The sequence below is a fragment of the Coregonus lavaretus genome, assembly GCF_964263955.1.
Source record: "Coregonus lavaretus genome assembly, chromosome: 30".
NCBI lineage: Eukaryota > Metazoa > Chordata > Actinopteri > Salmoniformes > Salmonidae > Coregonus > Coregonus lavaretus.
The window spans coordinates 10,162,570-10,234,658 of NC_140017.1; the positions used below are offsets into that span (position 1 = coordinate 10,162,570).

A 72,089-nucleotide genomic window follows, 5' to 3' on the forward strand; every position below is an offset into this window, starting at 1 on the left:
CAAGACCTCCAAACCATTTGGTCTAAAGACCATTAGAGTGTGGTAAACAACAATCTGTGAGTTTGTTTTGGGTAGTTTAAGCGGCGCGTTAAGGGCTTCTATGTTTGATGCAATGTTGTCCAAAAGCAGGGGGAGTGGCTGAGTGTTGTGTGGCTAGGAAGAGAAGGGAGAGAGAAGAGGTGGAGGTGCGTTCTTGCCTCCTTTAGCTCAGCTTGGTTAGTAGGTCTTTAGTGCATAATGAGTAAGATGTTTTGTGGATAACAATGCCTGCCTCCCCCGTTGAGGAGGTGAAGGGGAGTGGTTTGACTGGAAGGGACTGGGGGAGGGGTATTGGGGATGAGGGGTGATTGTTTAGGGGGGAGAGGGCTAAACAACAGTGTCAGGGGGCACTGAGGAGCCCTGCCCCAAACGTCCTCTCCACCACCATCACTCATGAAGGTGGTGTGTGTGTGTGTGTGTGTGTGTGTGTGTGTGTGTGTGTGTGTGTGTGTGTGTGTGTGTGTGTGTGTGTGTGTGTGTGTGTGTGTGTGTGTGTGTGCGTGCCTGTGGGATGTGAGATGCTAAACTTTATCTGTGGTTACTATTATATAACATGCAGTCAGGCAGCAACCAAAGAACCATGGAAAGATAAAGTTGTTTATTATAAGCACAATTTGATTAATAAAACCTCAACAGAAGGGCATTGAAAACAAGACTTGGGTAGCAAGGGAAATTACTTAATGGGGCTAAATGCCACAGGTGGTTTGAATAATTTGCCTCAGTGAGTATGGGCATTTTGGCATAATACTATTCACACTGTTGAGTGAGGTCTAATAATGGGACACCATTAGGGACTATGACAGAAAATCCCTGCCCCCAGCACCAGGACTAAAAACAAAGACTGACTTGACAGGATCACAATGCTTCAGTGTTACATGAAAAGACTGCTTCACACACTTCTCAGTTAGACATTGTCATGCTAATGTCATTTGTGCAATAGCAAAGCATGGGGAATGTGACACCAAACCCAATATTGTTTAAATTAAAGTATAGACTCATATAATACCCACCAATATACATGATTAATCTACTCTAAAAACACTTTCCACAGTTGTTATGCAAAATGGCCAGGTTTATCTGTCTTTATAAACCGGGTAGTTTGGGTCATGGATGCTGATTGGCTGAAAGCCGTGGTATATCAGACATTATAAACTGGGTGGTTCGAGCCCTGAATGCTGAAAGCCATGTTATACCACAGCAATATACCACGGCTAAAGGCTATATCCAGGCACTCCGCATTGCGTTGTGCATAAGAACAGCCCTTAGCCGTGGTATATTGACCATATACCACACCCCCTAGGGCCTTATTGCTTAAATATACCACGGGTATGATGCAAAGTTACTTGTTTACTGTTCTAATTATGTTGTTAACCAGTTTATAATAGAAATAAGGCACCTGGGGAGTTGTGGTATATGGCCAATATACCACGACTAAGGGCTGTATCCAGGCACTCCACGGTGCGTCGTGCGAAAAAACAGCCCTTAGTCGTGGTATATTGGCCATATACCAGACCCCCTCGGGCCTCATTGCTTAAGTATGTTTCTGGAAATCTTGAGTATTCTGTACCAATTAGGTTGGACATGACAATCACTCAGTCAGTTCTATACTCTGGCAGCTCTAACTAGGGCACACCTAGGCCTTTTGGTGTGAATCCTTCATATTGGTCTGTGAGGCCTATTTCAAGTCGTAGTCCAACTTCATTGCTAATGAGACAAACAACAACAGTCAGGGCCTGGAATCAGAGGTGTACCACATGCAGCCTACTCTTTCAGGCTAGCTCCCATGATCCTCTGCTCTGGGCCATTTGCAGACAGCTCTGTGACAGCGGGTCGTGCCATTTGTTTGTCCTCTCCACAGTAAATCTGTTGTGATTTCATTTGCAGGTGATGAAGTGCACACCCCACTGCGATGATTCAAATGTTTGTGTGTTATTACGTGTCACACACACTGATGTCCACTGTTCGACACCATATATCTGTGCCTGAACAGTGGAGAGACAGCTTGTGCTCAAATAGCCAAAGCAATAGTTGAAATACTGTAGCATAATGCTGTGAGTAAACAGTGGTATGTGTTTCTTTGTAGGATTGGGTGAAAATGCTGTAAATGGCTATGCCAGAGGTTTGATGATAAACAACAGTACTGTACTATTTTATGGATTCTAATGTTAGCAGTGTGTCTAAAGACCTCTATTCTTCTGTAAGAAAGTATGGCAGATCTGTGGAAAGTGTTAACTGCCAGAGAGATCCTGAGGGGATGCTAAGAGCAGGTGATACACCTCCACTTAAGACAAGCCAAAACAATATCTCATCCTGAGGGGAGGTATTCACTCTGTCAGGACAGAATGACAGGTAAACCCTCCCCAGCACAACCTCTCTTGCCAAGGTGTATAAGTGTGTGTCTGTGTTTGTGAGCATGGGAGTGTGTGACACAGAACAGGCTGAGGGGGGAGTTGGGGGGGGGGGGGGTAGTTTACTCAGCCACAGTCCTGGAGCAGAGAGGAGTCTGGTTACCCCTACACAAACAAACGGCTTGACCGTCAGATCAGGTCTCCAGAAAACCACAACCATATACAAGCTAATGAACTATTGGCAATACTCCAAGGTTTGTCCAGGGGTTATGGATGAGTTATCAAGAATCACTCTGGTTTGTTGTTAGAGGATGTGCCATCCAGTGCAGGCAGTGAGATAAAGCACAAGGGAGGATAGAGGAAGATTGATTTCTGGTGGTCCTTCTCACTGGAATTGTGTGGCCAGATATAATTGCAAAACCACATGAGGCATTTGGGCCTTAAACTACTCAGCATGCTCTTGAAAGAGCATTAGGGAATGGCAGGTCATGGCTTTGAGGGGTCCAAATGGCATGTATTTGGCAACCCGATCCAAGGGGTCGGTTGTTAAAGGCCTAGTAGAGCAAAGGGACCAGAAAGGGCATGAAACACTTTTCCACAATGCATTGGAACAAACTAACTATCTGCAGTAATGGCAGGAAAATTAATAAATGTCTAATAGAGTATGATTTCAGAGCATTTAGAGCAACGTTTTAGTCAAGTGATGCTTTTTAGATCACTGATAATCATTTAGCGACAAAATACTGACCTCTTTCTGTGGACATTTTCGGTTACTTGTGTGAGGAGTCAGTATATCATTTTAGCCTTGGCTTTAATATGTTGACATACACCAGCTGCAACAACCTGGCCCCAAACGCCTTACTCATGGGAGAATGGAGAGTTAGAGAGGTAGAGTGAGAGTGGGAAAACCTTTTATTTTAATCTTTGGATATGAGAGGAGAGAGGGTGCTTTTCTTCATTTCTCAGAGGGCCTGTTTTCTATTTTCCAGCACTGGCCCCACAGGAAGGCCCTTGTGTTCCACACGCTGTCCGCTCTGTCCCGCTCCCCGCCGAGGGCCCTATCTTACCTCACATCAGGCAGATACGCTTTCAAAGGCTGCCCCTGCTGGCCCCCTGTATGGCCACTCTTTAATGGCCATTCAAAAGCATGGAAATGTTGGTGCATAATGGGAGAAGGGAGAGGGGAGGAAGGGGTGGAGGGAGAGAAAATGAAAAACACGGCCTGCTGTACAAAACCCCATTGAATGCAGCTCGAGGGTGCTGCACAGCTATGCCGGTGAGGGATTTTCTGAAGGCCCGGGAGTTATTTGGATGCTGCTGAACATCTGCTCGCAGTGAACAAGGCAAAGACAAGCCCACTCACGTCCTTCCTCCGCTCCCCCTCCCCCTCCCCCTCTCGTTCAGTCTCCTGCTCCTTCCCTTTCACCATGGCCGTCCAATCATAATAAACTTCAGGGCTTGCTCTAATTAGGGCTGGCCTGCCGGCTGAGGAGCGACTGACTGTGCATGCCTGAGCACAGCGATTGTGATTATCCTTCACATGAACAAAGAGCCCACCTCCACCACCACTGCTCTGTAGAGGGGCTCCTCTTCTAAAGGAAAGAATCCAACTACAGCACCATGCTGAGGGCCGTGCTCAATGAGGGAAATATATGTTATAGAATTGTGAAGAAATGGTATAGAACAAAAGTTGTTAATGACTCTGAATGTACAGGTAACTGTCAAAATAAAGGAAACACGTGAGTAAATGAGGGATACAAAGTATATTGAAAGCAGGTGCTTCCACACAGGTGTGGTTCCTGAGTTAATTAGGGAAAGGGGGTACCTAGTACCTAGTCAGTTGCGCAACTGCAATGCATTCAACCAAAATGTGTCTTCCGCATTTAACCCAACCCCTCTGAATCAGAGAGGTGCCATTAACATCCCATCATGCTTAGGGTCATGCATAAAAATGCCCAGTTGCCCATTATTTTGGCTACCATGGCGAGAAGAAAAAATCTCAGTGACTTTGAAAGAGGGGTCTCAAAGGAGCATAGTGGGGTTAAAGGGTGTGTGTATGTATCTAAGTCACCAGATCTCAACCCAATTGGACACTTATGGGAGCTCAACAAAACGCAAAATTATGTAATTTCTTGTGGAAGAATGGTGTCGCATCCCTCCAATAGAGTTCCAGACACTTGTAGAATCTATGCGAAAGTGCATTGAAGCTGTTCTGGTGGCTCGTGGTGGCCCAAAGCCCTATTAAGACACTTTATGTAGGTGTTTCCTTTATTTTGGCAGTTACCTGTATTCACCACTGAAGGAAATGGGGTCGTATCGAATGAATGCCCTTTTTCTTCCTATTTGTTGTCCTGCTGTGAAGATAAAAGTAGCTAGTTGGGCGTCTTGGATTCTTCCTCTCTTTTTTGGGGGAACAGAATTAATACTGATTAGATGGGAAGCTAAGATTTTTTAACATAAAACATTTAACAATTTCCATTGTGATAAGGTATTAGTATGAGGCTTGAAATGGAATACTATTACCTTCAGTCAACCAGAAAGAATGCAGGATGTTATACCGATGGAATCTATGAGGTATAGATATGCAAATTCATCATAAATGGCTGTGACACAACTTTTGTGCGTTTCCTATCACACATCGCTCCCAATTGTAAAGCTTTTCTAAAACTACCTCTCAGTGCTTGGCATTTTTTGCAATACAATGTCCGTCCACAGGGGAGCAAAAGGGCTGGTTCAGAGTGGAAATGGATGGCAGAGAAAACCAGGTTAGAGTGATATGACATATCAGAGTTCCCTGTTATCAGTACAGTCACATGGGGGCTTGGGGAGGAATCAGATGTCATACTGCCATTAGAGAACACAGACTGTTCTTTCATAAAGACATTTGACCATTTATTAGAGTAATTAGTGAGCGAGAGCGAGAGAGACAGAGAGTTATATTTCTCTATCTGCATCTCAGACTGAGGGAATTTCCTTGTAGTATTTCAGCACTTTTCCTCAAAGCACCACAGTTTTGTATTCCGTCAGCATGACTTTCACACAATAACAATTTCTAAAAAAAGCCTATATACAAAATGTATGGCTGAGAGTATGCTTAGAAAAAGAGACAAACCACTTCCCCCACAATCCTGTGTTGCTCTACCCCCAGCACTACGTAGGTCACCATTTGAACAACTCCAAAATCTAAAACAGGCCCACATCTCTCCCTCTCTTTAGGCTCTGTTGTTTATTCCCCCTTAAGGCCACTTGACAAATAATCTGGTTACTGGGCTGATTTGTGGATCCTGAGGGTATGGAGAGAGAGGCGGATGGGGAGGGGGGAGGTGGTGGAGTGGGAGGTGTGCGCTCCACCCAAACCTCCAGCCACCCCCCAGGCAGAGGTAAGGCAGATGGGTTCTGGGTCAGAACATGTGGAGATGATTAAGCCTCAACAGGCCGCTAGCTGCTAACCATTCCCCAACTTCCAGGTTTCTGCCAGGCCTTCATGTAAATTATGTGGTTTTATGGTCTCTCAGCCGTGTCGGTTTGGTTCGATGTTTGTTTAGGTTGCTTTGTTGGTCTTCTGTTGTTGAGAGTGTTGTTTGGTTCTGTAGCCCCTCACTGTTAAGGCCAAGCAAGGCCGCCCCTAAGGGAAAAATATTTTTCCGGCAGCCGCACGTATTGTTGCACAAATGTCATGTTGTTTCATGTTGGTGAGTATGTCATGATATGTTTAATTTCCCAAAGCATAATGTGAAGTGTTGCTACTGAAGGGTTGTAATATTATTTTCACAAAAGAAACTCAATAGTTATTAAAACTTTCCATTAATACTCTTAAACAGATTGTTAAATTGTATTGTATCCTCAGATACTCCTAATGACAAATACAGATCGTAATTGGGTCACATATTTTCTATGGAAAGCCACTGCCATTGTTTACCTTCATTTTCCAGGATGAATCAGTGTGGCCAGAAGTGAAGAAACCCACTCGGGTCATGGTAATGAGTTCACCAGTGGATCTTTCTCCTTGCTCACCCTACACTAGAAAAACAGTCAGCCTCCTCTATCCATCTGGGTCCCATTATAGCTAGCAAAATACACACAGGCTTAATTTAGACCAACGCAGAGGCCCTGACACCCATCGGACATGCTCAGCAGGTACCGCACAGGGGCCAAAGGTGACGACCTTCCCTTTGCCCCCTGACATGGCCTCTTCCCCACCACTGGCCTTCCCCCACCCTGCCATTCCGTTCCTCGTAACAGCAATCCTGTTGATTCAATTAAACACGAAGAACGCTGTGGCGCTCCCGCACAAAGGGGGCAAAGGTACAAGGCCAGTCAAGGAGAGAGATGGAAGGCAAAAAGCATCCAAAGACAGGCAAACAAATGCTCTGTAACCAGGGAGAGGCCAAATGGGTGGAGGTGGGAGGGGTGGGGGAGAGGAGGAGGTACAGGGGTTGGACAAAGGGGTCATTATATTTGGGGTAGCCCATTGGATCCCAGTAGCGATGACATAGGGTGAGTCAGCTGTGAAGGACTTGGTGGGGTCGACTGGCCACGAATGCATGGATTACCACTGACACAACATTTCATTAGGTAAACATTGAACGATAAGCAAGAGTAACTAATTCTCTTCTATGGGTTTGGGGGATGTGGCTTTCTATTGAGGACTGTGTCAGTTCTGAGATGAGAAGAGACAGGGAAGGTGTCTGTTGTTGTTCTGCTCTGCAAACAAAACACAAACTACAATGTTGAAGCAAATGAAATGCATACAGCATATATACAGTTGAAATCGGAAGTTTACATACACTTAGGTTGGAGTCATTAAAACTCGTATTTCAACCACTCCACACATTTCTTGTTAACAAACTATAGTTTTGGCAAGTCGGTTAGCACATCTACTTTGTACATGACACAAGTAATATTTCCAACAATTGTTTACAGACAGATTATTTCACTTATAATTCACTGTATCACAATTCCAGTGGGTCAGAAGTTTACATACACTAAGTTGACTGTGCCTTTAAACAGCTTGGAAAATTCCAGAAAATGATGTCATGGCTTTAGAAGCTTCTGATAGGCTAATTGACATCATTTGAGTCAATTGGAGGTGTCCCTGTGGATGTATTTCAAGACCTACCTTCAAACTGAGTGGCTCTTTGCTTGACATCATGGGAAAATCAAAAGAAATCAGCCAAGACCTCAGAACAAAACTTGTAGACCTCCACAAGTCTGGTTCATCGTTAGGAGCAATTTCAAAACGCCTGAAGGTACCACGTTCATCTGTACAAACAATAGTACACAAGTATAAACACCATGGGACCACGCAGCCGTCATACCGCTCAGGTAGGAGACACGTTCTGTCTCCTAGAGATGAACGTACTTTGGTGCGAAAAGTGCAAATCAATCCCAGAACAACAGCAAAGGACCTTGTGAAGATGCTGGAGGAAACAGGTACAAAAGTATCTATATCCACAGTAAAACTAGTCCTATATCGACATAACCTGAACGGCCGCTCAGCAAGAAAGAAGCCACTGCTCCAAAACCGCCATAAAAAAGCCAGACTACGGTTTGCAACTGCACATGGGGACAAACATCATAATTTTTTGAGAAATGTCCTCTGGTCTGATGAAACAAAAATATAACTGTTTGGCCATAATGACCATCGTTATGTTTGGAGGAAAAAGGCGGCAGCTTGCAAGACAAAGAACACCATCCCAACCGTGAAGCACGGGGGTGGCAGCATCATGCTGTGGGGGTGCTTTCCTGCAGAAGGGACTGGTGCACTTCACAAAATAGATAGCATCATGAGGAAGGAAAATTATGTGGATATATTGAAGCAACATCTCAAGACATCAGTAAGGAAGTTAAAGCTTGGTCGTAAAATGAGTCTTCCGAATGGACCATGACCCCAAGCATACTTCCAAAGTTGTGGCAAAATGGCTTAAGGACAACAAAGTCAAGGTATTGGAGTTGCCATCACAAAGCCCTGACCTCAATCCTATAGAACATTTGTCGGCAGAACTGAAAAAGTGTGTGCGAGCAAGGAGGTCTACAAACCTGACTCAGTTAAACCAGCTCTGTCAGGAGGAATGGGCCAAAATTCACCCAACTTATTGTGGGAAGCTTGTGGAAGGCTACCCGAAACGTTTGACCCAAGTTAAACAATTTAAAGGCAATGCTACCAAATACTAATTGAGTGTATGTAAACTTCTGACCCACTGGGAATGTGATTAAAGAAATAAAAGCTGTCAATGTGTCAATGTGCAGCGGTAGGACGGAGTCAGGCGCAGGACACAGAACTGAGTAAACGACGTACTTTACACGAAAAATAAACAACACTAATTTCCACGCAGGGAAAACACACCAGCTCACATAAGTCTTAGACACAAAACAAAGTACAAACACGCACAAAACCATGTGGGAACCAGAAGGTTAAATAAGGGAATTATATAATGTAATGGGAACCAGGTGTGTACAATCAAGACAAAACAAATGGAAAAAGAAACGTAGATCGGTGGCAGCTAGAAAGCCGGTGACGACGACCGTCGAACGCCGCCCGAACAAGGAGAGGCACCAACTTCGGCGGAAGTCGTGACAATTTAATGAAGCTACCAGTTGAGGACCTGTGAGGCGTCTGTTTCTCAAACTAGACACTCTAATGTATTTGACCTTTTGCTCAGTTGTGCACCGGGGTCTCCCACTCCTCTTGCTATTCTGGTTAGTGCCAGTTTGCGCTGTTCTGTGAAGGGAGTAGTACACAGCGTTGTACGAGATCTTCCGTTTCTTGGCAATTTCTCGCATGGAATAGCCTTCATTTCTCAGAACAAGAATAGACTGACGAGTTTCAGAAGAAAGTTCTTTGTTTCTGGACATTTTCAGCCTGTAATCGAACCCACAATTGCTGATGCTCCAGATACTCAACTAGTCTCAAGAAGGCCAGTTTTATTACATTTACATTTACGTCATTTAGCTGACGCTCTTATCCAGAGCGACTTACAGTTAGTGCATACATTATTATTTTCATACTGGCCCCCCGTGGGAAACGAACCCACAACCCTGGCGTTGCAAACGCCATGCTCTATCAACTGAGCTACCTCCCTGCCTGCCATTCCCTCCCCTACCCTGGACGACGCTGGGCCAATTGTGCGCCGCCCCATTGGTCTCCCGGTTGCGGCCGGCTACAGCAGAGCCTGGATTCGAACCAGGATCACTAGTGGCACAGCTAGCACTGCGATGCAGTGCCTTAGACCACTGCGCCACTTGCTTCTTTAATCATCACAACAGTTTTCAGCTGTGCTAACATAATTGCAAAAGGGTTTTCTAATGATCAATTAGCCTTTTAAAATGATAAACTTGGATTAGCAAACACAACGTGCCATTGGAACACAGGACTGATGGTTGCTGATAATGGGCCTCTGTACGCCTATGTAGATATTCCATTAAAAATCTGTCGTTTCCAGCTACAATAGCCATTTATAACATTAACAATGTCTACACTGTATTTCTGATCAATTTGATGTTATTTTAATGGACAAAAAAATTGCTTTTCTTTCGAAAACAAGGACATTTCTAAATAGATTTGGTCCCAATGATTAGACAATTGAATAGGCTGTGGTGGGAAAGGTGAGATAGACACTTCGTTTTGTTATCAGGCTTTGTGTTTAATGAATAGTTAAGGACATAGCCTCCTCGAGCCAGTAATGTCAAACTGCAAAAGTCACCATTGTAATGCTTTGAGACATCCCTCCCCAACAGCACAGCATACATGCAGGATAAACTAATTGTGAAGTTTCCAAATGGGATTCTAATGAAATACCAGTTGGACACAGCTTTCTTAGCCAGTGGCATTTGGGGCATTGTCTTCCTGAAGGACGAAAATAAGGCTGATAATGGAAAGCGTCTGATTTGCCCAAACAATCCATTAAGTTAGCCCTGAGCTCTGTGAAACCCAAAACCCACAAGGTCTGCCTGCATTACCTTGGCACCGGAGTCAGGTCAGGGAGGGTGTGTAACAGCATTCTGGGAGTTGAGAAAGTAGCACTTAAGGTTATTTGAAAGAAAGTTGCTCTTTAATCCGGGGGATTCTAACGCGACCCCACCCCAGTTCAATGTTAACAAACCATCCCATGTCTTTGTCATGGCACATGTGAAGTGTGGCTCATGATGATGATGATGATAACTTCCTTTATAGTGCGAGAGCTAAGATTCAGGAAAACAATGTGATTCTAAACAACTCTTCTTTCAATTCTTAGCAGTAGCACTATTAGCTTTTCAGCTTGTGTAAAGCCAAAACAATCCCATTAGTTTGAATAGGCTCAGTAGCCTACATGTGACTGGTTGGTCCAAAATGCATCAGATTATCAAGATTTGTTGTGGGGGATCAGTGTTGGGATTGGTTAACAATGTCTTAACTGAATTTAGCAATGGAATTCCCAAAAAAATCTAGAGACCAATCTACAGATTTGAATAGCTTGAAGTGATGTCCGACAACACAGGCTTTGGCTGGACAGGTTTTTGTAACGGCAACAGAAGCCTTTGATTAGTGAACTGCCACACTAACTCCAGTCCACACAATCTTTTCCAAAGCTCAGTAGTCAGGTAGCAACCACCCTTCCCCCCTTTAAAAGACCTGACTTCCTATCCCCTTGATACCCTCCTATGGTCTCTGCCTGTCTTTTAATCAAGAGGGGGGCTTTATCTGGGGGAAGTGATTAGCCACAAGCTCTTACAAAAAAAAAACAACGTAATCCTTTCACTAACGGCAAAAGAGAAAAAAGTTCCCCAGACGTCCTGGTATTGTAGCCAGATTTCCTCTCTCACCCACAAAGAAACGGTCATATCTTCCCTTTTGAGGAAAGAGTGATAAATTAAAAGTTATTGTTACTTTCTTGGAGATATGGGCTCCATACTCACCCACCACCCATTCCCTCATTCCAACCTTCTGGAAAATGTATAGGAGAAACAATGGGTGGAAAATTATCTGGAGAGCGCAAATGTCAAACAGTTTGAGGTAAACCTGCAGCAATGACGGAGGTTATAGCCCTCTACGCTGCAAACAGGATAACACAGTTAAACCGTTTCAAGAACATAAATCTTTCTGCATACCATAAACTACTCTGCAAAATTAGTCTCTCCAATGTAGCTTTCAACATTTTGAACTTCAAAAATAATATGAAACTCATATAGATGAGTATTTGTTAAATATTTAAAGTTGATTAATTGAATAAACCTGCAACTCACCTTTTTTATTGTCAGTACTGTGTGACTGGGAGAGAAGAACTAACAAATACAATTAGATACAGATACACTGAATATAGTGAGATGTGTAATAACATAGCTATGAGCGAGAAAATAATATTCTCTGCATCTCTCTTTTGCCATGAGCAAAGAGTGGATTCTTGAGAGAACTTGTGACAGCAACACAAATCAGTAAAGCCAGCAGCTATGGGGCAGTGGGTGTAGGAAGGGGGGCTGCTTTTGTGTCAGAGGTACTGTGTTCACTCATTCACTCCCCAGCTGCAGACGGTTTTCAGGGATCCGGTTCCCATACTTAGATTAAATCTTCCAAATTCGAGTGGTAAATGAGTGTGTGTGAAGAGGTTACTGATGAAGGGGGGGGGGGGGGGGGGAGAGAGTAGAAAAGGACAAGGATGAGGAGAGTGTTTTCCACAGGCTGGGTCTGGGAGGCGGGGAGAGATGCAGGAGGACGGGTGGTGGGACAGGGTGTTTTTTGTAATCAGCCCAACCAAAGAGAGTCCCCTCCTGTAACTTTATTGATTGCATTGTGATGCAGGGAAGGCCTGGGAACGCCATGCAGTGCCATGCAGGGTAGCAGCTTGGCTCCCTGCCCACTCTAATCCACAAGTTTACTGCTCCTGCACAATCAAGCTCTGGAGACAGAGACCATTTTACGGTAGTTTGGGGAGTAGGATCCTTATGCTGTCAGCCATATAGTCTCTGTCCCGTTGACTTTGTTGTGTAAATGTTATGACATGCACAATGTTTACGGGCAATTCATATACTCTTCCCTTTGTTTTTATACGTCTTCCTTTCAATTCTCCCAGAACTCCCGTTCATGGTCAGAAAATAAGAGTTTGGTGCTGCTGAACATATCAGTGCTGCAAACATCACAGAAGTTAATTCCACCAATATTACCATGCAATATGGACAACGGAGTGTCACTGTGTATTACACCTGACACACTGCCAGCCTCCTAGTGGTTAAAATCAGCTTTCTGTAAGTGTTGTATATGTTGAATCAGTCTAACTTCTACATCACAAGACAGTGTGCCACTTCTTTCACAGAAGATATTGAAGAGTTCAAACAATGATCTTTATTTGGAGAAAACATTATAATTTAAAGACCATACAGCTATTAAAGTACAGGTACTCATAGCACAACAATCATGGTAGTAAACATTGCATAGGAAATTACAGAAATACATTCACTACAACCAACTCTATACGGCAGTACACAACACAGGAAAAAATAAACATTTGAGGGAAGAAAGCTCTCCAGCACAGATGGTTATGCTTGGGAAACCCCCCAAAATAAAACAGAAAACTACATCAGAACGAAAAGAAAGGAACGGGGGGGGGGAGAAGATATGAAGAGGTGGAACTGTGGAGGATGTTTACTTGAACATACATTCAGACCAGCCGGGGCGTTTGAAGTTGGTCATAGTTCATTCTCTGCTTTAGAGTGGAGGAGGAGACACCACCTCGCTCCAGCCTCTTTATTATGGCTTTAGAAAGGAGAAGTGAGACAGCTGGAGTTCTGGCTCAGAGCATTTATTTACCTCTCCCTGTGGCAAAGTAAAAGTTCTCCACAAAGAGAGCCGGTGAATGGCTCAACCCGGGTAGTTTTGCCCTACGTACTCCTTTGTGTACCTTAGTTTAAAGCTAAAGCATTCTGTATTTGTTTCTTTTCATCAAGGGAAAGAAGGTGTTTAAGCGAAGGGATGGTGGCGGTGACCATGTCCTTGGATATGGCGATTTAAGACGTGTAAATGTGAAGGAATGATCGACCTTTGGCTATGTTGAGGGGAGCAATACAAGTTTTGGTTTTGGAGGTGCTAACATAAATCCTTTTATCCTAAGAATGCCTTTCCTTAAAAGGGCAAGGCAGGACATTTCTAAGTTACCTGAACCAAAGCCAAATTCAAAATCTTACAGAGAATTACATAACAGATGTCAGTCTAATAAAGCTTGTTTTAAGAGAGCACTAATAAATCTGACTTGACTGATATGTCAAAATCAGGAAGAGGACAGGGTCTTTGAAAAGGGTATAAAACCTATCATCAGAGGTAGGGAGAGGTTTCCATGTTGAATACAAATAGCTTTGTACTGTAAAATATTCCGCTTGATGTCAAAATGAATGAAGCCAAGATCACAAGGGAATGGATATCTGGGACACACTCCAGTCACATAGCCTACGTACATCCTCCTTCCTCTTAAAAGTCCCCGGACAAGTAAAAACTAGAAGAGGATTTATCTAACCTAGCCTAATTCTGCTGCTCTGTATTTGTTGTCACGTCTTCAAAACAATATGCAGTTTTGACCATTACGAAGTTGTGCCAAATAGATCAATCCTGTCCAGTTAGTATTGCAGCACAATTTCATACAAAACACAGAGGTTTTGGCTGTGGGTGGCTCTCCCTTTGAAATGTTGAAAGCTGAACACAAAGCCTTTCTAGAGCCTGAGGCACTGATCGTAAACAGAACAGAATTATGCATTTAAATCCATAAAACATTTACATGGAACAGTAAGAGATGAGGTAACTTCCTGTTTTACCAAACTTGATCAAAAATGTTTCAAATAGTGTTTTAAAGCGGCAATCAGCAGTTGTAACAATAACAAAGCCTCCTCCCAGCCCCTGTTTCGGTAAAAAGCTGAGGGATGGGCTGGAGAAATGTAACCACTCTGAAATTCATAGATAGAGCTATGGATGCAAGGACTGTCCATCCCAAATTATAGTTTTAACCAAGTTTTGAGGCTATATAGTGTGTGTTAACATATACTTTATTTACAAATACTGGAGTAAAATAAGCTTATATTTTGGGTTCTGTAAGGGGTACAACAGTTGAACTAAGCTCATGAGGCATTTATAAGATATATTCTTAAAGAATCAAATTAGGTACATATCATTAATTTATAAGTCCAAAAATGGATGTAGCAACTGCAGATTTCCCCTTTAAAGTATTATTTTGTACAAACAATATTTTCAATCCAGGTCTTAAATGTATTGCTTTTGATGCAAGGTAAAGCAGACAGATCATATCCCAAGATAATAACATGACTCACAAAGTTTGAAAGAGACAACTGGAGAGCTGGATATCACTGCTGTAATGTTCAACTTGACTCTCTTTTAAAAGGAAAATGCACTCCGATTCCATTCAGGCATGCTGTCGAGACAGGCATGCTGTCGAGAAGAGTATTTTGCAGAGACTACCCTCTAGTGGCAGAAAAAAGTTACTATTTAACTATTTGTTGTTGCTTTAAGCAAAACAGTCAACAAAGAGCCAATGAAATGACATGGGATAAGTATGAAAATCATTTGAGAATAAAAATGCAATTCGTATTTGGTTTCCCTCAAGAACAGAGATGATACATACAACAGACCAGCTGCAATACCTTCACAACTGTCACACTGAAGAAAATGTGTAGTTAATATACAAAAGACAGGATACAAAATAATCAGATAAAGACAATTAAATAGAGGATTCTTTTTTTTGTAATTCTTTACCATGTACTATTCTTTACCAAGTGTGTAATTCTTTACCATGTACTATTCTTTACCAAGTGTGTAATTCTTTACCATGTACTATTGCTTTCTAAAAAGGAAAATAAATAAACATTTTAATACAAAAACAATATGTAGTAAACCACCTTCAATGTGATGACATTTAAGGACCTTAAGGTTGACATTCACATTATTTTATTGCCAAAGATGAACATACCATCATAAAGAGGTGGATCCAATTCAAATCTTCTGAATCACGACCTGAAATTTACCTGTGTGGGACCACAAAAGGTGGTAATATTACTTAAAAATACAAACATTGTCTGACAAAGTATCCACATATTATGCACCTTGTCATTCATATTTTTGCATTGTAATTTCAGAAAATGTCTTTAATATACACTAAATGACCAAAAGTATGTGGACACCTGCTCGACGAACATCTCATTCTCAAAATCATGGACACTAATATGGAGTTGGTCCCCCCTTTGCGGCTATAACAGCCTCCACTCTTCTGGGAAGGCTTTCCACTAGATGTTGGAATATTGCTGTGGGGACTTGCTTCCATTCAGCCACAAGAGCATTAGTGAGGTCGGGCACTGATGATGGGCGATTAGGCCTGGCTCGCAGTCGGCGTCCCAATTCATACTCTGTGCAGGCCAGTCAAGTTCTTCCACAGCAATCTCGACAAACAATTTCTGTATGGACCTCGCTTTGTGCACAGGGGCAATGTCATGCTGAAACAGGAAAGGTGAAGCGTGATTTATCACTCCAGAGAACGCGTTTCCACTGCTCCAGAGTCCAATGGCGGTGAGCTTTACACCACTCAAGCCGACACTTGGCATTGCGCATGGTGATCTTAAGCTTGTGTGTGGCTGCTTGGCCATGGAAACCCATTTCATGAAGCTCCCGACGAACAGTTATTGTGTTGACGTTGCTTCCAGAAGTAGTTTGGAACTCGGTAGTGAGTATTGCAACAGAGGACAGACCATTTTTACGCGCTACCCGCTTCAGCACTCGGTGGTCCCGTTCTGTGAGCTTGTGTGGCCTACCACTTCACGGCTGAGCCGTTGTTGCTCCTAGACGTTTCCACTTCACAATAACAGCACTTACTGTTGCCTGGGGCAGCTCTAGCTCGGCAGACATTTCACAAACTGACTTGTTGGAAAGGTGGCATCCTATGACGGTGCTACGTTGAATGTCACTGGGCTCTTCAGAAAGGCCATTCTACTGCCAATGTTTGTCTATGGAGATTGCATGGTGGTGTGCTCGATTTTATACACCTGTCAGCAACGGGTGTGGCTGAAATAGCCAAATCCACTAATTTGAAGGTGTGTCCACATACTTTTGTATATACAGTGGGGGAAAAAAGTAAAAAAGTATTTAGTCAGCCACCAATTGTGCAAGTTCTCCCACTTAAAAAGATGAGAGAGGCTTGTAATTTTCATCATAGGTACACGTCAACTATGACAGACAAAATGAGGAAAAAAAATCCAGAAAATCACATTGTAGGATTTTTTATGAATTTATTTGCAAATTATGGTGGAAAATAAGTATTTGTATAGTGTATCTACAGTAATAGTGGAATTAGTGTTTCACAACATCTTTCCCCCAAAAAATGTATTGGGCCCACACAAAATTGCATTCTAATGGTGCAGTCTTCTTATTGGTCAACAAAAGACAGACCAGTTCTTGTTACATTTACATTTACATTTTAGTCATTTAGCAGACGCTCTTATCCAGAGCGACTTACAGTTAGTGAGTGCATACATTATTTTTTTTATACTGGTCCCCCGTGGGAATCAAACCCAGAACCCTGGCATTGCAAACGCCATGTTCTACCAACTGAGCTACACCCCTGCCGGCCATTCCCTCCCCTACCCTGGACGACGCTGGGCCAATTGTGCGCCGCCCCATGGGTCTCCCGGTCGCGGCCGGTTACGACAGAGCCTGGATTCGAACCAGGATCTCTAGTGACACAGCTTACACTGCGCTGCAGTGCCTTAGACCACTGCGCCACTCGGGGAATGGACTGCGTGGTGACAGCTGAGATCTCCCTAATGGCCTCATGTGAGTCTCTTTTATCATCTTCATTTATCATATACCATCATACCACACCAAACTGTACCGATACTACAGAGGTTTCAAATCAGAGAGTATTCAGTGACAGGCACTTCCTGTAAAGGTTGTTAAGCAGACCAGGGCAAGACTTTGGCTAGCTGGTTGTCAATGGGGAAAATTAACTAAGCATGAGTGGCACGCTAACCGATTACAATCCGTTAGCGCGCAGTACTTATACAAATGGCTCACCCCCAGTCAATTTGACAAGAGATTTGCTGGCCACAAACATATTACATGTAGCTCCTTTAATAATGGAAAATGAATCACTGAAGTGCTTCAGGTTCTGCACCAAGCTGATAGAGCTGTTGGTGTCCAAAGAGGGCCCATATAGAAAGAGGTGCCTCTAACGGCTGTTTCAATAGAAACCGCTGAAACGCTAGCTTAGCATGTCATGTCCTTCAAGCTAACTACGTAGAAACACCAGATCGTCTGAAGTTGCCAAGCTGTGCATGTGCAGTACAGCAGTCCTTTGAAATAAAAGTTGTTTTTGACAAATATGGAATTGTATAATCTTGTCACTTTCGCGGCTATATAGTGAAGACACATTCAGCTCTTTAAGAAACTGTCTCAAAGCTAGATGTGTTTGGAGTGAGAGAAAACCTACCAACAAGGGATGAGTTTGTCATTTTCCCCATTGACAACCAGCTAGCCAAAGTCTTGCCCTGGTCTGCTTAACAACCTTTACAGGAAGTGCCTGTCACTGAATACTCTCTGATTTGAAACCTCTGTAGTATCGGTACAGTTTGGTGTGGTATGATGGTATATGATAAATGAAGATGATAAAAGAGACTCACATGAGGCCATTAGGGAGATCTCAGCTGTCACCACGCAGTCCATTCCCAGGTTAGACAAAGCTCCTCTCACCAATCCACAGGAGTATGCAAGATACTGTGGTGAAACACACCAGACCGTTATGGCTGAACATTTGCTTCTGAGTTAAATCACTAAAGGCCTATATTTCAATTTATTTGGCTGAATATTCTAGAATAATGCTAAACCTAGGGACAAACAGGGTGTACAAGCATTCGTTCCATCCAAGTACTAACATGCATACTTTAACTTATCAAGTTTAACTTGGCGTTAGTGCCGGGCTGTAAAAAAATGTGTTCCCATCCTAGGTCCCCAGAACCAGGATTTAAATCAAATCAAACTTTATTTGTCACATACACCGAATACAACAGGTGTAGACCTTACCGTGAAATGCTTACTTAAAAGCACTTAAAATAATAAAAAGTAACACAATAAAATAACGAGGCTATATACAGGGGGTACCGGTACCGAGTCAATGTGCGGTGGTACAGGTTAGTAGAGGTAATTTGTACATGTAGGTAGGGGTAAAGTGACTATACAGTTGAAGTAGGAAGTTTACATACACCTTAGCCAAATACATTTAAACTCAGTTTTTCACAATTCCTGACATTTAATCCTAGTAAAGATTCCCTGTTTTAGGTCAGTTAGGATCACCACATTATTTTAAGAATGTAAAATGTCAGAATAATAGTAGAGAGAATGATTTATTTCAGCTTTTATTTCACATTCCCAGTGGGTCAGAAGTTTACATAAACTCAATTAGTATTTGGTAGCATTGCCTTTAAATTGTTTAATTTGGGTCAAACGTTTTGGGTAGCCTTCCACAAGCTTCCCACAATAATTTGGGTGAATTTTGGCCCATTCCTCCTGACAGAGCTGGTGTAACTGAGTCAGGTTTGTAGGCCTCCTTGCTCGCACATGCTTTTTCAGTTCTGCCCACAAATGTTCTATAGGATTGAGGTCAGGGTTTGTGATGGCCACTCCAATACCTTGACTTTGTTGTCCTTAAGCCATTTTGCCACAACTTTGGAAGTATGGTTGGGGTCATTGTCCATTTGGAAGACCCATTTGCGACCAAGCTTTAACTTCATGACTGATGTCTTGAGATGTTGCTTCAATATATACACATCGTTTTCTTTCCTCATGATGCCATCTATTTTGTGAAGTGCACCACTCCCTCCTGCACCAAAGCACCCCCACAGCATGATGCTGCCACAGGGACACCTCCAATTGACTCAAATGATGTCAATTAGCCTATCAGAAGCTTCTAAAGCCATGACATAATTTTCTGGAATTTTCCAAGCTGTTTAAAGGCACAGTCAACTAATTGTATGTAAACTTCTGACCCACTGGAATTGTGATACAGTGAATTATAAGTGAAATAATCTGTCTGTAAACAATTGTTGGAAATATTACTTGTGTCATGCACAAAGTAGATGTCCTAACCAACTTGCCAAAACTATAGTTTGTTAACAAGAAATGTGTGGAGTGGTTGAAAAATGAGTTTTAATGACTCCAACCTAAGTGTATGTAAACTTCTGACTTCAACTGTACATAGATAATAGACAGTGGGTAGCAGCAGTGTAAATACAAATGGAAAGGGGGGGGTGTCAATGTAAATAGTCCAGGTGGCCATTTGATTAATTGTTCAGCAGTCTTATTGCTTGGGGGTAGAAGCTGTTAAGGAGCCTTTTGGTCCTAGACTTGGCACTCTGGTACTGCTTGCCATGCGGTAGCAGAGAGAACAGACTTGGATGACTGGAGTCTTAGACCATTTTTGTGGCTTTAATCTGACACCGCCTAGTATATAGGTCCTGGATGGCAGGAAGCTTGGCCCCAGTGATGTACTGGGCCATACGCACTACTCTCTTTAGCGCCTTACGGTCAGAAGCCAGGCAGTTACCATACCAGGCAGTGATGCAACCGGTCCGGATGCTCTTGATGGTGCAGCTGTATAACTTTTTGAGGATCTGGGGACGCATGCCAAATCTTTTCAGTCTCCTGAGGGGGAAAAGGTTTTGTCGTGCCCTCTTCACGACTGTCTTGGTGTGTTTGGACCATGATAGTTTGTTGGTAATGTGGACACCAAGGAACTCTCGACCCGCTCCACTACAGCCCCGTCGATGTTAATGGGGGACTGTTCGGCCCGCCTTCTCCTGTAGTCCACAATCAGCTCCTTTGTCTTGCTCACATTGAGGAAAAGGTTGTTGTCAGGTCTCTGACCCCCTCCCTATAGGCTCTCATCGTTAATCAGGCCTACCACTGTTGTGTCGTCAGTAAACTTAATGATGGTGTTGGAGTTGTGTTTGGCCATGCAGTTGTAGGTGAACGGAGTACAGGAGGGGACTAAGCACGCACCCCTGAGGGGCCCCAGTATTGAGGATCAGCGTGGCAGACGTGTTGTTGCCTACCCTTACCACCTGGGGGCGGCCCGCCAGGAAGTCCAGGATCCAGTTGCAGAGGGAGGTGTTTAGTCCCAGGTTTCTTAGCTTAGTGATGAGCTTTGTGGGCACTATGGTGTTGAACGCTGAGCTGTAGTCATTGAACAGCTTTCTCACATAGGTGTTTCTTTTGTCCAGGTGGGAAAGGACAGTGTGGAGTGCGATTGCATCATCTATGGATCTGTTGGGGCGATATGCGAATTGGAGTGGGTCTAGGGTATCCGGGATGATGCTGTTGAGTACACTCCCTCACGACGCCAGGACAGCGGAGTCACTCACCACCTTTCGGAGACATTTGAAACCCCACCTCTTTAAGGAATACCTGGGATAGGCTAAAGTATTCCTTCTAACCCCCCCCCCCCAAATTGTAAAGTGGTTATCCCACTGGCTATAGGGTGAACGCACCAATTTGTGAGTCGCTCTGGCTAAGAGCGTCTGCTAAATGACGTTAATGTGCCCTTGAGCAAGGCACTTAACCCTAATTGCTCCTGTAAGTCGCTCTGGTTAAGAGCGTCTGCTAAATGACTAAAATGTAAATGTAATGTACACGTCCTGGTAATCCATCTGACCCCGCGGCTTTGTGAATGTTGACATGTTTAAAGGTCTTGCTCACATCAGCTACCGAGAGCGTTATCACACAGTCGTCCGGAATAGCTGGTGCTCTCATGCATGCTTCAGTGTTGCTTGCCTCGAAGCGAGCATAAAAGGCATTTAGCTCATCTGGTAGGCTCGCGTCACTGGGCAGCTCGCGGCTGGGTTTCCCTTTGTAGTCCGTAATAGTTTTCAAGCCCTGCCACATCCAACGAGCATCAGAGCCAGTGTAGTAGGATTCAATCTTAATCCTGTATTGACGCTTTGCCTGTTTGATGGTTCGTCTGAGGGCGTAGCGGGATGTCTTATAAGCGTCCGGATTAGTGTCCCGCTCCTTGAAAGCGGCAGCTCTAGCCTTTAGCTCGATGCGGATTTAGCCTGTAATCCATGGCTTCTGGTTGGGATATGTACGTACGGTCACTGTGGGGACGACGTCGTCGATGCACTTATTGATGAAGCCGATGACTGAGGTGGTATACTCCTCAATGCCATTGGATGAATCCCGGAACATATTCCAGTCTGTGCTAGCAAAACAGTAATGTATCGTAGCATCTGCGTCATCTGACCACGTCCATATTGAGCTAGTCACTGGTACTTCCTGCTTTAGTTTTTGCTTGTAAGCAGGAATCAGGAGGATAGAATTATGGTCAGATTTGCCAAATGGAGGGCGAGGGAGAGCTTTGCGTCTCTGTGTATGGAGTAAAGGTGGTCTAGAGTTTTTTTTCTTCTGGTTGCACATGTGCCATGCTGGTAGAAATTAGGTAAAATGGATTTAAGTTTGCCTGCATTAAAGTCCCCGGGCACTAGGAGAGACGCTTCTGGATAAGCATTTTCTTGTTTGCTTATGGCCTTATACAGCTTGTTGAGTGCGGTCTTATTGCCAGCATCGGTTTGTGGTGGTAAATAGACGGCTACGAATAATATAGATGAGAACTCTTGGTAGATAGTGTGGTCTACAGCTTATCATAAGGTACTCTACCTCAGGCGAGAAATACCTCGAGACTTCTTTAATATTAGACATCGCGCACCAGCTGTTATTGACAAATAGACACACAGCCCATCCCCTCGTCTTACCAGACGTAGTTTCTCTGAGACCACTGTTGTAGAACTAGAAACAACTATTTTTAGAGTCGTTTCTAGAGTCTACTTTTTAAAAATGATTGGATGTCTTACTTTCGGAGCTTCCTCAAGGTACTGCTTCCCGCTGGAAAACTGTGTCAAGAGTGCAAACTTGTTGTCTTGTAAAACATAAGTACCCTGTGTAGAAACAAGAAAGAAAGACCATGAATATTAGAGAGGAAGGCCATGGGTAGTGTGGTACATCAGCAGCTGTATTCCTGAACTAAAGTATCTTTCAAATATGGGCACACCTGGTGGTTTGTCCTAAGGTTGTCAATTTGCTTTCTGAAGACATTTATCCAGAAGTCTTTACAGATGAATTTCATGACATCCAAGTCATCTTTGAAGCTGGGCGAATCTTTTGTAAACCTGGAGTGTCAGAAAACACACAATGTTAGCCTACATATATTGAGGATGTCATTCAGGTAACAACATTTCAATCAGGTAAACTGATACCAAAGTACTTAAAGGTGGAACTTAGGTCAAACTGAAATACAGTACAACTGGGCATATGCAATAGTGAAAACTGTTGTCCTACCTTTCGATAAGCCCCTGTCCTACTCTGAAGCCCATGCCTTCCAGAGTGGACACACAAGTGGCCCTATCCTGTGGAAAGAAAACATAAATAGCTAAATGTGCCAATAATGGATTCAACAAACACACCTTTTGATGATGACCAATCTTTCAAACAATGTTGAGTGGGTATGTCAAGTGGCTGTCATGTGTGACGTTACGAGCTTAACCTACCTTGTCCATTTCCCCTCTCGAGGCTTGGTCTTTGTAAATATGGGACACCATCTCCATGTGGAGGAACTCAAAGAGTACGTCGTCGTCCATGTCTGAAATAAAATCAAAATCTTAATACAAAAAGCTAGGCAACGTTCTCTAGCTGACTGACAAACGTATAGAATATGCTAGCTAAATGATCCTGGTACAGTGGGGGAGAACGTTTAGCTACTGTAACTAACGTTAGCTAGCGCTTCAAACTGCGGGCAATGTTTTCTTCTGAATTGAAATATCCTTTGCTATCTATGTGCAATCAATATGATTACATATTACTAACACATGTAAATCCAACAAATTACCTATTTTACAGCTCTGGTTTGAGTTATTTTCCCCTGAAAACCTCACGATGTAAACAAAGCGTTACTTCCTGACTACGGAATCTGCGAAGGACGTACAACTTTGCTTAGGCGTGCCGAAGGACAGAAATAGTTTGATTGGATGACTGATTACAAGAGAAAAGACTAAACATTTGTATTTAGTGTTTTGTTAAAAAGAAAACATGATCAGAAACGTTTAATTGATGAATAGGGTCACCAGCTAGGACAACAATGCACATAGTTTGTTTCTTCATTCAGCTCACACCCTTCACAGTTTATGTGAAATTCCCTAATTCATATTTTAAGAGCAGCACATAATTTCAATGCATGTCCTTTTAATGTGACAGGTTTAACATTTACATTTTAGTCATTTAGCAGACGCTCTTATCCAGAGCGATTTACAGTTAGTGAGTGCATACATTTTCATACTCTCTAATGAACATTTTGACAGGTTTAACTCTAATGCATATTTTCACAAAATATATTTTATTAAGGCCCCGTGTAGCTCAGTTGGTAGAGCATGGCGCTTGCAACGCCAGGGTTGTGGGTACGATTCCCACGGGGGGTCAGTATGAACATGTATGCACTCATACTGGATAAGAGCGTCTGCTAAATGACTAAAATGTAAAAATGTATTGAATATCTTCTCGTTTTAGGCTACCTTTTATTACAGCTTCAATGTTATGATACAAGTAAATTGGTATTCAGGCTTCTGGTATTGCTTAGCATTATTAGAGTACACTACAAAACAGTTTGGAGATCTTGGAGAATGAGGCTGAAAAAGGGTGCACAAAGAATTGTCCTGCAAAAACAGCTTGCATTTGAAGTAGATGTACATCATATTTTACTTTTGAAGTAGGCCTACATTGGACATTACAACATGCATTTCTAATTCCAAAATGGCTAAAGCTACTGATGAGATTTGCAATTAATATATAAAAACCAGTCCCTCCATTAAATTGCATGTTTAATTCTTCACTTTTAAAAGTACAATAGTATCAATGACATTTTCACACACGTTTCAGCCCATAAATAAGACTATTATCACAAGTATGCCTCTTTCTATTGTACTCATTTTGACTAGGTTTAATGTCAAGGTGCATCAAATAATTACACTAAATAACTCAATATCAATGGACTTGATACAAGTTCTGATTGAAACTGGATGTCATGTATTAAAATGACTTTTGGAGAGAGGTGGAACATTGTCTTAAAGTCCCAGTGAGCTCAAAAACGTGATTTTCCTGTGTTTTATATACAGTGCATTCGGAAAGTATTCAGACCCCTTGACTTTTTCCACATTTTGTTACGTTACAACCTTATTCTAAAATTAATTAAATTGTTTTTTTCCCCCTCATCAATCGACACACAATACCCCATAATGACGAAGCAAAAATAGGTTTAGAAGTTTTTGCAAATGTATAAGAAAACTAAAACGAATATATCACATTCACGTAAGTATTCAGAACCGTTACTCAGTACTTTTTTGAAGCACCTTTGGCAGCAATTACAGCCTCGAGTCTTCTTGGGTATGACGCTACATGCTTGGCACTTTTACAGATGCACAACTTTTACAGATGCACAATTGAGAGCATCCTGTCGGGCTGTATCACTGCCTGGTACGGCAACTGCACCGCCCGCAACCGCAGGGCTCTCCAGAGGGTGGTGCGGTCTTACCGGGGGTATTACCGGGGGCAAACTACCCGCCCTCCAGGACACCTACAGCACACGATGTCACAGGGAGGCCAAAAATATAATCAAGGACATCAACCACCCGAGCCACTGCCTGTTCACCCCACTATCATCCAGAAGGCGAGGTCAGTACAGGTGCATCAAAGCTGGGACCGAGAGACTGAAAAACAGCTTCTATCTCAAGGCCATCAGACTGTTAAATAGCCATCACTACCACACTAGAGGCTGCTACCTACAGACATAGATTAGAAATCACTGGCCACTTTAAGAAATGGAACACTAGTCACTTTAATAATGTTTACATATCTTGCATTACTCATCTCATATCTATATACTGTATTCTATAATATTTTATTGTATCTTAGTCCATGCCGCTCTGTCATTGCTCGTCCATATACAGTTGAAGTCGGAAGTTTACATACACCTTAGCCAAATACATTTAAAAGTTTTTCACAATTCCTGACATTTAATCCTAGTAAAAATTCCCTGTCTTAGGTCAGTTCGGATCAACACTTTATTTTAAGAATGTGAAATGACAGAATAATAGTAGAGAGAATGATTTATTTAAGCTTTTATTTCTTTCATCACATTCCCAGTGGGTCAATTAGTATTTGGTAGCATTAAATTGTTTAACTTCGGTCAAACGTTTTGGGTAGCCTTCCACAAGCTTCTCACAATAAGTTGGGTGACTTTTGGACCATTCCTCCTGACAGAGCTGGTGTAACTGAGTCAGGTTTGTAGGCCTCCTTGCTCGCACACACTTTTTCAGTTCTGCCCACAAATGCTGCCACCCCCGTGCTTCATGGTTGGGATGGTGTTCTTCGGCTTGCAAGCGTACCACTTTTTCCTCCAAACATAACGATGGTCATTATGGCCAAACAGTTCTATTTTTGTTTCATCAGACGAGAGGACATTTGTCCAAAAAGTATGATCTTTGTCCCCATGTGCTTTAGCAAACCGTAGTCTGGCTTTTTTATGGCGGTTTTGGAGCAGTGGCTTCTTCCTTGCTGAGCGGCCGTTCAGGTTATATCGATATAGGACTAGTTTTACTGTGGATATAGATACTTTTGTACCTGTTTCCTCCAGCATCTTCACAAGGTCCTTTGCTGTTGTTCTGGGATTGATTTGCACTTTTAGCACCAAAGTTCGTTCAGCTCTAGGAGACAGAACGTGTCTCCTTCCTGAGCGGTATGACGGCTGCGTGGTCCCATGGTGTTTATACTTGCGTACTATTGTTTGTACAGATGAACGTGGTACCTTCAGGCGTTTGGAAATTGCTCCCACGGATGAACCAGACTTGTGGAGGTTTACCATTTTTTTTCTGAGGTCTTGGCTGATTTATTTTGATTTTCCCATGATGTCAAACAAAGAGGCACTGAGTTTGAAGGTAGGCCTTGAAATACATCCACAGGTACACCTCCAATTGACTCAAATGATGTCAATTAGCCTATCAGAAGCTTCTAAAGCCATGACATCATTTTCTGGAATTTTCCAAGCTGTTTAAAGGCACAGTCAACTTAGTTTATGCAAACTTCTGACCCACTGGAATTGTGATACAGTGAATTATAAGTTAAATAATCTGTCTGTAAACAATTGTTGGAAATATTACTTGTGTCATGCACAAAGTACATGTCCTAACCGACTTGCCAAAACTATAGTTTGTTAACAAGAAATTTGTGGAGTGGTTGAAAAACGAGTTTTAATGACTCCAACCTAAGTGTATGTAAACTTCCGACTTCAACTGTATGTATATTTCTTAATTCCATTCCTTACTTTGATTGTGTGTGTTGGGTATACGTTGTGAAATTGTTAGATATTACTGCACTGTCAGAGCCGGAAGCACAAGCATTTCGCTAAACACGCAATAGCATCTGCTAAACACGTGTATGTGACAATTTGATTTGATTTTGATTTGACACCTGTATTTGGGGAGGTTCTCCCATTCTTCTCTGCAGATCCTGTCAAGGTCTGTCAAGTTGGATGGGGAGCGTCGCTGCACAGATATTTTAGGGTCTCTCTACAGATGTTCGATCGGGTTCATGTTCGGGCTTTGGTTGGGCCACTCAAGGACATTCAGAGACTTGTCCCGAAGCCACTCCTGCGTTGTCTTGTCTGTGTGCTTAGGGTCATTGTCCTGTTGGAAGGTGAACCTTCGCCCCAGTCTGAGGTCCTGAGCGCTCTGAAGCAGGTTTTCATCAAGGATCTCGCTGTACTTTCCTCCGTTCATCTTTCCCTCGATCCTGACTAGTCTCCCAGTCCCTGCCACTGAAAAACATCCCCACAGCATGATGCTGCCACCACGCTTCACTGTAGGGATGGTGCCAGGTTTCCTCCAGATGTGACACTTGGCATTCAGGCCAAAGAGTTCAATCTTGGTTTCATAAGACCAGAGAATCTTGTTTCTCATGGTATGAGAGTCTTTAAGGTGCCTTTTGGCAAACTCCAAGCGGGTTGGCATGTGCCTTTTACTGAGGAGTGGCTTCCGTCTGGCCACTCTACCATAAAGGCCTGATTGGTGGAGTGCTGCAGAGATGGTTGTCCTTCTGGAAGGTTCTCCCATCTCCTCAGAGGCTCTCTGGAGCTCTGTCAGAGTGACCATCGGGTTCTTGGTCACCTCCCTGACCAAGGCCCTTCTCACCTGATTGCTCAGTTTGGCCAGGGCGGCCAGCTCTAGGAAGATTCTTGGTGGTTCCAAACTTCTTCAATTTAATAATGATGGAGGCCACTGTGTTCTTGGGGATCTTCAATGCTGCAGACATTTTTTGGTACCCTTCCCCAGATCTGTGCCTCGAAAAAACCCTGTCTCGGAGCTCTACGGACAATTTATTCGACCTCATGGCTTAGTTTTTGCTCTGACTTGCACTGTCAACTGTGGGACCTCATATAGACAGGTGTGTGCCTTTCCAAATCATGTCCAATCAATTGAATTTACCACAGGTGGACTCCAATCAAGTTGTAGAAACATCTCAAGGATTAGCAATGGAAACAGGATGCACCTGAGTTTTGGCCTTCCATGGTGACATCACCATGCGATAAATTAGTCAGTGGTGTAAAGTACTTAAGTAAAAATACTTTAAAGTACTACTTAAGTAGTGTTTGGGGTATCTGTACTTTACAATTTATATTTTTGACAACTTTTACTTCACTACATTCCTAAAGCAAATAATGTACTTTTTACTCCATACATTTTCCCTGACACCCAAAAGTACTCAATACATTTTGAATGCTTAGCAGGACAGGAACATGGTCCAATTCACGCACTTATCAAGAGAACATCCCTGGTTATCTCTACTGTCTCTGATCTGGCGGACTCACTAAACGCAAATGCTTCGTTTGTAAATTATGTCTGAGTGTTGGAGTGTGCCCCTGGCTATCCGTAAATTTAAAGAACATGAAAATGGTGCCGTCTGGTTTGCTTAATATAAGGAATTTGAAATGTTTAAAACCAAATATTTTAGACTTTTACTCAAGTATTATTTTACTGGGTGACTTTCACTCTTACTTGAGTCATTTTCAATTAAGGTATCTTTACTTTTACTCAAGTATGACCATTGGGTACTTTTTCCACCACTGAAATTAGTTAATAGACCAAAGGTGCGTTCAGTTCGCTTGAACGTTTGCTAAGTTGCGGAACGGTTTTGTACTGAACGACTCGTTTCCCCAAAATGTTCTTGAACAGACTTTGAGGTATGTTTGTTCCCGTTTGGTGGGTGTGGTGAGGTGTGGCTTGAAGCAATGAGTGGCGTATTTAATGGGTAGTGGCCATGTTGACAGCGTTCCTCAACCCCTCCCCGTCTTTCGACTGGTCGTTCAGTACAGCATCGTTTCCATTCAATTGAATGTTCCAGAACATAAAAACGTATTGAACCCAGCCCAAGTTCCAAACCTCTCTGCCAATAATGTCTAATTTCCAGTTCTCCCCTCCCCACTCAGACCACTCCCAGACATTCCTAGCAAAATTATTGCTTAAGAAATTGCCCTTTGTGATGAAGCTAGTTTTGTTTCATTTGACCATTTTAATTTAAAACAATCACAGTAAGGTACACATTTGTTACCCAGAAATGATTTAATATTGAGATAAAAACAGCTGCATTGGACCTTAAAGTTATATTATAGGCATACAGTATTTATACAGCATTTCCAGTTTTATAAATAGTTGAAAACAAATAATGTTATTTCATTCTCTGTATGCGAGTCTACAGTATCTTGATGATACCCTATTTTTAAGTAAATGTAACTCTCTAAGGATATCCAATTTTAGAGTTTGCATAAATGGGCCGTCTTAAATTGCAGCCAGGTAACAAAATTACATGCAAAACATGCCAAACTGCAGTACTGCCAAGGTGTAGTAATACAATTCCAAGACACAAATGTTGGATGAATGAGTCTCTTATGAGATTGCAAATGTAGACTTCATTACCATATTGCACTTACACACTACAGTACCTCTCATCTTCAGCGAAGCTAGAGCAAAGTAAAACACATTAATTGGCCTAAATTAAAGCAGCCATGTGTATCCAAGACTATGCAAACAGCTGTGCAAATCGAGTTCTACAAAGTCCCTGTTTAAAACAAGTCTTCATAGTAGAAATGCAGTTACACAAAATATCCTATATGTTTAGGAAAGGGAACATTTAGGAAAGAGGAGAAATTTGGATAAAGCCTTTGTTTGACCAGCTTCCACATAAATGTGTATGAGTTAATCAAACACCATTAAGTCCTCATGAAAGTGTGCTTTTTCCTAGTAAGGAAACAGAATTTTGGGAATCTAGCAAGTCTCAGTGGATGATTACTGGCAAATTGGAATATCTCTTCTTGACTAGATGAAATAAACCTCTACGCTATGGTTTGTCAAAATTCTCTAGATAGTATACTTTCAAATATATCTGATTAAAACATCAGACTATTTACTTCTGCACATTAAAACATTTGGACATGACAAAATGAAAATAAAGAGGGAAGTTGGAATTTAAAAAAATACTATTTTTTTTTTGTACAAGTCCCTCAAATGTAAGCACCCATATTTTTTTATTCTACAAAAAAGGTTATATCTACAACCTAAAAGGGTTATTTGGCTGTCCCCATACGATAACCCTTTGAAGAACCCTTTTTAGTTCCAGGTAGAACCCTTTTGGGTTCAATGTAGAACCCTTTTCACAGAGAGTTCTACCTGGAACCAAAAAGGGTTCTCCTATGGGGACAGCTGAAGAACCCTTTTGGAACCCTTTTTTCTAAGAGTGTATGCTCTCCTCTGTCATAGCACTGTACTTTCCACTACTGAATGAAGCTTCAAGAGCACTCACTTGTGCTGGCACAAGTCCGTTAAGCAGAACACCCTTCTGTGGGGAAGGGGAAAGCTGCTCTGAGCGGGATGGTCTTTGAGGTTCAGGCCGCCCATGGTCTGAGGGCTGAGGGTTGGATGTGTCACTAGTTGAGTTCCCATCCCTGGAGGGTGATCCTTTGTGGACCTCTAACAGAGAGACCGTCCTGGAGGGAGATGTAGGCTGTGAGGGGGAAGCCTTGCATGAGCATGGCTGGTGTCCTTGGGTTTGGACCTGTTCCACTCCTCTCAGGATGCGCACCAGGGAGTTGTGGACCTGCTGGCTGATAGGAGTGTCACTGTCGTCAGGTTCGGTCTTGACCTGGCGGCCTGTGGAGAAGTTGGAGAGCTGCTCCAGGACCTCTATCTGTCGGTCCATCATACCCAGCATGCTGCAGTGGAAGGCCCTTTGCTCAGCGAGCTGTTCCCCTAGCTTATGGTTCAGGATGGTCAGCTGCTGGAGGATCAGGGTGCTGGTGTCCTCACAAGTGCCTGTAGAGAAATGAACAGCAGGACAACTTGTATTTGTTTTAGGTTATCGTTGTAATATCAATTACCCAAAGCTTTAAACAACTGATATATACAAAGTAAAATTACATGATATTAGTTACAAAGAACACATTAATTACATAGAATATAGGTGGTCATGTAGCCACTCTAAATTCATCAGTTATAAAAGCACTCACCAGTTTGTTCTTCTGGACTACAGCTAGTGGGGTCACTAGCTCCCTCACCATCATGTAAAGAGGGTACTGAATGTGGCTCACTCTTCACTGGGTAAAGATACTCTCCAGACAGACCTAAAGTCATAATCTCTTCTGACTTCAGCGCCCAGCCCGGAGTGCTGACGTTGGCCTCTTCTGGGATGGCGTTAGTCTCGTCTCCTTCTCCCTCTAGAGCTGGAGCCAGGCTGTCCTGCCAAGGGGCCACAGAGTCAGGCTGAGCAACATCACCTGGGAAGAGAGAGAAGAAGAGTGAGCAGAGCAGGCCAACGCAAAGCAAACACTTCTTTACAATTCTTTAACGTCAAATAATAAAGGTATACAAATCCTAAAGCCAGAAAGTAGTACCATCAGTATGATCCTCCAGGTCCGAGGGGGTCAACACCACCATATTGTGTCCATCTGCAGTGCCTTGCTCTGGGGCCCCCGCCCGGGCCCTCCTGGCCAGCATGCGGTCCAGCATACGGAAGTAACGGAATGACTCGATGGCGGACAGGCGTGCAGCGGGGCTACGGTATCCTGCCATCTTGATCTTGCGGTATTTGTGCTTGAGGCTCTTCCAGCGGTTGCGTATCTGGTTGACGGTGAAGTGGATGTCCCGCTTGGCCAGGCTGTAGCGCAGGCGGCGGAAGTGCGAGTCGTTCCGCTGGCGCTTCTTATCCAGCTCATGCACCAGGTCCAACTGCTCAATGAGGGCCAGCATGGCGAAGGTGTCCGACTCTGTCCACCACTTGTTGGGCCTCCTCTCACTCAGGTCCATGGTCTCTGCCTCCCCTCACTGGGTGTACCTGCTCTGGTAGCAGCCCCTTAGGCTCCTCCTGGTTGGAAGTAAACAAGAACACAGGGAAAGAGGTTGAAGTACTACACCATAGGCTAATGTAATTTCTGTACATTAGAGGTAGACTGAGGGGTAGTCGAACGATTATGATAAAATGCCCTGAAATAAATGTTATGACTTTCTATTCAAATTACATTTTGTAGCAATATGCATAAAAGAGCAGCATTCAAGTTGCATTATAATAAAGTTGTATTCAAGACAGGAACATTGATGTTTTTAACAAAGGTATAGGGTAACCTCACTATGGGAGAATAAATGAGTCACGACAACATCCAAAATAGATGCTGGCTATAAATGACAGAAATACATTGTGACATAAACCACTCCAGAGATGTTCATTACAACATTCACACAAGAGTACAGTGACAGTTTCTTCTCCAGTCCCTTTGAAGTTCACCCAACAGCAAATCACGACTTTCCCATGTCAATTCCACTCAGATCAGACATAATGAGCTGAGTAGTATGCGTGCAATGTGAATTTATGCAGACATACAGGAACATAACGCTATCTTCTACAAAAAAAATACATTTGAAATAGCCTTTCCCTTTTGGTACAACAGTGAATTACTTGAAATAAAACTGATACTGGAAATTACAGACAACTGCATCACACACCATACAGAGACTCATTTAAAACTAGCTAACTGGTCATCAACAGTCTGACCACTGACAACCTAACAAGCTAGCACTGGCTAGTTGACAGGTCCAGTGGCTGACAGTGGCCGTAGCTGGGTGGTTGCAGTGGCCATCACTGGCGAATGCAGACGATGAAGAATGTCATTTCTTGCAGAACACTGCGGCCATGTGTTAGTGCATCGGTCCCAAAAAATTAATACATAAACTATTGTTCTAAGTTAATAACCATAAAATAGCGCTTACTATTACTGCTACAGATTGCACTTCTTACCTTCATCTCAAAATATTTTACGCTGCGTCGTGGAAGCTTGCTTGCGTCGCACGATCATATGGGGTTTGTTGACATCAATGGGCTTGTTCGAAATTGCAGCCGACAGTGGAGGAAACTGCCGACTGGTTGATCTACAAATCACCGTGCAACGTAAATAACGACTCTTTATTATTTGTAGATCAGTCAGTCAGTCACCATTTACCCATAATACATCACGGTTTTGATGCTCTCGAACACGGCCAATGACTTTCTATGATCGACGTTCTCTATGTCACATGTTGTTCGATCTCTACTCTGATTGGTCAAGAATCATACTGCAAACTCACGAGGGTCAGTCTGTGCGAGGAGCTGCGCATATTCTCAGATCTAGACATCATCTAAATGTTCAATTTGAACGGATTTAACAAACATATAGTTGTAAAGATTAGCGAATTTGTGCAGTACTTAGTTTGGGCTAACTCTCGTGAGTGGTAGTCATCTGTTCTGAATCCTGTGCAGCATTGATGAGCTTAAATTCATGTGTGTCTCAGAGCAGACAGGATGTGTTGTATGAGGTTTTGCTGTGCTTGTATAGGGTGAAACAGATGGGGAAATGTTATGTTCCTCTGGGTACCAGCTCATGTGGGAGTAGAGGGGAATGAGGAAGTGGATATTATTGCCAAGCAGGCTCTTAAACATCCTAATGTTGAGATATAATTGTCAATCAGTAAAGCAGAAGCCAAGGGATTAATAAGAACAGTGGTTTAAAATAAGTGGCAAGAGTTGTGGAAGAGGGAGAGTAAGGGAAGACACCTGTAATCCAAGATGGCGTAGTAGTGTGGTCGTGTATTGTGTTGTGTCCTCGTGTAAATAGCCTGTTTTTTAGTTTTTTGTCTTTCATACAAATATATATTTCTCTATCTCACTTTCCATCCTTGAACTAAATATACTTTCCTGCAACCTGCCTCACCCAATGTGGAACGGATTCTATTATTTCTTTCTTTTTATCAAGAACTAGCTACTTGCTATTAGCCACTGATAGCGGTCTTCACCACTGTCCGTGGCCTGCACTACCTACCAGCCAGCTCTAGCCTGGACAATTATCGACCCAGAGCATATCGGATTTTCTGCCAGAATCACTGAATCACTGGACCTTAACACCGGACCATCGCAACTAACTAGCTGCAACCGAAAGGCTGTTGTTGGCTAATCACCACCTCCCGACGTACCAGTTAGCCTTGAGCTAGCCGCGAGCCAGGCCCATCTCCCGGCTATCTACCGAACGGGACCTCGTAGTGTCGACACGGAGCCCCGCCGATCCATCACGACTGGTCTGCCGACGTAATCGTCTGATGTGGTTTCAACAGGCTTCCCATTGCGACGACCACGAAGATCCATCTGCTAGCCCCGGCCCGCTAGCACGCGCAATCAACAGCCGTGCCTCCTGCTCGCCTGTGCTTTAGCAGCCTATGATCTGCTCCAAGACTTACTTAGTGCTGTTCACTGGAACTTATGATCACTCAGCTACACAGCTAATGCCTGCTGGACTGTTCCTTTACACGGTACCCCATCCTGTTTATCTGTTTAGCCTCAGCCCAAACTTTCGTCGCCATTACCAGTTGTTGTCTTAGCCCTCTCGAATAACACCTGTGATTGCGTTATGCCTCTCTCCCATGTCAATACAGTGAGGGAAAAAAGTAATTGATCCCCTGCTGATTTTGTACGTTTGCCCACTGAAAAAGAAATGATCAGTCTATATTTTTAATGGTAGGTTTATTTGAACAGTGAGAGACAGAATAACAACAACAAAAATCCAGAAAAACGCATGTCAAAAATGTTAAATTTATTTGCATTTTAATGAGGGAAATAAGTATTTGACCCCCTCTCAATCAGAAAGATTTCTGGCTCCCAGGTGTCTTTTTATACAGGTAACGAGCTGAGATTAGGAGCACACTCTTAAAGGGAGTGCTCCTAATCTTAGTTTGTTACCTGTATAAAAGACACCTGTCCACAGAAGCAATCAATCAATCAGATTCCAAACTCTCCACCATGGCCAAGACCAAAGAGCTCTCCAAGGATGTCAGGGACAAGATTGTAGACCTACACAAGGCTGGAATGGGCTACAAGACCATCGCCAAGCAGCTTGGTGAGAAGGTGACAACAGTTGGTGCGATTTTTCATAAATGGAAGAAACACAAAAGACCTGTCAATCTCCCTCGGCCTGGGGCTCCATGCAAGATCTCACCTCGTGTTGCAATGATCATGACAACGGTGAGGAATCAGCCCAGAACTACACGGGAGGATCTTGTCAATGATCTCAAGGCAGCTGGGACCATAGTCACCAAGAAAACAATTGGTAACACACTATGCCGTGAAGGACTGAAATCCTGCAGCGCCCGCAAGGTCCACCTGCTCAAGAAAGCACATATACTGGCCCGTCTGAAGTTTGCTAATGAACATCTGAATGATTCAGAGGAGAACTGGGTGAAAGTGTTGTGGTCAGATGAGACCAAAATGGAGCTCTTTGGCATCAACTCAACTCGCCGTGTTTGGAGGAGGAGGAATGCTGCCTATGACCCCAAGAACACCATCCCCACCGTCAAACATGGAGGTGGAAACATTATGCTTTGGGGGTGTTTTTCTGCTAAGGGGACAGGACAACTTCACCACATCAAAGGGACGATGGACGGGGCCATGTACTGTCAAATCTTGGGTGAGAACCTCCTTCCCTCAGCCAGGGCATTGAAAATGGGTCGTGGATGGGTATTCCAGCATGACAATGACCCAAAACACACGGCCAAGGCAACAAAGGAGTGGCTCAAGAAGAAGCACATTAAGGTCCTGGAGTGGCCTAGCCAGTCTCCAGACCTTAATCCCATAGAAATCTGTGGAGGGAGCTGAAGATTCGATTTGCCAAATGTCAGCCTCGAAACCTCAATGACTTGGAGAAGATCTGCAAAGAGCAGTGGGACAAAATCCCTCCTGAGATGTGTGCAAACCTGGTGGCCAACTACAAGAAACATCTGACCTCTGTGAAGGCTTTTGCCACCAAGTACTAAGTCATGTTTTGCGGAGGGGTCAAATACTTATTTCCCTCATTAAAATGCAAATCAATTCATAACATTTTTGACATGCGTTTTTCTGGATTTTTGTTGTTGTTATTCTGTCTCTCACTGTTCAAATAAACCTACCATTAAAATTATAGACTGATCATGTCTTTGTCAGTGGGCAAATGTACAACATCAGCAGGGGAGCAAACACTTTTTTCCCTCACTGTATGCCTAGCCTATTGTTGTTTGGGTTAGTTCTTATTATACAATTTCACTGTAGAGCCCCAAGTTCAGCTCAACCAGCCTTAGAGAGCTCATTTGTCCCACCCCCCATACATGCGGAGACCGGCTCAATCGGTACCTCCAGTGATGCTATCTTTTTCATAGTTACCCAATGCTTAGGTGTACCTCTACTGTACTCATATCCTTCCATATCCTTGTCTGTACATAATGCCCTGAATCTATTCTACAACGCCCTGAAATCTGCCCCTTTTCTCTGTACCCAACGCACTAGAAGATCGGTTCTTAAAGCCTTTAGCCATATCCTTATTCTATTCCTCCTCTGTTCCTCTGGTGATGTAGAGGTTAACCCAGGCCCTGTAGCCCCCAGTATCACTCCTACCCCCCAGGCGCTATCATTTGTTGACTTCTGTAACCGTAAAAGCCTTGGTTTCTTGCATGTTAACATCAGAAGTCTCCTCCCCAAGTTTGAGTTATTCACTGCGTTAGCACACTCTGCCAACCCTGATGTTCTAGCAGTGTCTGCAACTTTTTTTACAACATTTTCCGTCTAGATAGAACTGCCAAAGGGGGCGGAGTTGCAATTTACTGTAGAGATAGCCTGCAGAGCTCTATCATACTAACCAGGTCTGTGCCCAAACAGTTTGAGCTTCTACTTCTAAAAATCCACCTTTCCAGAAATAAGTCTCTCACTGTTAACGCTTGCTACAGACCCCCCTCAGCCCCCAGTTGTGCCCTGGACATCATATGTGAATTGCTTGCCCCCCATCTATCCTCAGAGTTCGTACTGCTTGGTGACCTAAATTGGGATACGCTTAACACCCCGACCGTCCTACAATCTAAACTAGATGCCCTCAATCTCACACAAATTATCAAGAAACCTACCAGGTACAACCCTAAATCCGTAAACATGGGCACACTCATAGATATCATCCTGACTAATATACCCTCTACATACACCTCTGCTGTCTTCAACCAGGATCTCAGCGATCACTGCCTCATTGCCTGCGTCCGTAATGGGTCCGCGATCAAACGACCACCCCTCATCACTGTCAAACGCTCCCTAAAACACTTCAGTGAGCAGGCCTTTCTAATTGACCTGGCCCGGGTATCCTGGATGGATATTGACCTCATTCCATCAGTAGAGGTTGCATGGATGTTCTTCAAAAGTGCTTTCCTCTCTATCTTAAATAAGCATGCCCCATTCAAAAAATCCTGAAAGAGCTGCTAAATCTGGACCCCACAAATCAGCTGGGCTAGACAATCTGGACACTTTCTTTCTAAAATTAGCCGCCGAAATTGTTGCAAACTCTATTACTAGCCTGTTCAACCTCTCTTTCGTATCGTCTGAGATCCCCAGAGGTTGGAAAGCTGCCGCGGTCATCCCCCTCTTCAAAGGGGGTGACACTCTAGATCCAAACTGTTACAGACCTATATCCATCCTGCCCTGCCTTTCGAAAGTATTTGAAAGCCAAGTTAACAAACAGATCACCAACCATTTCGAATCCCATCGTACCTTCTCCGCTATGCAATCTGGTTTCCGAGCTGGTCATGGGTGCACCTCAGCCACGCTCAAGGTCCTAAACGATATAATAACCGCGATCGATAAAAGACAGTACTGTGCAGCCGTCTTCATCGACCTGGCCAAGGCTTTTGACTCTGTCAATCACTGCATTCATATTGGCAGACTAAATAGCCTTGGTTTCTCAAATGACTGCCTCGCCTGGTTCACCAACTACTTCTCAGATAGAGTTCAATGTGTCAAATCGGAGGGCCTGTTGTCTGGACCTCTGGCAGTCTCTATGGGGGTGCCACAGGGTTAAATTCTCGGGCCGACTATTCTCTGTGTATATCAATGATGTCGCTCTTGCTGCTGGTGACTCTCAGATCCACCTCTACGCAGACGACACAATTTTGTATACATCTGGCCCTTCATTGGACACTGTGTTAACAAACCTCCAAACGAGCTTCAATGCCATACAACACTCCTTCTGTGGCCTCCAACTGCTCTTAAACGCTAGAAACACTAAATGCATGCTCTTCAATCAAACACTGTTTGCACCCGCCCGCCCGACTAGAATCACTACTCTCGGCGGGTCTGACTTAGAATATGTGGACAACTACAAATACCTAGGTGTCTGGTTAGACCGTAAACTCTCCTTCCATACTCACATTAAGCATCTCCAATCCAAAGTTAAATCTAGAATCGGCTTCCTATTTCGCAACAAAGCCTCCTTCACTCATGCTGCTAAACATGCCCTCGTAAAACTGACTATCCTACCGATCCTTGACTTCGGCGATGTTATTTACAAAATAGCTTCCAACACTCTACTCAGCAAATTGGATGTAGTCTATCACAGTGCCATCCGTTTTGTCACCAAAGCCCCATATACTACCCACCATTGTGACCTCTACGCTCTCGTTGGCTGGCCCTCACTACATATTCGGCACCAAACCCACTGGCTCCAGGTTATCTATAAATCACTTCTAGGCAAATCCCCGCCTTATCTTAGATCATTGGTCACCATAGCAACACCCACCTGTAGTATGCGTTCCAGCAGGTATATCTCACTGGTCATCCCCAAAGCCAACACCTCCTTTGGCCACCATTCCTTCCAGTTCTCTGCTGCCAATGACTGGAACGAACTGCAAAAATATCTGAAGCTGGAGACACTTATCTCCCTCACTAACTTTAAGCATCAGTTGTCAGAGCAGCTTACCGATCACTGCACCTGTACACAGCCCATCTGTAATTAGCCCACCCAACTACCTCATCCCCATATTGTTATTTACATTGTTATTTATTTGTTCATTTGCACCCCAGTATCTCTATTTGCACATCATCTTCTGCACATCTATCACTCCAGTGTTAATACTAAATTGTAATTATTTTGCACTATGGCCTATTTATTGCCTTACCTCCATAACTTACTACATTTGCACACACTGTATATAGATTTTCTATTGTGTTATTGACTGTACGTTTTGTTTGAAGGGACAGAAGAGAGGAGGCTATTTTTACAAGATTAAGGGTGGGACACAGCCAGTTGAATAAGACCTTAAATGTGATAGGAAAGCATCCAACAGGAAAGTGTGATTATCGCCAGGAAACAGAGACGGTGGAGCATGTATTGCTACAGTGTGGGCAGTATCAGAGGGAAAGCGAGAGGATGAGATCTAGTATCAGGGAGAAGGGGATACAGGAAATTAGTTGAAAGAGTATATTGAGTAGAACGTCATTAGATATAGTCTCAAATATTTTGTTATCTTTTTTAAGAGCAACGGGGCTGGAAGGTAGGATTTAGTATCTCCCTGTCGCTGGCCCACACCCCAATACAGTAGGTGGCGGTAATGCACCAAAACGTTGGATGCCAACCGCCGATAAACCCCACTGACGAAGAAGAGGAAGAAGAAGACGAAGAAGCGAATGAGCCTTTTGGCTGACTTCCGTGTGCTCATGTGATTATTTTTTGCAGGACTGTGGAGGTATGAGAATTTGTTTTACATACATGTTTCGAATAATAGCAGGCTAGCTATCTATATTCGCATTGGTGAATTGATTTAATGTAGGTTGATTAACATAACATGTCATAGTTCAATTGAGTTCAACTCTATAACATAATGTTATGAAACAGGGAGGGCGCATTTCGATGGCTATCATCTCGCGCTAAAAATAATTTGGGCTAGTAGCGCACAAATGTGGGGTGAGGCACATTCCGATGGACTGCTAGGCATCATCTGACGATATAATAGTTCTATTAAACAATGCTTACCATCAGAACATGTCTCCCTGTTCCATGAAACTATGCCCCCCTATAAAACATGATAGTTTCTACTTCCTACTGTAGGCCTTAAATTTATCTTGTGTATTTAGGTGGTGTGGTGGAATGGCAAGTGACAAATACCAGATAGTGGTGCAAGGAGAGGCGTCAGAGACCGACTCAGATGATGAGGTATACATCACCTCCCTCTCTCCACATTCAACTGCCGGAGGGCAAAAGGTACCAGGGGAAGCATCTGAGACTGACAGCGAGGGGGAGGTTGAGAAAGCACGGAAATGTGTCATTGCTGCAAGCTCTGAAAACCCACAAATATTACGCAAGGACTTAACTCCTCTGCTTGTGATCAGAGATAACTCTGACATTCAGTCCGTGGTAGAGGAGAGGGTTGTGTCTAGGCCTGAGCACAGTGGGCTCTACTACAAGACTTTACTCCAGCAGAAATTACAGGAGAGCAATGCACGTCTGTGCACGGATGTGTCCCAGACCATCAAACAGGTGTATGGCAATGCCACAAAGGAGATCCGCATGGCCACAACCCACCTGAACAGCTCCCAGAACGGCATCATCAACGCTTCCCACAGCATCCGACTCATTCTGGAGGACCTCAAGTCCGTCTCAGAGAAAATGGACATTATCACCAGCTGTTATCTGCTCCCCGAAATTACCATCCCCTCCACTCCCACTACCCCTATTCCCGGACAGTGATGTTCCTTATTATGTTCCTCATTCAATGTTTTCATATGTCTTATGTAGGCTAAACAATGGACTGCGGTATCATTATTTGTAAGAGGCACTTGCATTCGGTGAATAAATTATGCATGCCATTATATTATTGCTACTCCATGTTATTCGGGTAATATTCAGATAGCTTATTCATTGTAGTTGGTCATCGCAAAGGATGCTTATTGGTCTCGATCATACATTAAAGTATTTAGCTGTTCACATTCACAACCATATAAGATGTCTTGTCAAGCACTGTATTTTCCAAAGCACCAAACCCTGTAGATCTAGTGCACAGCCCACTTTTGTGGTGTCAGTAAGACACTGCAAGTGATGGGACTGCTGTGGTCATGTTTGTATAGGCCTAGAGTTGAAGAAGCTACAGAATCCGCATTTATAAAAATAAAAAAATTTCTAGGACATTCATATGTCAGTCATTGAACTGCAATAGGCCTCTACTTCAGAGAACATTGAAGGAGCAGTTTCAAAACTTTAAGATCCATTCCATTCCTATACAGTGTAATCTTACCAAAGATATAAAAAGTGTTATAAAATTGAAGAACAGTTTTAATCCAATGGGAATCCAGAAGGTTTGATCAGCCATTGCTTTTGCAGAGTCACTGTCATGTCGCGTGAGGCTGAGCATCTGGCTTGGCTCCCAGGAAGTGCATGCTGAAAGTGATCCATTCTCCCAAGGTCATCTGAAGGGCATGTCTGATCTCACTGCTGCGGCCATAAACCAGAGACACTCCATCGAGTTGATTCTCTGTCAGCAGCTGCTGATATTTCACTGGAAAGTTCAGCTTCTCCATCTAGAGAACAATGCAGACATGACATTGAGACACACTGATATATATTTGAAATGATGCCATTAGACATGGTTGGGCGTCATTTGCTTATTCTAATGGGCCAACGGGGGTTCATGGAAAATGTTCTGGTGGGTGGGAAGTTCCATCATTGGCGATGGCTTGCATAGGACTACCGTATGCAGTGCTGCTGCTATGAATGCAAGGCTTGTGAGCTGAGGGCTATTAGCATACTTCTCTCCTGAAACCGCTAATTTCAAGGCCACTGACTTGGCATTTTCCCTGTGTTAACGAGTACACAATAGCAGCAGACTGAGGGAAAAGGTCAATTATTTTACGGGGGCATCGGGTTCTGTTGTGACTAATCTGTCTGATACAAAAGTGTAACATTACACAATTATTCTAATGGACTTAGCTACATGAGTTATGTAAATACCATAATTATATATACATGACACTGTATACTGACCCCCATGATATACTAGCCTGTATCATAAAATAATTAAATTAGCATAAAGATTCTTATTTTGAACTTACCTCTTTGCAGATGTCCTCTGTGCTCATACGGATAACTGTTCCAATCCGCAGTGGGCAGATGGTATTTGACTTGGTTCTGTTTCTCAAGCTGGGTCCCTGTCTAACCCAAGCCAGTTTTTCTTTAATGGATTGGTCCAGGTTGACTGTACACAATCTGAACTGCTCAACATCCTTCAGAGTAAACTGGAAGTCCACCTTAAGGAACCTCTCAAACAGCTCAGGGTCTCCATCCTGGTCTAGAACAGTCTCCAGACGATCTCTGAGCATTTGGAACTCCAGACTGGTCTCACTGAACACCTCCCATAAGGACCTGGCTTGGTTGATCTCACCGTCAGTGCCATCAATGTCAGCCCTCTGCTGGCAGTCCTCTGAGCATTGCAGGATCCAGCTCAGACGGCAGGGCCAGAGGTTGGCCATCACCACCCAGGCAGCAAGGTCTTTAGCTTTGGAGAAGCCCCCGTAATTCATAGCATCCATGACGATGACTGTCACCCTTACAGAGTTTATTATCCTTCTCATATGCACATGGTTTCGCATAAGATAAACATGAAGAGGGCTGTATTTGGTATATATGGCTTGTAATGCCTCAGTTGTTAGCGCCTTGACTTTCTTGGCCCAGATCTCCCAACGGATACCATTTTCTAGTAGCTCAGTCTCACTTTTGCCCTTTCCAATGAATGGCACAAGGCTGCCTTTTTCAAATGCAGAGAACTTCCCAGCTCTGTGCTTTACTCTTTTAATACATTCCCAGTCAGGCTCTAGATGGTTGTAAGCGAGGGTTTTAAAAGCTCTGCATTTGGAGTCGGGGGACATCTCAGGCACTGAGAAGGGCAGGGTGACCATCCTGTTTAGAATGTCGTACCCGCTGGATGTCAGGCCACTGAGCCACATGGTGCTCTCCACACAGCCCACCACCACTCTGGGGTCCACAGCTAGGATGGACACGAACGGGACATTCTCCCCCGCCAGCAGAACGTTCATAGCCTCCAGGGTGCGGACCACCCTGTCCGGGCTGCAGCGGTCCAGGTGGGTGATCTCCAGCACCACACGGATCCTCCTCCCCTCGAACACCTCCATGAAGTGGATGAAGTCCACCATAACGCCCACCTCCTTCCTCACTTTGTTCATGAAGCCCATCTGGTCGCTGACAGCCGAGCTGTTCATCTGGTGCTGGATACTGCTGCCCATGGTGTAGAGCAGGTGCTTGGATGTCCGCAGAATAGTCCTCAGGGCGAAGACTGTGGGAGGCCCCAGTGTTGCGATGGCCATCGATTCCAGCACAGTGACCCAACTGTGTGTGCTATTTGTTTGGAGCTGAAAGCCATATAAGTAGAGCACGATACATGTGCCAATGCTGAACAATATAGTGGCAAGGACTACAACCCAGAGGGGGAGGCAGAGCAGCTTTATGGCTTTCCAATTGACCTTATCACCTTCGCTCGTGACTTTCTTTGGGTAGGGGTGCTGGGTGGCTCTATAGAGGCCCAGGGGAAATTCCCCAAAGTCACCCTGGATGGCCTTGAAGAGGCGGATCACCAACCCAGCCCAGAGTTTATCACTGCCTGCAAAGTGCCAGGCACTGAAGCGCACAAAAATCCACCTCACCCTTCTCCTCCTCCGCTCCTCTTCCTCCCTCCACACGGGACGGAAGAAGATGATGGAGAGGAGGAGGGCTAAGTAGCTAATCCATGCTGGAGGAGGGCGCTTCAACTTGTGCTTCTGTTCTCTCCACTCTGCCTCTCTGTTCATGTAAAATGTGAATGTAGAAAGAGCAACGTAATTCGATTTTTAGAACAAACAAAAAAACAAGTCATGTGAAGTCAACTTAAGTGTTAAACTTACTCTTGATCTTCTTCAGCAGAGTTTCAGTGCGTCTGGGGCACTGGGAGAACAGACCTACAGTGGCCGGAGGTGCCTCCTTGATCAATGCTCTGGACAGGCCATATGCATAGACATCATCCAACAGGGCACCTTTTTGTTTGACCAATGTAGAGGTAGAGATGGCAATCAATAAAAGCTGTTTTTAGCTGTATCACTAAACACATGTCAGATACATTTACAAACTTTCCACTTACCTTCTCCATCCATTTGTCTATGGTTCCAATACTTTGTCAATACTGAGGGAATAAAAAAGGTTATAACATTCATATGGTATAAGAATATAATTTTGCTTCATGATCTAAACTCCAATTATCAGTAAGGGTTAGTTATTATTCTACAGTGTCAATAAAATGCTGGCTGAATGTTTTATAACATAATTTAGTCATTTCATTAAAATTAATCATAGATTGTTACGTATTGATGTTGCTTTAGAGATGTTTCATTAGTTATTCACCGATAATGTGTAGTGTGTATGGGCTCAAATGCAGCACTTTCCTACACTGGCCAAAGTCATACAGAGTAAATGACCAAAATATAATGAGAGGAGTGAACATAAACATTAAGACAGCTTTTCAATAAATATTTTCTGTTGTACTGAAGTTCAATGACCACATTCAGGGTTAGCCAAAGTTATATTCAGTCATGTCAGTGAGCTGAAGAACTTTGGTTGTATTGATTGACAACTTAGAGCATGAGTTTGCACAACAGTAATTGCCTCAAATATGTGTTGACGGTTCATTATGAATTTCAGCTTATATACAGTTTATTTATTTTATTTTATTTATTTCACCTTTATTTAACCAGGTAAGCCAGTTGAGAACAGGTTCTCATTTACAACTGCGACCTGGCCAAGATAAAGCATAGTAGTGCAATAAAAAACAACAACACAGAGTTACATATGGGGTAAAAAACATAAAGTCAGAAAATATATATACAGTGTGTGCAAATGTAGCAAGTTATGGAGGTAAGGCAGTAAATAGGCTATAGTGCAGAATAATTACAATAGTATTAACACTGGAATGCTAGATGTGCAAGAGATTATGTGCAAATAGAGATACTGGGGTGCAAAAGAGCAAAATAAATAACAATATAGGGATGAGGTAGTTGGGTGGGCTAATTTCAGATGGGCTGTGTACAGGTGCAGTGATCGGTAAGGTGCTCTGACAACTGATGCTTAAAGTTATTGAGGGAGATAAGAGTCTCCAGCTTCAGAGATTTTTGCAATTCGTTCCAGTCATTGGCAGCAGAGAACTGGAAGGAATGGCGGCCAAAGGAGGTGTTGGCTTTGGGAATGACCAGTGAGATATACCTGCTGGAGCGCAGACTACGGGTGGGTGCTGCTATGGTGACCAATGAGCTAAGATAAGGCGGGGATTTGCCTAGCAGTGATTTATAGATGGCCTGGAGCCAGTGGGTTTGACGACGAACATGTAGTGAGGACCAGCCAACAAGAGCGTACAGGTCACAGTGGTGGGTAGTGTATGGGGCTTTGGAGACAAAACGGATGGCACTGTGATAGACTACATCCAATTTGCTGAGTAGAGTGTTGGAGGCTATTTTGTAAATGACATCGCCGAAGTCAAGGATCGGTAGGATAGTCAGTTTTACGAGGGCATGTTTGGCAGCATGAGTGAAGGAGGCTTTGTTGCGAAATAGGAAGCCGATTCTAGATTTAACTTTGGATTGGAGATTCTTTATGTGAGTCTGGAAGTTGAGTTTACAGTCTAACCAGACACCTAGGTATTTGTAGTTGTCCACATACTCTAGGTCAGACCCGTCGAGAGTGGTGATTCTAGTCGGGTGGGCGGGTGCCAGCAGCGTTCGATTGAAAAGCATGCATTTAGTTTTACTAGTGTTTAAGAGCAGTTGGAGGCTACTGAAGGATTGTTGTATGGCATTGAAGCTCGTTTGGAGGTTTGTTAACACAGTGTCCAATGAAGGGCCAGATGTATACAAAATGGTGTCGTCTGCGTAGAGGTGGATCTGAGAGTCACCAGCAGCAAGAGCGACATCATTGATATACACAGACAAAAGTGTCGGCCCAAGAATTGAACCCTGTGGCACCCCCATAGAGACTGCCATAGGTCCAGACAACAGGCCCTCCGATTTGACACACTGAACTGTGAGGGACAGTGAGGGAAAAAAGTATTTGATCCCCTGCTGATTTTGTACTTTTGCCCACTGGCAAAGACATGATCAGTCTATAATTTTAATGGTAGGTTTATTTGAACAGTGAGAGACAAAATAACAACAAAAAAATCCAGAAAAATGCATGTCAAAAATGTTATACATTGATTTGCATTTTAATGAGGGAAATAAGTATTTGACCCCTCTGCAAAACATTACTTAGTACTTGGTGGCAAAACCCTTGTTGGCAATCACAGAGGTCAGACGTTTCTTGTAGTTGGCCACCAGGTTTGCACACATCTCAGGAGGGATTTTGTCCCACTCCTCTTTGCAGACCTTCTCAAAGTCATTAAGGTTTCGAGCCTGACGTTTGGCAACTCGAACCTTCAGCTCCCTCCACAGATTTTCTATGGGATTAAGGTCTGGAGACTGGCTAGGCCACTCCAGGACCTTAATGTGCTTCTTCTTGAGCCACTCCTTTGTTGCCTTGGCCGTGTGTTTTGGGTCATTGTCATGTTGGAATAGCCATCCACGACCCATTTTCAATGCCCTGGCTGAGGGAAGGAGGTTCTCACCCAAGATTTGACGGTACATGGCCCCATCCATCGTCCCTTTGATGCGGTGAAGTTGTCCTGTCCCCTTAGCAGAAAAACACCCCCAAAGCATAATGTTTCCACCTCCATGTTTGACGGTGGGGATGGTGTTCTTGGGGTCACAAGCAACATTCCTCCTCCTCCAAACACGGCGAGTTGAGTTGATGCCAAAGAGCTCGAATTTGGTCTCATCTGACCACAACACTTTCACCCAGTTCTCCTCTGAATCATTCAGATGTTCATTGGCAAACTTCAGACGGGCCTGTATATGTGCTTTCTTGAGCAGGGGGACCTTGCAGGCGCTGCAGGATTTCAGTCCTTCACGGCGTAGTGTGTTACCAATTGTTTTCTTGGTGACTATGGTCCCAGCTGCCTTGAGATCATTGACAAGATCCTCCCGTGTAGTTCTGGGCTGATTCCTCGCCATTCTCATGATCATTGCAACTCCACAAGGTGAGATCTTGCATGGAGCCCCAGGCCGAGGGAGATTGACAGTTCTTTTGTGTTTCTTCCATTTGCGAATAATCGCACCAACTGTTGTCACCTTCTCACCAAGCTGCTTGGCGATGGTCTTGTAGCCCATTCCAGCCTTGTGTAGGTCTACAATCTTGTCCCTGACATCCTTGGAGAGCTCTTTGGTCTTGGCCATGGTGGAGAGTTTGGAATATGATTGATTGATTGCTTCTGTGGACAGGTGTCTTTGATACAGGTAACAAGCTGAGATTAGGAGCACTCCCTTTAAGAGTGTGCTCCTAATCTCAGCTCGTTACCTGTATAAAATACACCTGGGAGCCAGAAATATTTCTGATTGAGAGGGGGTCAAATACTTATTTCCCTCATTAAAATGCAATTTATAACATTTTTGACATGCGTTTTTCTGGATTTTTATGTTGTTATTATGTCTCTCACTGTTCAAATAAACCTACCATTACAATAATAGACTGATAATTTATTTGTCAGTGGGCAAACGTACAAAATCAGCAGGGGATCAAATACTTTTTTCCCTCACTGTAATGACATATTTCTACTGCAATGAAAATAAACACATCCTCCCACACAAATCCACCTGCTTGTTCTTTTTGCCTTAGAGACTTTAACAAAAGTACAAATAAAATATCAATATTTGGTTAATGACTAATACCAGACAGCCCTTTCCAACGACCTTTCTATGGACTATAACCTATCAGCTAGTTTTAACAAAACATTACCTCCATATCTACTTATTAACATTGGATATACATTCAAATGTATTATTTGAATGGTAACGGCCATGGCCCAGAAATAAATATTTTACTGTGTTCAATTCTAACAAAGGAAATTGCAATATGTGTACCTTTATAATAGGCTAATTATTGACTCCATCCCCACGCATTAATATTCACAACAATTACCATACATCTATACGATTCTTGGGAGATGGGACAGGAGTGCTTCACGAACGCTTGATGTCGACTAGTCTTCTTTGCTCTGCTCTCTTTGATCCTCACGTCCTTATTATATCCACTCTCTACCAAACCTTCAAATAGCGTTGACATTTGCACACTGTCCTAGTTAACCATGTATGGAAATGTCGTGATTGATAGCTCTGCCAGAGACCAAATGTCACGCTCGGCCCACAGGGTTTCCCTCTTGGTCTAATGGACGTTGGCTTCCCGAGTGAGAGCTACCCGGTACCAACCCCACCTATTACAGAAAATATGATCTCCTTCTGTGTCTTTTCCCAATGACAGCAAGAACACAATCCCTGTACCCCAATCCATAGACTCGTAACTCCATCATGATACAGAATTCAGTATGTCTGTCGGCTATAGACCACTATGGGGGCCCACTGGACACCGTGAGTCAAATATAGAATGTACAGGGTGATACATGTGACACCTTCACATTCCATGTGAAGAGAGACTACACTCAGTGGCCAGTTTATTAGGTACACCACCCCATTCACGAAAATGGTTTGCTCCTACAGACAGTGAGTCATGTGGCCATGGCTTGCTATATAAAGCAGGCAGACAGGCATCAAGGCATTCAGTTACTGTTTGATTGAACGTTAAAATGGGCAAAACTAGTGACCTAAGCAACTTTGAGCGTGGTATGATCGTCGGTGCCAGGCGCAGCGGATCCAGTATCTCGGAAACGGCCGGCCTCCTGGGCTTTTCATGCACAACAGTGTCTAGGGTTTACAGAGAATGGTGAGACAAACAAAAACCATCCAGTCAGCGGCAGTCCTGTGGGCGAAAACAGCTCGTTGATGAGAGTTCAAAGGAGAATGGCAAGAATCGTGCAAGCTAACAGGCAGGCCACAAACAGGAATGCCAGTTCCTGTTGCGTCATGCTGATGGCAGAATCTGGTGTAAACAGCATGAGTCCATGGCCCACTCCTGCCTGGTGTCAACGATACAGGCTGGTGGCTGTGGTGTAATGGTTTGGGGAATGTTTTCCTGGCACACATTAGGTCCCTTGATACCAATTGTGCTACGTTTCCATGCCCCGAAGAATTCAGGCTGTTCTGGAGGCAAAGGGGGGTTTGACCCGGTACTAGATAAACTGGCCACTGAGTGTATATTTACCATACACGCATACATACGCCCACACTTATCATGCATTGCATTAAAAATGATATCAAACTTTAACATATGACATTAAGTATAGAGCATTTATGCAGCATACAACTAACTGCCTGTGACAAATTGGATCAACTGGTTTCTGGTGACATCTGTGAGATTAAAAACATGACATTTCTCCTTGAGCTGCCCAATTAAATTTCCCTTCTCCACATACACTTGTTCACATGTTGCATCATGCCTGCAATGTGTTCCCAGTAGGGTTGCAAAGTTACCGGTAATTTGCCAAAGTTACCAGAATCTTCAGTAATTTTAGTAATTAACAGAAAATCTATGGTAATCTATCGTAACTTTGGTAATTTATACTTGAATAACTTTTAAAACATGTATTCATATATAGTATTCATTTTGTATATCTGTGTCCATATTGTCCATGAGTTTCTAGTAGATACACCATGTGGTTCAAGATGAAATAGCCTAATTAATGAAAAAAGCATCTAATCAACAGAGGCATTATTTTCATTTACCTCTGCAACTCGTCCAACTATTTACTTTTTTCTCAACTGCAACCAGTTTCATGACAAAACATTGACAGCAAATACATATTGACATAAGTAAAATAAATAAAAGTGTAAAAACGATATAAAAGATATGTCATACTGAAACCCTCATATTAAACACCAACGGTATTCATTAAGTTGATGGTTTATATTTAGGATAATTTTTTACAGCTTTGTCATTCTATTTTTTATTTTTTAAATCATCTTATTTAATTATTTCATATATTTTACATGTGATAAGGCCAGTGAGAGGGCCAGAGATAATTACACTGTGATAAGTACCCAAAAGGGCCACTAGATACAGTGGGGAAAAAAAGTATTTACTCAGCCACCAATTGTGCAAGTTCTCCCACTTAAAAAGATGAGAGAGGCCTGTAATTTTCATCATAGGTACACGTCAACTATGACAGACAAATTGAGATTTTTTTTCTCCAGAAAATCACATTGTAGGATTTTTAATGAATTTATTTGCAAATTATGGTGGAAAATAAGTATTTGGTCACCTACAAACAAGCAATATTTCTGTCTCTCACAGACCTGTAACTTCTTCTTTAAGAGGCTCCTCTGTCCTCCACTCGTTACCTGTATTAATGGCATTTGTTTGAACTTTTTATCAGTATAAAAGACACCTGTCCACAACTTCAAACAGTCACACTCCAAACTCCACTATGGCCAAGACCAAAGAGCTGTCAAAGGACACCAGAAACAAAATTGTAGACCTGCACCAGGCTGGGAAGACTGAATCTGCAATAGGTAAGCAGCTTGGTTTGAAGAAATCAACTGTGGGAGCAATTATTAGGAAATGGAAAACATACAAGACCACTGATAATCTCCCTCGATCTGGGGCTCCACGCAAGATCTCACCCCGTGGGGTCAAAATGATCACAAGAACGGTGAGCAAAAATCCCAGAACCACACGGGGAGACCTAGTGAATGACCTGCAGAGAGCTGGGACCAAAGTAACAAAGCCTACCATCAGTAACACACTACGCCGCCAGGGACTCAAATCCTGCAGTGCCAGACGTGTCCCCCTGCTTAAGCCAGTACATGTCCAGGCCCGTCTGAAGTTTGCTAGAGTGCATTTGGATGATCCAGAAGAGGATTGGGAGAATGTCATATGGTCAGATGAAACCAAAATAGAACTTTTTGGTAAAAACTCAATTTGTCGTGTTTTGAGGACAAAGAATGCTGAGTTGCATCCAAAGAACACCATACCTACTGTGAAGCATGGGGGTGGAAACATCATGCTTTGGGGCTGTTTTTCTGCAAAGGGACCAGGACGACTGATCCGTGTAAAGGAAAGAATGAATGGGGCCATGTATCGTGAGATTTTGAGTGAAAACCTCCTTCCATCAGCAAGGGCATTGAAGATTAAACGTGGCTGGGTTTTTCAGCATGACAATGATCCCAAACACACCGCCCGGGCAACGAAGGAGTGGCTTCGTAAGAAGCATTTCAAGGTCCTGGAGTGGCCTAGCCAGTCTCCAGATCTCAACCCCATAGAAAATCTTTGGAGGGAGTTGAAAGTCTGTGTTGCCCAGCGACAGCCCCAAAACATCACTGCTCTAGAGGAGATCTGCATGGAGGAATGGGCCAAAATACCAGCAACAGTGTGTGAAAACCTTGTGAAGACTTACTGAAAACGTTTGACCTGAGTCATTGCCAACAAAGGGTATATAACAAAGTATTGAGAATCTTTTGTTATTGACCAAATAATTATTTTCCACCATAATTTGCAAATAAATTCATTAAAAATCCTACAATGTGATTTTCTGGATTTTTTTTCTTTCATTTTGTCTGTCATAGTTGACGTGTACCTATGATGAAAATTACAGGCCTCTCTCATCTTTTTAAGTGGGAGAACTTGCACAATTGGTGGCTGACTAAATACTTTTTTCCCCCACTGTATATTGTGCTAGAAAACATAAAATGCTTGAAAGACACCAACATTCTGGAAATTTACTGGTAAACTTTTAAAGTAAACCTGTAATATACACTCCCTTTGCAAACCTAGTTCCCAGCCTCCACCTGAAAATGCTGCCTTCAGAAGTATGCATTCATCGCTGGTAAATTAATTCAGCTGGGAAACGAATTCAAATTCCATTACTGGCACTTTGCAGGGGAAAGAAAAGTTCATGAGAATCAGATAGGAGGACTGCTAATGAGCAGTGTGATCCCTAGCACAATTCCTCCAAGATCTGCCGTCTCACCAATTCCATCACACTGGGACACTGGTAAATAGATTTTATAAAACAATTCATGAGAAAATAAATATGCAAAGAAAATGAATGAGGTTTTTAATGCACACTATACATTCATCCATCTTTAAAGGTGTGTTAGTGGCTCTTTGACTTCCTGCCATGTTTAGCATTTTTATTTATTACTGATTTTGTGCATTATGAATTCAAATACAAACAACACGAATAGCTTACAGCAGGTGGACATTTTTAAGGAGGCATTGTATTCCTGTACCAACTTGATCTCACAACCAATGTGATTCAGCAAACGGTTATGGAGTTGTTGTGTATTTTGACAATGTTAACCAATAACCTTATTAAAATGTATGGTATGATAAACTGTACATACTGTTTAAAATGTATGATTCTACAGCGGCACTGGTCTATATGAACTACAAGTGAACATATCTCTGGTGGACCATTGAAGCAACCAAAACATTTCTTCTAGCATGCAGTATATTTGCCAATTGATTAACTTGCTCCATATACCCACACTGTTTTCTCCAAATATTTGGAAGATAGTATTTGCATGGATTATAAATGGATTATACAAGTTATGAATTATATCACCCCCTAAACACACAGTTTTATTAATTTTAATTACATATACATTTTATACATGTCCAAATAACTAAATTATCTTATGTACAATCATACTATCAAATACATACCCAGCCTCTCATAAGGAAAGGTATGGCTTTCCCATCTTAACCATTTCAGTATGACAATGCATATCTTTACAGTATTAGCCTGTCAGGAGTTAAGATTCCGGGTATGTCCTTATAGCACATATGTCAGAGTCAAGGCCCGCGGGCCACATCCGGCCCGCGAGAAGGTTTTTTACGGCCCCTGGGATGATCTTGATTTATTATTAGAACCGGCCCGCAGACCGCAGCAAGCCGGCAGCCCGCAGATCTTTTACACGCACCAATACTACATTTCCCACAATGCAACGGTGACGCACCGAGCAGTAGGCTGCTTCATTTCAATATTTATTGGCACAGCAGTCGTCAGCATCACAGTAAAATTAACTTTCAGATACCCATCAAAAATGGCAAAACGGAAGGTGGACACTGAGAACCGGGGGTTTCAAACAAGGTGGGAGTCGGAGTATATGTTCACGGAGGTAGCTGGAAAACCTGTGTGTCTTCTGTGTGGAGAAAGTGTGGCGGTACTGAAAGAGTATAATCTGAGACGACATTATGAAACGAAACACGCGGACAAAAACAAGAAACGAGGCCTCAAATCTCGACAGGCTCTGTTCAAAAAAGCCAAATCACAAGGCCAGGCTGCTGTCAAGGCCAGTTTTATTTTGGCAGAAGAGATCGCTAAATCAGCCCGGCCATTTACGGAGGGGGATTTCATCAAAAACTGCATGATTAAAGTTTGTGACGAAGTTTGCCCAGAAAAAAGGCAACTCTTTTTAAATGTGAGTCTGAGCAGAAACACCATTGCCGAGAGAGTAGACCAGTTGTCCATCAATCTAAAAGAGCAGCTTGTGAAAAAGGGAAAAGATTTCATTGCATATTCCTTGGCTGTGGATGAGAGCACCGACATTTCTGACATTGCCCAGTTGTCAATTTTCATCCGCGGAGTGGACTCCAGCCTAAGCGTGACAGAGGAGTTTTTGGCTTTACGTCCTATGCATGGCACAACTACGGGGCATGATTTGTATGAAGAGGTGTCAAGATGTGTAAATGAGATGGAGCTGCCTTGGGAAAAACTCGTGGGTTTGACAACCGACGGAGCACCTGCGATGTGTGGACACAGGAGCGGACTGGTGGCGAAGATACGGGAAAAGATGCAAGAGGAAAACGCGACAGGTGAGCTGACAGCTTATCATTGTATCATACACCAGGAAGCGTTGTGCGGTAAAGCCTTGAAAATGGAGCATGTAATGAGCATCATCACGCGCACAGTTAACTTTATCAGAGCCAAAGGTTTGAATCACCGCCAGTTCAAGGCATTTCTGACGGAGTTAGAAACGGAGCATGGTGATTTGCCTTATCACACAGAGGTGCGATGGCTAAGCCAGGGAAAGGTGCTTCAAAGATGTTTCGAGCTTCGTGAGGAGATTTGTCTGTTCTTGGACAGCAAAGGGAAAGACACAACACAACTCCGAGACGAAATGTTTCTGTGTGAAATGGCTTTTCTGTGTGACATTACGAGTCATCTGAATGCAATGAACTTGCAGCTGCAGGGTCGGGATCATGTCATCTCTGATATGTACAGTACAGTGAAGGCATTTAAAACCAAACTGACTCTGTGGGAGACGCAGATGCGGAAAGAAAATTTGAGCCACTTTCCCAGCTGCCAGACCATGAAAGAGAAGCTCTCTACCAGTGCGTTCCCGAGCGCACAGTTGGCTGATAAAATAGGTATGCTTGCCGCTGACTTTCGACGCCGATTTGCTGACTTTGAAGCACAAAAAAGCAGGTTGGAACTGCTCGGTAACCCATTTGCTGTTGACGTGGAAAGCTCACCACCAAACCTCCAAATGGAGTTGATTGACCTCCAATGCAATGATGCACTGAGGGCAAAATATGCGGCAGTGGGTGCTGCGGAGTTCGCCCGTTTCCTCCCCGACACAATGCCCCAGCTGCGCATCCAGGCTGCTCAAACGTTGTCTATGTTTGGCAGCACATACCTGTGTGAACAACTGTTTTCTTTGATGAACCTGAACAAAACATCACACAGAAGTCGACTTACTGCTGAACACCTCCACTCAATTCTGAGGATTTCCTCAGCTCAGAGCCTTACCCCGAACATTGATGAACTTGTGGAAAAGATGGGACACCACCAAGTATCACCCTCAACCTCAAACAAGTGAACATTACTGTGCAATCACATATTTAGAGTTTTTACTCAGTTCAAGTTTAAAAGTTAAAGTTTAATATTTGTTTTCACTGCATGTTACTTCTCCTTAAACAAAGTGTTGTTTTTGATTAATAGATTTTTGCACTTTATTTTATTGTATTTCAATCCAATTATATTTTAAAAATATTTCAGTTGAGTGGATGATAGAAAATTGCTATTATTGTTTTTTTCTTTGAAGTAAATTTAGCCCACTTTTGCTAAAATAGAAAATATAGGCTACTGATGGTGCCTTGAATACCGGTTTCTTTCATTTAATGTTCATGTTATGGGGATTTTTATATAAAGGAAATTTGTCTTTTGTGTCTGTTGAAAATTAAAGATTACTGACAGAGCCATAAGAAAATATTGCTTTATTTATCTGATCATATTGGAATATATTTGTTAGGTTTTCAGTAGGTTCAATTAGGTTCACTAGACTATATGCGTCATTTAAAAATTTTTCAATGAACATTCGAACAGTCCGGCCCTCGGCTTGTAGCTAAATTTTTTATTTGGCCCTCCGTCCATTTGACTTTGACACCCCTGCCTTATAGGCTAGAGCAACATGGTCAGATTCTGATTTTACTCAGAAACATGTGTGCTTATTCTCACTTTTGCCTGCAGGGGGCTCTCTTGACCTGTCACTGCCTTCTATGGACTGTTGCTATGGGTGCCCACATTGTACAGGGGAGGGAATCTGAAGTGAACCATGACTAGGTGAAATGGTGGATTTTGTAACCATCTCGACATGACAATTAGCATGCAGGAACCTCTGGGGAGCTAGAAACACAATCGATCCAAATGCGGAGGTTACGTACATAGGCACTGCTTTTTAATAGGAAAAGCATGGGGATAGCTCCACTGCTTTCATTCAGCCTATAATACAATCTCTATTTTAACAGGATCAAATGACAAACACAAATACAAGTGGGTAATTTAGGACAAAGTTGTGGTGAGATAAGTCATGATTACAGCAAACAATCAAAGTTAGAGAAAATTGAGTCATTCCTCTTATCGGCTGTATATAATTTTCAACGGCACATAACATGTTATGCAATAAAATGGGTAGCTCAAGGGTGGTATAGATGAGATTGATTTGGAGTTTAAAGGGCCAATCCAGATTTCATACAATAACAAAACATTCACCCCACTACTTGTTTTGGTAAACAGCTGAGAAATATAACCACTCTCAAATTCATAGACAGAGCTATGGCTGTAAGGACTGACCGTCCTTGAGCTCAAAATGATAATTTTAACCATGTTTTGAAGCTATACAGTGTGTTAACATTAGCTTTACATTGACTTTGTTTACAAACATTGGAGTATTCTGATGGGGTATTCTTCAAGAATCAACGACTATATATCATTAATTTAACATACCAAAAATGCAACTCCAGATTGGCCCTTTAAGTGCGCTGTTGGAGAAAGTCATCATATGATGCATATCTCCCATCGAAGTCATTGTTATGTAATGCATTATCCAGAGAGACAACCACAGCCAGCACCGTTGGTGTCTTGGTGTGCCATCTCAGCGGTATGTTTGGTGAGGCATGATCTACAATGAAGTATTGATGTAAAAAGCGTATTATGCAATCCTTTGAAACAGCGTCCTGACCAATGACCACATGATGCATCCAGCATATCCATCTGCTTGCTGCAGTGGCAAACATCTAACGAAACTACAACCTGCAGTATGTGGCATCGGTCTACAAATCAAAATAGCTGTGGAATTGAATAAAAATTCATCAGAATATCATGGAACTCCTGCCTTATTATGTATTTGCTCATGAATAGGGTTGCAATTTGCAAAGGGAGGATATATTACTGGAAGCTTTCTAAGATTACTGGTAAACTACCAGAATTTTGGTATATTTCAAGGATTTTATGTAATCCATCACAAAACATCTAGTGGCCTTTTTGGGTACTTCAGATTATCATAGGTGTCTGTAATTATCTCTGGCCCTCTCTTTGACCTTATCACGTGAAATACACTGAACAAAAATAAAACATACAACAAATTCAAAGATTTTTCTGATTTACAGTTCATATAAGGAAATAAGTCAATTGAAATACATTTATTAGGGCCTAATCTATAGATATCACATGACTGGGAATACAGATATGCATCTGTTGGTCACAGATACCTTAAAAAAAATAAAAGGTATGTGCGTTGATCAGAAAACCAGTCAGAATCTGGTGTGACCACCATTTGCCTCATGCAGCGCAACACATCTCCTTCACATAGAGTTGATCAGGCTGTTGATTGTGACCTGTGGAATGTTGTCCCACTCCTCATCAATGACTGTGCGAAGTTGCTGAATATTACATTTACATTTTAGTCATTTAGCAGACGCTCTCATCCAGAGCGACTTACAGTTAGTGAATACATTTTTTTTATACTGGCCCCCCGTGGGAATCGAACCCACAACCCTGGCGTTGCAAACGCCATGCTCTATCAACTGAGCTACATCCCTGCCGGCCATTCCCTCCCCTACCCTGGACGACGCTGGGTCAATTGTGCGCCGCCCATGAGTCTCCCGGTCGCGGCCAGCTGCGACAGAGCCTGGATTCGAACCAGGATCTCTAGTGGCACAGTTAGCACTGCGATGCAGTGCCTTAGACCACTGCGCCACTCAGGAGTACTGGTGGGAACTGGAACACGCTGTCGTACACGTCAATCCAGAGCATCCCAAACATGCTCAATTGGTGACATGTCTGGTGAGTATGCAGGCCATGGAAGAACTAGGGCATTTTCAGCTTCCATGAATTTACAGATCCTTGCGACCCGGGGCCGTGCATTATCTTGCTGAAACATGATGTGATGAATGGCACAACAATGGGCCTCAGGATTTCGTCACGGTACCTCTGTGCATTCAAATTGCCATCAATAAAATGCAATTGTGTTCATTGTCTGTAGCTTATGCCTGCCCATACCATAACCCCACCGCCACCATGGGGCACTCTGTTCACATCAGCAAACCGCTCGCCCACACGCCGTCTGCCGTCTGCCCTGTACAGTTGAAACCAGGATTCATCCTTACAGAGCATACAGAGCTTACTGGCCATCGAAGGTGAGTATTTGCCCACTGAAGTCGGTTACGACGCCGAACTGCAGTCAGGTGAAGACCCTGGTGAGGACAACGAGCACGCAGATGAGCTTCCCTGAGATGGTTTCTGACAGTTTGTGCAGAATTTCTTTGGTTGTGCAAACCCACAGTTTCATCAGCTATCCGGGTGGCTGGTCTCAGACGATCCCGCAGGTGAAGAAGCTGGATGTGGAGGTCCTGGGCTGGCATGGTTACATGTGGTCTGCGGATGTGAGACCGGTTGAATGAATCTAAAAGGACATTGGAGACGACTTATGGTAGAGAAATTAGCATAACATTACATGGCAACAGCTCTGGTGGACATTCTTGCAGTCAACATGCCAATTACACGCTCCCTCAAAACTTGAGACATCTGTGGCATTTTGTGTGACAAAACAGGACATTTTAGAGTGGCCTTTCATTGCCCCCAGCACAAGGTGCACCTGTGTAATCATGCTGTTTAATCAGCTCCTTGATATGCCACACCTTTCAGGTGGATGGAATTATCTTGGCAAAGGAGAAATTCTCACTAACAGGGATGTAAATACATTTGTCAAACATTATCCTAAATATAAACCATCAACTTAGTGAATACCATTGGTGTTTAATATGAGGGTTTCAGCATAAAATATCCTTTATATTTATTTATTTATTTTACTATGTCAATATGCATGTGTTGTCAATGTTTTGGCATCAAACTGGTAGCAGTTGTGAAAAAAAAGTCAATTGTTGGAAGAGTTGGAGAGTTAATTGATAATGCTATTGTTGATTAGATGCTTTTTTTCAATAATTAGGTTATTTCCTCTTGAACCATATGGTCTATATACTAGAAACCCATGGGAAAATGGACACAGATATAAAAAATGAAAACTATACACGAATACATGTTTAAAAGTTATTCAAGTATAAATTACCAAAGTTACGATAGATTGCCTGTCATGCGTCAGTGTGTAGCGGTAGGACGGAGTCAGGCGCAGAACACAGAACTTAGTAAATTACATACTTTACTAAACAAAAGTAACAGAGCATATCAGACGGAAAGTACACACGACCCACTGGACACTGGGGGGGAGTGGGCTCCGTGCGTAATGCCCGCTCGATGTCCGCGTCAACCTCCCATACCACCGGTGCCACCAGACAAGAAGTGGGAAGTATGGGAGTGGGCTCCCTGGACTGCTCCTCTGTGTCATACAGTCGTGACAGAGCGTCTGCCTTAGCATTCTGGGAACCTAGTCTGTACGAGAGGGTGAAAACAAAACGTGTGAAAAACATGGCCCACCTTGCCTGGTGAGGGTTCAGTCTCCTCGCCGCCCGGATGTACTCCAGTTTGCGGTGGTCAGTCCAAATGAGAAAAGGGTGTTTTGCCCCCTCAAGCCAATGTCTCCATGCCTTCAGAGCCTCAACAACAGCTAACAGCTCCTGGTCCCCCACATCATAGTTTCGCATGCCGGGCTGAGCTTCTTCGAAAAAAAAGCACAGGGGTGGAGCTTTGGTGGCGTACCCAAGCGCTGAGACAGTACAGCTCCTATCCCAGCCTCGGACGTGTCCACTTCGACTATGAGATCCAATTTGGTGAAGAAGCGCGCCCCGTGCAATGACTCCGTCATACTCGCAATGAGCGGTAGTGGATAACTGTACTTAACAGTTATCTGATTGAGACCTCGATAGTCAATGCACGGGCGCAACCCTCCATCCTTCTTCTTCACAAAAAAGAAACTAGAGAAAGCAGGGGAAGTGGAAGGCCGAATGTATCCCTGTCACAGAGATTCGGAGACATATGATTCCATAGCCGCCGTTTCCTCCTGTGACAGAGGATACACGTGACTCTGAGGAAGTGCAGTGCTCTGCCAGAGATTTATCGCACAATCCCCCTGTCGATGGGGTGGTAATTGAGTCGCCTTCCTTTTACAGAAGGCGAGAGCCAAATCGGCATATTCGGGGGGAATGTGCATAGTGGAGACCTGGTTTGGACTCTCCACCGTCGTTGCACCTATGGAAACACCTACACAGCTCCCGAGCACTGACGTGACCATCCCTTGAGAGCCCTCTGTTGCCACGAAATATTGGGGTCATGAGAGGCTAACCAGGGAAGCCCCAACACCACGGGAAACGCAGGAGAATCGATCAGGAAGAGACTTATTCTCTCCTCATGACCCTCCTGCATTTTCATCCAGAGTGGAGCTGTGACCTCCCTAATCAGGCCTGACCCTAAAGGGCGACTATCTAAGGCATGTATAGGGAAGGGCACATCAACAGGACAAATAGGAATCCCTAATCTATGTGCAAATAGACGGTCTATAAAATTCCCAGCTGTGCCTGAATCTACGAGCACCTTATGCTGGGAATGCGGGGAAAACTCAGGAAATTCGACGGGAACACACATGTGAGCAACAGGGAGCTCTGGGTGAGTCGGGTCCCTACTCACCTGGGATGGTCCTCCAGTGCCCTGCCTGCTGCCTCGATTCCCTGAGGACCCTTTCCAGCACCGACCAGCAGTGTGTCCTCTGCGGCCACAGTTGGTGCAGATAACAGCCCCCCTTCCAGTAACCCTTAAATCAGCACCTCCGAGCTCCATCGGTGTAGGGTCGGAAGTGCTAGGAGATGGACTGGATGGACCCTGATCTGCACGTCCGCGGGTGGCCAACAGGTTATCCAGCTGTATAGATAAGTCCACCTGCTGGTCCAGGTTGAGGGTGGTGTCCCTGCAGGCCAGCTCTCGACGAAACTCCTCCCGTAGGCTGTATCTGTAATGGTCAATCAGGGCCCTCTCATTCCATCCCACGCTGGCTGCCAAGGTCCTGATGTCCAGTGCGAAGTCCTGTGCGCTCCTCCTCCCCTGTCTGAGGTGGAACAACCGTTCCCCCGCCACTCTCCCCTCCGGTGGATGATCAAATACCACCCGGAAGCGGCAGGTGAAATCCTCATAGCGCACCGATGCTGCATCTATACCCCCTCACTCAGCGTTGGCCCACTCAAGCGTTTTCCCCGACAGACAGGAGATGAGGGCGGACACGCTCTCGTATCCCGAGGGAGCCGGGTGGATGGTTGCCAGGTAAAGCTCCACCTGGAGCAGAAACCCCTGGCACCCGGAAGCTGTTCCATCATATGCCCTCGGGAGCGAGAGCCGAATCCCACTGGATCCAGGTGGTGAAGGAGTAGACAGCGATGTGGGGGGATTTGTAGTGGGAGGAGGTGTAGGCAAACCCCCTCTCTCCCATCGCTCCATCGACTGTTGTACTCGAACCATGGCTGTGCCGAGAGTCTGTAGCATGGTCGAGTGCTGCTGGATGCATTCCTCCACTGATACTGGAGGAATGGATGTGCCTGCTGACTCCATTATGGGTGCGTGATTCTGTCATGCGTTGTGTAGCGGTAGGACGGAGTCAGGCGCAGGACACAGAACTTAGTAAACAACGTACATTACTAAACAAAAGTAACAGAGCATACCTTCCACGCAGGGAAGGAAAATACCAGCTCACAAGAAAGACAGCAAAACAACAAACAATCATGCACAACACCATGAGGAAACCAGAGGGTAAAATAGGGAAACAAATGAACGTGATGGGAATCAGGAGTGTGCAATCAAGACAAAACAAGTGGAACACAGAAACATAGATCGGTGGCAGCTAGTACTCCGGTGACGACGAACGCCGAAGCCTGCCCGAGCAACGAGGAGGGGCAGCCTCGGCTGAATTCGTGACATTGCAATAGATTTTCTGTTAATTACCAAAATTACTGAAGATTCCGGTAACTTTAGTAAATTACCGGTAGCTTTGACAATCTACTCATTAAGTCAAATCATCTTCATATTGCCTATTTACAGTTGAAGTCGGAAGTTTACATGCACTTAGGTTGGAGTCATTCAAACTCGTATTTCAACCACTCCACACATTTCTTGTTAACAAACTATAGTTTTGGCAAGTCAGTTAGGACATCTACTTTGTGCATGACACAAGCAATTTTTCCAACAATTGTTTACAGACAGATTATTTCACTTATAATTCATTGTATCACAATTCCAGTGGGTCAGAAGTTTACATACACTAAGTTGACTGTGCCTTTAATCAGCTTGGAAAATTCCAGAAAATTATATCATGGCTTTAGAAGTTTCTGATAGGCTAATTGACATCATTGAGTCAATTGGAGGTGTACCTGTGGATGTATTTCAAGGCCTACCTTCAAACTCAGTGCCTCTTTGCTTGACATCATGGGAAAATCAAAATAAATCAGCCAAGACCTCAGAAAATAAATTGTAGACCTCCACAAGTCTGGTTCATCCTTGGGAGCAATTTCCAAATGCCTGAAGGTACCACGTTCATCTGTACAAACAATAGTAAGCAAGTATAAACACCATGGGACCATGCAGCCGTCATACCGCTCAGGAAGGAGACGCGTTCTGTCTCCCAGAGATGAACGTACTTTGGTGCGAAAAGTGCAAATCAATCCCAGGACAACAGCAAAGGACCTTGTGAAGATGCTGGAGGAAACAGGTGCTTTGCTGCAGGAGGAACTGGTGCCCTTCACAAAATAGATGGCATCATGAGGAAGGAAAATGATGTGGATATATTGAAGCAACATCTCAAGACATCAGTCAGGAAGTTAAAGCTTGGTCACAAATGGGTCTTCCAAATGGACAATGACCCCAAGCATATTTCCAAAGTTGTGGCAAAATGGCTTAAGGACAACAAAGTCAAGGTATTGGAGTGGCCATCACAAAGCCCTGACCTCAATCCTATAGAAAATCTGTGGGCAGAACTGAAAAAGCATGTGCGAGCATGGAATGGGCCACAATTCACCCAACTTATTATGGTAAGCTTGTGGAAGGCTACCCGAAATGTTTGACCCAAGTTAAACAATTTAAAGGCAATGTTACCAAATACTAATTGAGTGTATGTAAACTTCTGACCCACTGGGAATGTGATGAAATAAATAAAAGCTGAAAGAAATAATTATCTCTACTATTATTCTGACATTTCACATTCTTAAAATAAAGTGGTGATCCTAACTGACCTAAGACAGGGCATTTTTACTAGGATTAAATGTCAGGAATTGTGAAAAACTGAGTTTAAATGTATTTGGCTAAGGTGTATGTAAACTTCCGACTTCAACTGTACATGTGCTCAGTGAGTGTTTGAATATGAGATTGGCGAAAACATATTCCTGACTGACTTTAATCTTTCAACACTGGGTAATGCAGTGTAAATTCTCGGTTATGATGCTTCAACCTCATTTTTTTGTTTTCCATTGAAGTATTTGGAGAAAACCAATTAACTTGAGACATTAAAGAGGATTTGACATGACCCCGTGGCACAGTAACTGTCAACATTATTCATACCACACACAAAACAAAACCAGTTTAAACTCAATTGAACTATCAAGCTATCGACTCGATTGAACAGAGGTCAGTTTACATGGCCAGTGTGATGGTGTTTAGAAAGCTCATGACAGAGAGCTGCCAATCCATCACTTTGATATGTGTAGACTTGGAAGACTGCCAGGATCAATCACATCCACATTATCTCTCTACCTGGGGACATATTGAGCTACACCCTTATTCTGATTTAGACACCTCATCTTGCTTGGGCTCAAGCTAGAATATCCCCATAAGAGAAAAAGTCATACAAATTAAGTGTGTCTCTCGCTGGGAAATTCTGTCTGGAGATGCTGCATCTCGCTCCTTTTCAGGCTGGGCGCCTTGCTCAATCCTAGTAATCACAGTGGGACAGTTGTTATGGCAACAGTGGGGTAAAAGAGGAGTCAGAGGGGTCAAATGAAAGGAAACTCTGCGGCAGGGGAGATGAGTGCAGTGAAAATATACCTGACCAAGCTGGAATGACCACAGCTAGGGAGGAAAATATGGCTTCCCTGCAGCATACTGACACACAAAAAACAGAGAGATGAGTATAATATATCACACATTTTATTGTAGCCTTTTTAGGTTAGAGAGGAAAATATACAATGCATTGTCCAACTTTGCACCCAATCTCACAGAGGCTTACTGTGTACCTTTGTGTAGCCCGCGAAAGACCCCCAAGATCAACGTACTGTCATGCCATTGCACAAAAGACAGTGTTTGCATTGCAAATATGACATCCACATTTTCCCACTGATTTGTTACATAAAGGAGTTAAACTCACTTTATTGGCCTTTGCAGGACTTTGTCTAGCATTAGAGCTATGTGCAAAGCAAACCCTGTTCAATTCATTGTCCAACTGGAGACCTATTCATCCTCCAAGCAGCATAGGTGTGTGAGACTGAAGCTGGGTGCTTGTTGAAACAGCACAGGCACCATTGACCTGTCTTCTTCACCCAGCCGTAAGTTCATTGGACAGCTCTATCACCATGGAAACAACCCCGTGCATTGAGAACGAGGAGCACCTCTTGTGATTTCTATCTATGGTAAGAGGAAAGTGATATGTTTGAGATTTCTACTGTATATACACACATATAGCATTAGATAATCAGACATATTTGTATAAAATTGATAAGCATCAGATTAGAATTGTACAACCCGCCTCTTGTTAAAATATTCTGAAATGGTGCCACCATATCCATGTCCTAATAGTAATCCTTGCAATCTAAGACGAGGCAGATATAAAAGTTAGATAACAACATGTAGTTGTAGTTTGCTCTACTGCCCCTGAGGGAAGGATCTCACAAACCAAAGCTTCTAAGAATTCACCGTTGCAGTAAAAGAGGGTGTTTGAGCTCAACATGACAGTAGAGTCAGAAAGAAGAGTCCTGAATGTTGTCAGAAACCATTCTACACAAACTGATATTAAACCATACCCAACCTGGATAGAAACCTGCTATTTGTGTCAAAGCTAATCAAGCATTAGCTTTTATAACACAAAATGCAGGTTGTTCCTGCCTTCCTGATTGGTTCCTGCCTTCCTGATTGGTTCCTGCCTTCCTGATTGGTTTTTGAAAGAAATTGAGATGTTTGTCTGCTCCAAATGAACTCGTCCGCTGTCATGAACAATTGGTGCCAAGGTTTCACTTGGTCTTGGCTGTGAAAGCTTTGTCTTTCCTGACACCCACACAGGTACTCAATACTTCTCACACTGGTGTGTGGCATTGCACAGAGAAACCATCTATCATGCCTGGGGCGTGGAACCTGCTATTTATTTGTAGACTATTTACTGTAAAATGGCCATAATGGTTTTGACATTTACAGCACATTATAACTCATTTTTCTCTTAACAGTAAACAAAATGTGGTGGTTGGTTCATTTTTATTTTGCTCTGTAGAGAATGTCAGGTGTTTAAAAAAAAAAAAGTGTTGTTGCTTGGTTTTGATTGCTTGGTTTCTTGGGCGGCAGGTAGCCTAGCATTTAAGAACTTCGGGCCAGTAACCAAAAGGTTGCTGGTTCAAATCCCCAAGACGACTAGGTGAAAAATCTGTCTGTGTCCTTGAGCAAGGCCCTTAACCCTAATTGCTCCTGTATGTTGCGCTGGATAAGAGTGTCTGCTAAATGACTAAAATGTAAATGTTTAAAATAAAAGTTAATGCAGTATAAATCTAAATCAAGTGCAAAACACATTTTTGGGTGACGTGTCTCAGCACTCAAAAGCATATTCACATGTTCAATTGTACATCCTCTATGCCAGGAAATGTGTCAAGAGTTTAAATCACGGGCACAGTGTTCTCCCTGAAATGAATTTAAAATGCAGACTCATAAATTCTGATCATGTTTGATGGTCCCTATCGCCATTCAAACCAGTCTAGTCATTCATCACCCTGCACTGAAATTGCTTGACTGTAAAAGCAATGGCACAGTATAATAACTCTTTTGAAAAAAGACTAAGATAAATAACTAATGTAGGCCTGTTTGATGATAACCCTCTCTTAACATCTCCCCGCAATGAAATGGGCCCTAGAAGTCCGCTTTAGATTCAATTAGGGCCCGGGTTACACAGTGATGGAGAATAAAGGTAGAGTAATACCAACATGTTTCAAGCGGACCACCATAGTCCCTGTGCCCAAGAACACTAAGATAACCTGCCTAAATGACTACCGACCCGTAGCACTCACGTCTGTAGCCATGAAGTGCTTTGAAAGGCTGGTCATGGCTCAAATCAACACCATTATCCCAGAAACCCTAGACCACATATGTCAGAGTCAAGGCCCGCGAGAAGGTTTTTTACGGCCCCTGGGATGATCTTGATTTATTATTAGAACCGGCCCGCAGACCGCAGCAAGCCGGCAGCCCGCAGATCTTTTACACGCACCAATACTACATTTCCCACAATGCAACGGTGACGCACCGAGCAGTAGGCTGCTTCATTTCAATATTTATTGGCACAGCAGTCGTCAGCATCACAGTAAAATTAACTTTCAGATACCCATCAAAAATGGCAAAACGGAAGGTGGACACTGAGAACCGGGGGTTTCAAACAAGGTGGGAGTCGGAGTATATGTTCACGGAGGTAGCTGGAAAACCTGTGTGTCTTCTGTGTGGAGAAAGTGTGGCGGTACTGAAAGAGTATAATCTGAGACGACATTATGAAACGAAACACGCGGACAAAAACAAGAAACGAGGCCTCAAATCTCGACAGGCTCTGTTCAAAAAAGCCAAATCACAAGGCCAGGCTGCTGTCAAGGCCAGTTTTATTTTGGCAGAAGAGATCGCTAAATCAGCCCGGCCATTTACGGAGGGGGATTTCATCAAAAACTGCATGATTAAAGTTTGTGACGAAGTTTGCCCAGAAAAAAGGCAACTCTTTTTAAATGTGAGTCTGAGCAGAAACACCATTGCCGAGAGAGTAGACCAGTTGTCCATCAATCTAAAAGAGCAGCTTGTGAAAAAGGGAAAAGATTTCATTGCATATTCCTTGGCTGTGGATGAGAGCACCGACATTTCTGACATTGCCCAGTTGTCAATTTTCATCCGCGGAGTGGACTCCAGCCTAAGCGTGACAGAGGAGTTTTTGGCTTTACGTCCTATGCATGGCACAACTACGGGGCATGATTTGTATGAAGAGGTGTCAAGATGTGTAAATGAGATGGAGCTGCCTTGGGAAAAACTCGTGGGTTTGACAACCGACGGAGCACCTGCGATGTGTGGACACAGGAGCGGACTGGTGGCGAAGATACGGGAAAAGATGCAAGAGGAAAACGCGACAGGTGAGCTGACAGCTTATCATTGTATCATACACCAGGAAGCGTTGTGCGGTAAAGCCTTGAAAATGGAGCATGTAATGAGCATCATCACGCGCACAGTTAACTTTATCAGAGCCAAAGGTTTGAATCACCGCCAGTTCAAGGCATTTCTGACGGAGTTAGAAACGGAGCATGGTGATTTGCCTTATCACACAGAGGTGCGATGGCTAAGCCAGGGAAAGGTGCTTCAAAGATGTTTCGAGCTTCGTGAGGAGATTTGTCTGTTCTTGGACAGCAAAGGGAAAGACACAACACAACTCCGAGACGAAATGTTTCTGTGTGAAATGGCTTTTCTGTGTGACATTACGAGTCATCTGAATGCAATGAACTTGCAGCTGCAGGGTCGGGATCATGTCATCTCTGATATGTACAGTACAGTGAAGGCATTTAAAACCAAACTGACTCTGTGGGAGACGCAGATGCGGAAAGAAAATTTGAGCCACTTTCCCAGCTGCCAGACCATGAAAGAGAAGCTCTCTACCAGTGCGTTCCCGAGCGCACAGTTGGCTGATAAAATAGGTATGCTTGCCGCTGACTTTCGACGCCGATTTGCTGACTTTGAAGCACAAAAAAGCAGGTTGGAACTGCTCGGTAACCCATTTGCTGTTGACGTGGAAAGCTCACCACCAAACCTCCAAATGGAGTTGATTGACCTCCAATGCAATGATGCACTGAGGGCAAAATATGCGGCAGTGGGTGCTGCGGAGTTCGCCCGTTTCCTCCCCGACACAATGCCCCAGCTGCGCATCCAGGCTGCTCAAACGTTGTCTATGTTTGGCAGCACATACCTGTGTGAACAACTGTTTTCTTTGATGAACCTGAACAAAACATCACACAGAAGTCGACTTACTGCTGAACACCTCCACTCAATTCTGAGGATTTCCTCAGCTCAGAGCCTTACCCCGAACATTGATGAACTTGTGGAAAAGATGGGACACCACCAAGTATCACCCTCAACCTCAAACAAGTGAACATTACTGTGCAATCACATATTTAGAGTTTTTACTCAGTTCAAGTTTAAAAGTTAAAGTTTAATATTTGTTTTCACTGCATGTTACTTCTCCTTAAACAAAGTGTTGTTTTTGATTAATAGATTTTTGCACTTTATTTTATTGTATTTCAATCCAATTATATTTTAAAAATATTTCAGTTGAGTGGATGATAGAAAATTGCTATTATTGTTTTTTTCTTTGAAGTAAATTTAGCCCACTTTTGCTAAAATAGAAAATATAGGCTACTGATGGTGCCTTGAATACCGGTTTCTTTCATTTAATGTTCATGTTATGGGGATTTTTATATAAAGGAAATTTGTCTTTTGTGTCTGTTGAAAATTAAAGATTACTGACAGAGCCATAAGAAAATATTGCTTTATTTATCTGATCATATTGGAATATATTTGTTAGGTTTTCAGTAGGTTCAATTAGGTTCACTAGACTATATGCGTCATTTAAAAATTTTTCAATGAACATTCGAACAGTCCGGCCCTCGGCTTGTAGCTAAATTTTTTATTTGGCCCTCCGTCCATTTGACTTTGACACCCCTGCCCTAGACCCACTCCAATTTGCATACCACCCCAACAGATCCACAGATGATGCAATCTCTATTGCACTCCACACTGCCCTTTCCCACCTGGACAAGAGGAACACCTACGTGAGAATGCTATTCATTGACTACAGCTCAGCGTTCAACACCATAGTGCCCTCAAAGCTCATCACTAAGCTAAGGACCCTGGGACTAAACACCTCTCTCTGCAACTGGATCCTGGACTTCCTGACAGGCCGCCCCCAGGTGGTAAGTGTAGGTAACAACACATCTGCCACACTGATCCTCAACACGGGGGCCCCTCAGGGGTGCGTGCTCAGTCCCCTCCTGTACTCCCTGTTCACCCAAGACTACATGCCAGGCACGACTCTAACACCATCATTAGGTTTTCTGACGACACAACAGTGGTAGGCCTGATCACCGACAATGATGAGACAGCCTATAGTGAGGAGGTCAGAGACCTGGCCGTGTGGTGCCAGGATAACAACCTCTCCCTCAACGTGATCAAGACAAAGGAGATGATTGTGGACTACAGGAAAAAAAAAAGGACTGAGCACGCCCCCATTCTCATCGACGGGGCCAAGCTTCCTGCCATCTAGGACCTCTATACCAGGCGGTGTCAGAGGAAGGCCCTAGAAATTGTCAAAGACTCCACCCACCCTAGTCATAGAGTGTTTTCTCTGCTACCGCACGGCAAGTGGTACTGGAGCGCCAAGTCTAGGTCCAAAAGGCTTCTTAACAGCTTCTACCTCCAAGCTATAAGACTCCTGAACAGCTCATCATGGCTACACAGACTATTTGCATTGTCCCCACCACCCCACCCCAACCCCCTCTTTTATGCTGCTGCTACTCTTTTTATTATCTATGAATAGTCACTTTAACTCTACCCACATGTACATATTACCTCTATCACCTCAACTAACCGGTGCCCCGCACATTGACTCTGTACCGGTAACCGCCTGTATATAGCCTCCCTACTGTTATTATATTTTACTGCTGCTCTTTAATTATTTATTTTTTGCTTAACACTTTATTTTTTACATTTCTTATATTTAGTTCATAAAAAAAAAATATATATTTTTTTCTAATTTTTTTCCCCTTAAAAACTACATTGTTGGTTAAGGGCTTGTAAGTAAGCATTTCACTGTAAGGTCTATGCCTGTATTCGGCGCATGTGGCAAATAACATTTGATTTGATTTGATTTAACAGCAACACTTTAATGACGCTAATTCATGACATTCATCTCAGTCCGGTAAACAGCCAAAATTTATGATGCAGGACGTGGGCTAATGAGGAGGCCATTTCCCTCATTATAGGGCACAGTGATGGTTTATGGCACTGAGCTCCACGGTACAGACAGCATTGACTCTGATGCCAGACTTCCACACGGTATGCTGCTACTGAGGCAAAGTGTCAGTACTCTGCAGGCTTCAGGCACAACCTCAAAGGCACACTTACTTGGATGGCAGATGGCTGATGCTCTAACATTCCCTTGCTACATTGTAAAGTATTGCCTATTGGAAAGCGAGAACCCATAATACCATTCTATCACACAGTTTTATTTGAATTCAGTGAATGGAAGTTTTCCCTCTTCATAACATCACAAAACAGTGTATTACAAAGAAAATATCTGACATTTTAACATCGGTGGCCTGATATTCCTTTCCCAGATTAAAGTGGTAGAATTCAACATCTGGGACAAAAACAGCAATTGCACTGGCCATTTCCACTGACCTAACCCCATTTAACCCTGTGTCAGCTTCACTTACAACCCATCTAAAGGGGTCACCTTCAATCGTAGCCTTCCCATATTTGGTACTGTAAAGGATTCTACTGAAAGGAAGGCAAGGGATTTTCAGTACCTTTTTTGCCTGTGCTGCCTCGCCTCCGGCAAAAACAGGTCACATCATGGAGAGATGCTGTAGACTCTGCAGATGGCACAGTGATGCCACTGTCAGGATCCATCTGGTGTAGATCTGGATCCACTTCCTTGCCTCGCCTCGCCTGACTGATCCTCATGTGTCACCTCCTCTCCCCATACTGTATAAGGGAGGCAGAGGTGTAGCCTAGATGATTAGAATGAACAGCACGTCAGGAAATGGCAGGATGACGCCACACAAGGTGTTCATTGAGCTGACAATAAGCATGAGAGGAGGTGACATGCAGTATACAGTAGAGAGGCCCCATGTGCCAATTAGTCATATATTCATGTCAAAGTAGGATTACACATTTATACCTTGTAGGATTACACATTTATACTCTTCAACATGAGCCTGTAGAAATTGTATTTTTACATTTAGCAGACACTCTTATCCAGAGAGACTTACAGGAGCAATTAGGGTTATGTGCCTTGCTCAGGGGCACAGACAGATTTTTCACCTCGTCGGCTCAGGGATTCAAACCAGCAACATTTCGGTTACTGGCCCAATGCTATTAACCGCTAGGCTACCTGCTGCCCTGAGGGGAGTGTGGTACGTTCACAAATCAGTCACTTATTGGATGGCTTGTCATATCTGGCGCTGTCACATTGACTCAGACTGTAGTATATTATCTTGAGAATGCAGTCTGCAGAAGTGATCCTTATTGCTTTTGTTGTGCCGCAATACATTTACTCCCCTCATGGTGTAGAGACCGTAATGAGTTTACCCATGACTAAAGCATGTTGATCTCTATACAATCATGTGCCGTGTTGTTTTCCTTTCCACTTCAAACAGCTGAGACTGCTTCTGAACTAAAGCATTCTAATTAGCTCTCCTACAATAGAGGTAATATGCCTGCACTTGTGTACACATTTACACTAGGGAAAAGCAGCAAGCATCTTTGTACTTCCAGATATGGTCTGTTAACATAACAAAGCATACTATAACCATGCATTGTCGGCTAAACCGAGTGTATCAAGCTACTGCTTAATAACACCACAATTAGGTATATTGAAGACAAACACATTCCATGGACCAGAATATATGTTTTTGAAACGTTCTTCAAAGAAAATGTGTTTGTGAGCAGAGAAAGGTCAAACTCGAAAACATCATTTATAAAACAACATAAACAAAGAACGGAGAGTTTTTCACGGGACATATTTCAAATCAAATCAAATCAAATGTATTTATAAAGCCCTTTTTACATCAGCAGATATCACAAAGTGCTTATACAGAAACCCAGCATAAAACCCCAAACATATTTGACTTACAATATTTACTGATGTATAGTTGGTGTCCCACTGGAAGATACAGAGGTATTGAAATATAACTCCCAACTACATAATTCAATATAGAATTGGCCATGGTACCGATTCCTGAAAACAGATGGAAAACGGGAAAGAGGTAGAAAAAGCGAGTGACAGAAATGCACATATATAGACTCTGTCACGATGCGGAGCCAAATCAGTTGGGAGCTTTAGGTCTACTACCTACAGCTGTGGATCAATTTCCATGTTGAGAAGTTGCCAGTGCCTCATTGACATTCCCTAGTCCCCCAGGCCCTGAGAAACATACTTTTCCTGAAACTGTACATAACAATATTATCCCAGGGGCAGACTCAGAAACACAGCACCTGTACCTAAATACTTCAGTGTAGTCCACCGAGGCTCAGGCT

At 43.4% G+C, this 72,089-nt stretch overlaps 4 protein-coding genes across 4 annotated transcripts; 1 reads left to right on the top strand and 3 right to left on the bottom strand.

Moving 5' to 3' along the window:
* Positions 1 to 12,687: 12,687 nt before the first annotated feature.
* LOC311105867 (trafficking protein particle complex subunit 6b-like) lies at positions 12,688 to 23,352 on the bottom strand. The gene is made up of 7 exons (XM_084148087.1): positions 23,279 to 23,352; positions 22,941 to 23,032; positions 22,732 to 22,799; positions 22,445 to 22,562; positions 22,248 to 22,331; positions 18,027 to 18,120; positions 12,688 to 15,383 (listed from the first exon to the last, which is right to left on the bottom strand). Exons 2-7 carry the CDS (start codon positions 23,028 to 23,030, stop codon positions 15,352 to 15,354), a joined length of 486 nt encoding a protein of 161 aa, XP_084004213.1. The 5' UTR covers positions 23,031 to 23,032; positions 23,279 to 23,352; the 3' UTR covers positions 12,688 to 15,351.
* A 5,645-nt stretch (positions 23,353 to 28,997) lies between these two features.
* On the bottom strand, positions 28,998 to 32,854 carry LOC311105865 (uncharacterized protein). The gene is made up of 4 exons (XM_084148085.1): positions 32,776 to 32,854; positions 31,379 to 31,848; positions 30,995 to 31,261; positions 28,998 to 30,800 (listed from the first exon to the last, which is right to left on the bottom strand). The coding sequence occupies exons 2-4, from the start codon at positions 31,788 to 31,790 to the stop codon at positions 30,220 to 30,222; spliced, it is 1,260 nt and encodes a 419-aa protein (XP_084004211.1). The 5' UTR covers positions 31,791 to 31,848; positions 32,776 to 32,854; the 3' UTR covers positions 28,998 to 30,219.
* Positions 32,855 to 39,460: 6,606 nt separating this feature from the next.
* Positions 39,461 to 40,653, top strand: LOC311105866 (biogenesis of lysosome-related organelles complex 1 subunit 3-like). Its single transcript, XM_084148086.1, has 2 exons — positions 39,461 to 39,530; positions 39,919 to 40,653. Exon 2 carries the CDS (start codon positions 39,932 to 39,934, stop codon positions 40,529 to 40,531), a length of 600 nt encoding a protein of 199 aa, XP_084004212.1. The 5' UTR covers positions 39,461 to 39,530; positions 39,919 to 39,931; the 3' UTR covers positions 40,532 to 40,653.
* A 516-nt stretch (positions 40,654 to 41,169) lies between these two features.
* On the bottom strand, positions 41,170 to 43,638 carry LOC311105741 (NTPase KAP family P-loop domain-containing protein 1-like; the record flags this gene model as incomplete). The annotated part of the gene is made up of 2 exons (XM_084147950.1): positions 41,170 to 41,358; positions 41,890 to 43,638. 2 exons carry the CDS (start codon positions 43,636 to 43,638, stop codon positions 41,170 to 41,172), a joined length of 1,938 nt encoding a protein of 645 aa, XP_084004076.1.
* Positions 43,639 to 72,089: the final 28,451 nt, after the last annotated feature.

Excerpts from the sequence above, each read along its gene's own strand:
- LOC311105867 (XM_084148087.1), bottom strand. The coding sequence starts at position 23,030 with ATGGACGACGACGTACTCTTTGAGTTCCTCCACATGGAGATGGTGTCC. Across the intron at positions 22,800-22,940 it reads CGAGAGGGGAAATGGACAAG|GATAGGGCCACTTGTGTGTC; the intron begins GTAGGTTAAGCT and ends TTCTTTCCACAG. Across the intron at positions 22,332-22,444 it reads ACCTTAGGACAAACCACCAG|GGTACTTATGTTTTACAAGA; the intron begins GTGTGCCCATAT and ends GTTTCTACACAG.
- LOC311105865 (XM_084148085.1), bottom strand. The coding sequence starts at position 31,790 with ATGGACCTGAGTGAGAGGAGGCCCAACAAGTGGTGGACAGAGTCGGAC. Across the intron at positions 31,262-31,378 it reads CCTGGAGGATCATACTGATG|GTGATGTTGCTCAGCCTGAC; the intron begins GTACTACTTTCT and ends CTCTCTTCCCAG. Across the intron at positions 30,801-30,994 it reads TAGTCCAGAAGAACAAACTG|GCACTTGTGAGGACACCAGC; the intron begins GTGAGTGCTTTT and ends ATTTCTCTACAG.
- LOC311105866 (XM_084148086.1), top strand. The coding sequence starts at position 39,932 with ATGGCAAGTGACAAATACCAGATAGTGGTGCAAGGAGAGGCGTCAGAG.